Source organism: Malurus melanocephalus, unplaced genomic scaffold, assembly GCF_030028575.1.
Source record: "Malurus melanocephalus ecotype Western Australia unplaced genomic scaffold, MMel_1.1 scaffold_9, whole genome shotgun sequence".
Taxonomy (NCBI): Eukaryota; Metazoa; Chordata; class Aves; order Passeriformes; family Maluridae; genus Malurus; species Malurus melanocephalus.
In genome coordinates, this window is record NW_026623241.1 from 2,495,865 (window position 1) to 2,567,953 (window position 72,089).

The window sequence follows — 72,089 nt, forward strand, 5'->3', positions numbered from 1 at the left end:
TAATARCTAGCTATATAAATAACTTTGGCAATTTAAGCATAGCAATCAAACATTGTTAAATGTCGCATTAGAAAAGAGAGTGACGCGCCAGGAATTTCTTCTTTGTGTTGGGTTCAAATAATCCTCCCCCTGACATTCCACCTTAATAAATAACACACAAAAATATTTTGGAATTATTCATCCCTTCAAAATAAACACTTTCAAAGTACAAAATTACATGAAACCAATAAGATACCTGTCTACTTGGCTTTCTGCGTCACTTCCATCTTCCCAGCCGACAGGTAAGGGAAGTTTGCATTAGTATAAAATATTGGAGATCCACGGGAGTTCTACTGATCTCAGAGGAGCTGTAACCGTTTTCTTTAGAGGGGTGGTAAATAGTAAAATTAAAAAGTTTACATTAGATCTTGAATAAGACTAAAATGTGCACAAAGAGTGTATCTTTATTCTGTTTCATTGTTTCATATTGCTGCTGATGTTTTATTTACATTTATTGGTATTTTGAGCAACAGGAATTTAATGTAAGAAACATCTGAAAACTGTAGAGCAATAACCAACCTTTGAATTTTGGATGTGTACATAAGGATGTCTTCTATGATACCCTAAAAATGGACTTCAGGGACTGTTTAAATGAGAACATGAGGTATTGCCTGAAGCAAAATAAAAAAGGATGATTTATTTGAAGTCGTTGAAAGAGAGTAAGGAAATTAAGTTTTTGAAACATAGTCCTATGCCYATTCATTTTATATCCCTTCAATTAATGGATTTAAACCATGTGAGGAGAGAAAAGTCATCTCTTCCAAAGATTACATCCCAAATTGCCTCAGACTCTGTGCCTGCAACACTTTAAATTTTCCCAGGTAAAGTCTCCTTYCTCCTGAATCATACAAGAAGGCCTACTTCACACATTTTCCTCTTTGTTAAGACTTGCATTATGAGCTTCCATCTTTAAAATGCTGTTTTTCTCAACAGATGATTATGCAATGCTTCCCTATCAGATCATTCGATAGAATCTTAACAAACGACACTGTGGTTTAAAAGTCATATTTCTACCTCAGCTAAATAAACACCACACACTTTTCCAGTACATTTTTTGTCCTCCTAGACTTCTATATTTTCTTAAATGATCTTAATCCAAACTCCATGCCTAGAAATGAAACCAAGCAAACAGAAAGATTAGCTCGTGATATAACTGATTTTTTTAGGTGAAGATGAATGGAGGTGAAAATCAGAAATATGGATGTTTGAAGCAGACTCTCGACAAGAATGCTGTTGTTCTGATAATTGCTCATGTTCCATTCATGAGAATCTGCTGAAGTAAATGTTTTCCACTCTGAGATCACTTTTAATTTACACTTATTTAAAATTCATGTTTTATATGGAACTAAACAATTTGAAAGTTATTGAACTGGAAAATCCTGCRGAGGAATTCATCTGGGAATCTATGACTTGAAAAAGCTTAGAAACAGAGCCAGCAGCTCAACATATACATTTCTGATGTTTTGAGATGTTTCTGAGATGTTTTTGAGTGAGAACAGGAATGTTTAAGTTTAATAGTTAGACACACTTCTTCTGATGGCATTTTGAGTTTTAGTTCATATTTTACTAGGGAATGCCTTTTCTTTTGAAGGTGCACCTCTGTTCTAAAGAAAAAGAGTGAACAGTGTTCTCTTTGATGTGCTAGCTTTCATTCATTCCAGTTTCTTAGTTAGTCAATAGCAGCAATAGCAATAATTTTTCTGTTGGTTTTGACTGTGCTCTAAAAAAAATAGGAGGGTGGGTTTTTTTCCTTTTTTTTCTTTTTTTTTTTTTTTTTTCCCCTGTGTTTTCTAGAATGAAAATTGGTCAGGTACACTCTCAGTTTGTCCAGGCAGTATGGATAAACATCTACCAAGCCAGCAGTGTGGACTGAGTCTCCTAAATTCCAAGGCCAGAGGCAATGAACAGCTCTCCAGAGTAAYAGGCTTTTCTTCCCCACTAACACTTGTCAAGATTTACCTAAAGAACATCATATTGCATTGCTCAGCTTTCATRATGTCAGACCTATTCCTGTGTGTTCTGACACTTGATCCTTTTGCACTGCTGAGAACACTCTAACCCAATATTTGTGGGAATTTAAGGAAACTAAAGAACCCCTCCTGTCCTCCTTGAGCCTACCTTGTTTATATCACAAGCAGAGATTCCCACAGTCCCCACTCTCTCTGGATAAAGATTTTATTCTGTAGGCATAGTGATTATCTTATCAAGTTTGAATGGGCATTGGCATCTGCAGGATTTCCTCTGTTACAAGAGTGGAGTTAACTGATCCTAAGTCAGCTTTCCTTCAGGAAAAATATCCAAGAAGAAGCATTACCAGTCAGTGGTGGGAGTCCTACATACCTAAAATAATAAATATACATTTTTTATAAAACTACAATAATATGGAAATATTTTACTCATCTACATATGGTTTGATGTAAGAATAATATGTGAATCTTCTGTGCTACAGTAACATTTTTCCCCTATCACCATGACACCTTCCAATCTGAAGCAGTATTTTGGAAAAAGTTAAGCACAAGAATTTTTGTATCTCAATAAACTGGGGTTTTTTGACATTTAATGAAAACAACACTCTATATTTGCATTGAAGTTTAGGCATTTTAGGAGTTTAAGTGAATCTTTGTAGCACATGAGTTTGGTCCCTATTTCTTCCTTTATTTARGTTCTTTGCTGTAAGGAGATATTCTGTTACAAAAAAAGTACAATATGAAAATGATATGTRATTTAAATTGGGAATTTCTTTAGAAGCTAGAAGAGGTTTTATTTGTTTACACACACTTCCCCACAATATCAAATGCAAAAAAATCCCCAACCCAAAGCCTTTTAACTGTGTTCAGACTGAAGTTTCCTAGCATGTTTGTATTTCTTTCCCAATATTTTGCAAATGTCACAAACCCATTACAAGGCAGTGATATCTTGATTCATTCTGACTGAAAAGCAAAACCRTCCATGACCAACACTCCTTTCTCTGTTTGACTTGTTTATTGATCACTGCTAAAGAGGAGAAAGTACTTCAGATCAAACATGACTTCTGRTCRWGKATATACAAYACTTCTGGAGAAGCATTTAAAAAAYTGGTTTGGACAGTGCCCAAAGTTTTCCTCTTCCTAGCACTGAACAGTCCAAGTGTAACTTCCTCAGGTTGGTTTTCTATCTTACCAGGAAAGCCAGAATAATTTTTCCTCCCCAGTGTGATAAGACAACCCAGAATAGAAATCTGCAATAGTTATTTGTGAAAAKACATCTCTGATTTTACTTTTATTATTGAGAAAATTGCATTAGAKATCTCTTCTCATGATAACTGACAGTCTTGAATTTGTAATGCTGCTATGCAGATTTTCACTGCTGTGAATTTTAATGCAGCAAAAAAAGTGAATCTTCTTTATACGTATATTTATGCTTCTGTACAAGTCTATATTCACATCTGTATTTTTTTTTCAGATCTTATTCCATAGGAAGATAAACATGGGAAATGTAAAAAAATGCAAAAAAAACCCCAGCAAAAATACATGTGAGTGTTTTGGATCATTTMTATTAAACCATTCCACAACTCAGCACAGGTAATGCAAATTTCTCTGAATCCTCAGTATTTGCAATTKATAGGAAAATCTTTATACTAAAAATATAGAATAAATGTTGCAGCAGATAAACACATTTACTTGCTCTTGAACAATGCAGAAGCATAGAAGAATTAAAGGGAGTGGTATGAAAAAGCAGTGATAGTCATATTGATAGGTAATCAGTGGGTTTCTTTCCTATCTATCTCAGAAACAGGTAGTGATTCTATGAGTAGCTCAGATTCTCTTTCCTCCCACCTGCACAAGTCACTGTTGCAAAGGGTTACAGGAAGAGGCAGATCATCCATCCCTTCTGTTCTGCAGCTGCCCAYGTTTACAGACACCTGTATGGCCAGAATATTTTACTGAATAGTTCAAAGCATCCTGGCTACTGAGAGACAGTTTTTATCATTTCCTGACCAAAGCACATTGTTACTCCTTCAAATTACCCTGCCCTTGCTCCTTGACAGTGAAATTGCTTTTAAGAACATCCTTTCTTAGGAAATCTTTTTTCTTCCCCTCRCACTCCAATTCACAATGCAGGAACAGGCTGGGCACACACATTTTGTCCTCCTGACTCACTCTCCTGTCAAGACAGGCACATCTTTGCCACCTTTATTAATGGCTCTGTGGGCATTAATACCGGACATTGGACAGCTGCAATTCCACCCACTGCTGAGCTTGTCACACAGCTCATTCATATCAGGGCACCTCCTGTGAAACTTCTCCAGCTGAAGGACATGCTTTCAAATCTCATTTTAAAGTGGAAGACAAGATTCTGGAAGACAAAATAATCCCTTTAAACTGGCACCAATATGGTGCACAGATGCATACTTCCTGTTTCCAGGCACTGGCTCTGGGTCTGGATTGAAATATTTAAAGATCTAAAAAGCAGCAGAGTTTACACCGCAGCACCAGCAGGAATATTTTCTTCCCTGAAGCTATCTTTTAAGAAATGATGTTAGAAAARCTAAATGAGACACTGTCTTATCAATAAAATGATAGCATGTGGATCAGTTCAATACTATTTGTTAAGAATTATACTTAATCTAAATGGAATGATTATTTTCCTGGTAAAGTACCAGAACATTTACTTYCCTTATGAAACTGACAGAAATATCACTAAACTATGAATTCATATTTTTAGTTGCATAAAAGGACACTTTTTCAAAATGAATTAGCGTCTAATACTCATTCAAGTAGTCACAAGAGGACTAAACCACTATTTTTCTTTTCTGCTATGTCCTTTCTCTAATACGTTCAAACTAAATTACCCAGCCTTAGTRCCTACAGATTTCAAAATGAAGACAAAGTGGAAATTTTTGCCAAGTCATGTTTATTTTGAGAACAAACACACAGAGAAATGATGGAATTATTACTTGAGTAACTAGGAAAATAAATTATGCTGCTGACACATTGCAGTGGTTGGGGAGAATTACTGAAAGTATTCACAGATAAAACTGTGCAAAGACTGCTCTTTTCAGCCTCTTTTACTTTACTGTGTAAGTCTGGAAGAGACAGATTCCAAGTTGTTATCTGAGCAAAGTTATGCTAAAATGTGCCACAGTCCCCAAATAATAGCRTAATCAGTTCAACATGCCTAAGTGATTTGTCGAAAGTCTCTTTAATTCAGATAATCAGAAACTGTTATTGTAACTTCATTGCCTCTTAATTTTATTACTGCACTGGAAAGACAATCATCTTCCTCTTGGTTTGATCTGTCATCTGTACTTTCTTGAATTTCTGCTTGTCTGCCACATCTTAATTAAAAGCTCATTGTCCTTAAAGTGGAAGTCATATATAAATGGTYGCATGTATTTCTCAGAACATTAATTTCTACTAGCTTGTTTTTCTGCTTTTCTCAATCATGTCTCTTTAACATTTTCTGTTTTACTGTCTTCTGGAGTTTTGTATTTTAACTTACTGTTCCTTGTGCTTGTCATCACAATTAACACAAACCATGATGACAAATTTGGACAGAAGTTGAAGAAAAAATACAATTGCCCCTAAACAAAAGTTCTCCCCACCTGCACTATGAGATCACATACTGATTCCATGGAGAAATTTCTTTGCTTTACAATAAGTAGCAGGACAAAAGCCACAGCAGGCACAATGCAAACAATGTAACCTTTCATACGCRCGGTACAGTCTGAATGATACTCACTTGCTATTAAGAGACTCCAGTTTGTGCAAAGTTTTGCATTAGTAGGAATATTTCAGGGTTTTTCATAAAGCCATGGCTTTTAATTTAATGCTTTTAGTMAGTGTAAACAGATTTTAAATGAAAAAGTTTGGGTTCTAGTTTAAGTGTCAGATGGCAGTACTACCCATGACATTTGCACTGTTTGGGAACATCCCATAATGCGAGTTGTTGAAAAATCACACTGAAAAGATGCTTATATGCTTAACCTGGTCATGGAATTTATATGACCTTCTCAATGAAACTCACATCATATGCTGTATATATGTAATAGAATAGCTGAAGTCTGCAAACAGTMATCTTTGAGTGATTATGTCTGGAATGAAAATGTTTTTTATCAGGAAATAGCTCTTTCTGGAAATCAGGTGGCTTAAAGGCTTGAGCCAGAGGTTCCATTCAGACCAGMTTGGTGACTGACAGTCAGAAATGACCTTATCTTTCATGAATTGCCTCAGAACCCATTTGTAATACTAATGGGTGCTACATCTTCTGAGAAGAAGTTCCAAAACACTGATTATGCTTTATTCGAAAAAGTCACTTTCATTKGTCTTTCAAACCTCATTTCTAATGTCTTTCTTGTGTGTTCAGTTGTTCTTGCATAASCCATAGTGACTAATCAATCCTTATTAACATGTTTCTTCCCATTAATATAGGGGCATATTATTACATATTTTGGTTCTATAATTCAGGCTGGGACCTGTTTTTCTTAAATTAGGATTTATTCTGTACAAGGGAAGATTTCTTTATGATTTTCTTTATTATGATGTTAATAATTAAACATGTATTTCAGAGATCAGTGAATTGAAACTATACACTGGCATAGTGGTATTTCCCCACATACTGTTTAATGATTTCAAACATTCTAGCATTTTTCAACTGCTGTTAATCACTAAATTGACATTTTCAGGTACCTACCTGCAAAAACTCCCAGATATTTTTCAGCTTTAAGGAYCTAATTTAGAGTATATCTCTACGTGTCTACACACATACTGATATTTACACCTTTAGGTATTTTCAGATACACATAACTTGGTCACTTCAATCTGTGATATTCCTCGCAATGTTATGATGACAGACCTAAAATTTGATCTTCTGACTAATTTTCCGTCATCAAGTTGCCATTGATCTGAAAGCTAACATTTCTAGCAAGATACACAGAATAAACTAATGTCAGCCTGAGGGGAACAGTTTTGCTGAAGTGCTTTATTATTTTAAATTTTCAGAAGATATTTCATGGCATAGCAGCTCTCTGTGCCTTCCAGCCACTCAGAAATACATTTGCTGGAGTCTAACTGTGATGTTTTGGTTCTCTCTCACAAAAGAAATGTGAGAGGCCTCCACATCCTGATCAGGCCATTTTCATGGAGGCCCAGTAAACAAGATACTGTCTTGTGTTTTCAGTTCCAGTTGACTGACACATTGTGAAGTCTTAAAACTGAAAGACACTACGAAACTTTACATATCTCATCCTTAAACAGCTCAGGCACAACCAACAGACAATATTTAATATGCAATGTGTAAGGCATAGCTGATAAAGAACAAATCATATGCAAAACTGTATTTAGAGCAGCCACAATTCTGAATTTTTAGTAAACTCATGATGTTATCTGTAAAGGCATGGAAATGATACTAAATAGGACAAGCAGCAAATAAATTTGCAAGTCTAACAGGGCATAGTAMATTTACAGATGTTTGCAAAGWTCTTAGCTTMAGGTAAAAAAWAAAAAARSYWAAWYYYMMCMAARWWAAAMMWWARGGGRRRAAAAATRTGATTTTAGGAAGGAGTKGTYCTGTTCCARCAATCAGATAAAAAGTAGCAAGGACATACTCTTAATGTGCTAGATTGAAGAGCCATGTGCCACTCCCAGATTTTCCTCAGGTGGCCTCTTCATAGTGAAGAAAGTTAATGTAGCTGATTTTTTGCCTACAAGTTCACAGCCCCCCTCACAATCCTATCCATTGATTTCATTGCAAGGTGTCTGTTAGTAGCAAACAGTTGGGTAGCAGCACAATCTTTAATCAGCTTGACCCACACAACAAGAACCATGAGTGAAATCCTGATTCAATAGCAGAAGTTTGTTAATTGGATCAGTCTAACTGGATTTCCACTATTTCCTGTTAAAAAAGGCAATGTCAGGGATGTGGCAATTGCCAAATAAAAGTAAGAAGAGGTGTGATCTGCTAAAGAATAGCATGGCTTGATATCACCAAACCCATACAGCAATACATCTACATAGTTCAGCTTATCTTCCTTTTTTCAAAATTCTCTATTGCTTTATTGAATGCACTGCTGCCTACTAAGTTAAGAAAAAGAATCTATCTGGCTCTAAACTATAATCAATGTAATTACTGAAGAAGAAAAAGACAAGCATTTTACTTCAATGTCTGCAAAAGTTAGAAGAGTGCAAGCAGAAAGTTTAGTGGTGACTAGCCTCTCGAAAGTCAAGACAACACAATATATGTTGCCAGTCACAAGTTGTTATTTGTGATAAATATCTCGTTGTTCACATTATCAACATCACACAATGTGATAWGCTGCCAACTTCTAGAAACATTCAAACAAGGTCAATTTAATCACATAAAGCTTTAGTTAGCGAGAAATGCTAGTTTTTGGATTTATGAACTAAATTTCAACTACTTCACTCAAAAATGCTAGACACAAACATCTGAAGCAGAAATTGATGATGAGGTCATGCATGCTCACTGCAAGTACATCTGGAARAAAGACAAGCCAACAGTCTAAACCATTTCCTTTGAACTTGATGAGCACAGTATGCTTCAAGGAACACAGGTCATGATATGCTTTTATACAAGTTCCAACCTTTCAATTGCACACAGAATCTACTGGAAAATAAACTACAGAGTCAGGGCATCGCCTGATGTGATACACTGCTATCCAGTCAAGGACTAGATCAGCCCTTCTCCTAAGRTGGATCTGAGCAAAGCTGTGGCCTTTGTATTCCCAGGTTTCCTCCGTGGCTGGGATCAAAGTTCAGGTATACAAATACAGRTGGGGAGCAGTCACCATTCTGCAACTCCTGAACAAGTGCTCCTCTCCGCAGCCTCTATCCACAAATAAAACTTTTATTTTGGTCCCTGAATGGTAATAATGAACAATGGTTGCTGAGGTTTGCCTATGGGCTTAGCAAAACTAGCTCAGAGTGCTGTGACAGTTCCCCTCACTGCAGCAAACCAAGTTGCACAGAAAAACTGCTGCCACCAGCTCTCTCATTTTAATAAGCAGTGAGGTGAAAAACCTCTCTTTCTCCACCTCTTCCCTGCTTTGGCCCTGGGAGCTGGGTGGTTTGTTTCCCAGTCCTRCAGGAAATGTTTATAGAAGATCCACAGCATGAAAAATGCTAGGACATGAGAAATAACTAATGTACCTCAAGGTGTGATTCATGTCAGTACCAGTGACTTGGTTCCTATATGAATACCAAAACCTGAGATCATTCCAAATTACTTGCACAATGACTGCCTGAGTCACTGATAGCAGCAGGACTAATGCAGGTCCTGTTTCCTTTATTTCCTCTCTCAGGTAAGACTCTCAAAAAGGCCCTTTGGTGTAGTGAGAGACACAAGAACTATTYGGTATTTAAATTAAAAATTAAATATATTTTAGATTTTAAAAGATGTTTTATAATAAGCATGAAGAATGTAAGAATCACCACTTCWGCAATTAAAATAAAATGCTCCATAGTCACTATCTATCAGCATTACATATAGCTAAAGGAAAGTGGAGCCCATTAGTCATTCAGTAATTACAGAATAGGGCATTAAACATCTGTTTTCTATTTGAAAACAAGGTCAAAATGAAAAGATCAAAGACATTAACTGTTAGCATGCATCATCTTAATTTTCATTCTATTTTCAGGTCAGATGCAAGAAARCTCAAGGATCAGGTTAGACAGTTGAAGTAATATTCAATCAACCTTGAATATCAGTTGAAAAYGATGGTATAAATAAAATATAAAATTTATATAGGAATAAAAAAGCACCMCTTTTCACTGTTGACATTTGAAGATAGGAACAATGGTATTTAAACTATTTTTCCAGGTTCAATAATTTTTACTAAGGATACGAAGAAATAAAATTCTGGAAAGGCGGTGAGACTCAAAATATCCACTGACAACAAACACAGGGGAAGGAATAAACAGGTAAGGTAGATCTAGAAAATGATGACACTGAGTGCCCTGGTTCACAGGACTGCACAAAAATCTTATGAAACTCACAGTCTGCCTATATTTTAAAGACTACTTTGCCTCCAAGTATTACCAGAGAAGAATTCTTAAAGCAAGCTCAAATGTATTCTTAAAAGTTGTTAAACAGGCATAAACAAATATCTGAAAGTTTAATTTTCTCCAATGCAATTCTTTCATTTATACAAATACATGCTGATGTAAACARAACCATGATAATTTATATTAGCTGTAGAATTTTCTCTTACTAAACTCAGTTACTGCCAGACTGTTTTGTACAAATAGCTCTATAAATATGCTGTTAATCCAGCATCCTCACATGAAAGAAATAACAGTGTTATTTCTAACTAGAAAYGTCAAGACCGAGAAAATCTCAGAAACGAGTGGAATATTTATACAATATATTCCAAGTGAACATCACAAAAACTATTTTGGAAAACCACATGGGATTTCTCACAGGAAAGTGCTGGAAGAGGGGGTATTTTTTTTTTTGCAGTTGACAAGTAAAATCCAATAGGATAACTGCTAAAAGTCATTTTAATAAAGGTCGTATTTGAGCTGTCACAAATAAGAATTTTAATTAACACCCTAGCAGTCAGCAATTAAGTTTGCACATCTGACAGCTTTATAGCATAGACTGGAGAACTGCATCAAACTACAAACATTTATCTACACAGCAACTGCTATGGACAGGAGTTCAGGTTTTGTTGTTTCTTTTTTTCAGAAAGCCAACGATCTTGCACAAAAACTCGGAAATGCAAGGGTGTTCCTGCCCTGGAAGATTCAACAGTTCCCTGTAATTATATCTGGTAGATGGATGCCCATGTCAGAAGGTAACTCAAGAGTAACCCTCGGGAGAGACAGCGGAGGTTGTAACATCATCTATCTCAGGGAATGGGTGGAGGTGGGTGGGAAGGGCAAGCAGAAAGGAAAGAAGTTCTTCTGTAGTACTGCCTCTCATAATCATGGAAATAATGGCAGCCACAGGACCATGTTATCTTCTCCATAGCTGAGCTGKGTCCATGCCCACTTGTGAATAAGAAAATCCATCTGGTTACTGATTTGATTGGGATYTTTTCCTGTAGTAAATCCAATACCCTGAGGCTTTAAAATCATGGCTGTTAATAGAGACAAGGATCAGAATGTAAAGTTTATAACATCTCTCCTACGCCAGTTCAGCATGGAATGTTGCATCCAAGTTTCTTTATCTAAAAATGACACTTCTTTAGGTAAAGTGATAATTTTAGACACCAGTTAGAGAATCTTATGCACAATAATTGTGGGAGGCTGCTGTTGGCCCCTCAGTAAGGATGATGACACTGACAAATTATTAAGGAACCAAGGGACACCTGCAAACCAACTGCCCTTGTCTTTGTGAGGGAAATCACCTTGATGGGTGTCAGCTTGGAACACCACACAGCTGCTACAAACAGATTCAGCAGATTCCTAAAACACCTTGACAATTTCTTGGTACACTGACTCAGGGAGTTGACCCAGATAGGTGCTCTCCAYGATTTCTTGCTTGCTCCCAAAAAGGCTCTCAGGGCTGAAGTGGCAATTGGTGGTCATCTTGGCCACAGTGACCATGAAGCACTCAAGTTTCCAAACTCTGGTAGCATGCCTGCATCTGTCTTGCTCCCAAGATGGACCAGGSACTGGCATGCACAGATGTAAAATCCACAGCCAATGTTAACACAACTGTGAACACGGACACTGGAATAAAAACTAACACTGACTAGGAAGAACTGCCATATTAAACCATAYCTGTACATGTGAGGAGCCTGAGAATACTGTATTTTGGTTTTGCTAATTGTCAGTCTATAAGCAACTTTCGGGCATGGAATATATTCCTGGAATATTTAAGAAAGGAACCCTTAAGACTGTGATCTCAAGGAAATGAAATAGAACCAAGGAAATGAATAAATGTCCAATTTAATTCAAGTTGTTTAAAAAACCAAAGTGAATATATGATTTTTCCTTGTCTGGGTCAACAGAATAATGGCAAGGTAAGTAACAGTCATGCATCTGTGAGGGATAAATTATTCTTGACCCGGGTATTGGACAGAAAAAATTACCAGTTTTCTGTTCAATATCAGGTATTAGGGGGGAACACATCATGTACCTTGACTTGAACAATTCTATCAGATGTTATGTAAAAGCTCCAAGAAAGCAGTCTAAATGAAAGAACTGCAAGACACAGGAAAATTGTACTCAAAGGTTAATCAATTGTCCTTTGAAAAATAAAAAGAAGCATTAGATACCAAAATATAAGTAAAGGCCAGTATCATGCACCATTTTCATTATTTATAGTAATTATAGAATACTTCTATTACATTTGCAGATAACATCTGGTTGGAAAAATTCTGCTGCCTTATTGGAGGACAACGTTAACAATAGAGACCAAAATTAGAGAAATGCCTTAAAGGGGAAAAACCTGTCAGACACCAAATTCTGACACCTAGGTAGGAATAAACAACACAAGATGGGAAAAATGAGGTTGAGTAACAGTTTTAAGATCAAATCTGGTGCAGAGCAGACAAAGGTGGAAGGGAGAAAAGAGAAATTATGAATGCCATTTGAACATGTTAACAATATCGATCCATTATGGCAAAAAGCTGTGATGTGTAACTATGAACAAAGCTTGCAAATTKGATGGGAAAAAGCACCCATGATCTTACTGCTGCTCTTCTTGGTTTTTGAAAGACTGTAGCCTGAATGCCTGTCTTGGTATTTTACACAGATTTAATCCACTTAGGGAGATATTAGCATGGCAAAGGCTTCAGAGAAACCTCATTGCAGACTTCCAGAAGCTTAAGAGGGTKTATAAAAAGGAGGGAGGGACTTTTTCTACAGGCAGATAGTGACAGGACAAGGGGCAATGGTTTTACACTGAAAGAGGCTGGGTTCAGGTAGATGAAGTTCTTTACTCAGACGGTGGTGAATGACTGGAACAGACTGCKCACAGAAGTTGCCAAGGCCTCATCTCTGGAAGTGTTCAAGGTCAGACTGGATGGGGCTCTGAGCAGCCTGGTCTAGTGAATGGCATCCCTGCCCTTGGCAGAWGGGTTGGAACTAGATGATCYTTAAGGTCCCTTCCAGCCAAACCGTTCTATTATCAGGAATGACATATGAGCAAATTACAAGCAAGGGAAGACTGCAGGCTTGTCTAATGTACTGAAGAAGAGACTAAGGGGAAGTTCAGAGAACATCCTCTGCATACATAAAGGTTAGCTGCCACAAGGAAGAAAATAAACAATACTCCATGCTAGTGCAGGTTATGGAAAATGCGGTGAAACAAAAGTAATTTATTTTCCAGAACCCTTTTTATTTATTTCCTTCACAATTCTGAAGTCACCGGAAGATCACATTTTTATGTAAAATGATGATTTTAAAGAATAATGCTTCTAAATAAAAGAAAAGCTTAGTTATCTTCATGTATATCAGTTCCATAAGTGTTTCGATATACTTAAGTCAGTAAGTAAAATGTTATAATAAAAACAAATCAGCTTGCAAACACATACAMTATTATAGACTAAGACTTAAAATCACTATCCATCATCACAACAGTAAACTGAAATTTATGATGGCATGAGATTTAGCACCTGAATGAAGAAATMTAGTAATTTGCAACAATAAAATCATTTAGCTTTAATTAATGAAGTCCTTTGATTTTCTTACTATTCCAAGAAATGCAGGAACTAATATTTTCAGATTTTCTTTCATGCCTAATGTTTTTATTTTCCATTTGGCTGAAGTCAGAGTAAATGCTGGACATACATTTTGAAAATTATGACGTTTTGTGATCTACCCACAGTGTCTATCTGTGTTAAACGTTAGCACCATCTACTGGTCCAGAAGGTCCTTTCAAACCTTAGAAAAAGCTGTGGAAAGTGATCCAGCCAAAATGATGCAAAATGATACTGACAGTAACACGTAGTTTTTCAGTCCCTGTATAGGGAAAAGAAAAAGAAAATATTACCTTTTCATAACTAATACCACTTAAAAAAGTAAAATAAAGTAGTAAGAGTTCAATTTTATGATAAAATTAATAAATTATATGAGATGATAAATTTAAAACCATTTTATTTCATGTAACGCTCACAACATATTTGCTAGCAAAAACAATTAATACAAATAATCTATGATCCATTCACCTAGCAAAATATTCCCAAAATTAATTCAGCAATTTTGAAGRTAGTTTTAAAGGCCTTTATCTATTATTCAGATTATTTTTAAGTAACCAGTAATGCAGATTATTCTAAAAAGTATGAAAAGAATGGAAGATCTAGAGAGTTACAAAGATCTGGATAATGWACATGATGATCTTCCACTGTGGTGCAACATGCTAATCTGCAGTGGGAGACACAGAACTTCTAGTTCTAGATCCAAGGATGTTTGATGCACAGTCAGCAAAAATATTGGGAAAGATCACCTCTAATAGGTGAATAAAGGACCTATGGATCCTGGATAGACTGGCAAAGAGAATCTAGTATTACACTGCTAGCATTCAGTGCCTCAAATTCCACTAAAAATAACTTCTACCCAACATGTTAAAATCCAGTAAATTAGCTTGTTGTAGGCAACCACTGCCGTATCAGTTTAGGATCTTTACAGTACATTGTAATTACAAAGGCCAATCAACCTCCACTGTACTTTTTAGTCCTTTGTTGAACTGATCCTAAAAACATAATCTATTTGTTGATGTGACTATTGAAACAATAATCATTCCCCTGCCCCTACTGAAAGAACTGGGTCAAATGAAATCTGTTTTCAGGCTGTGCCTGGCATCCTGCCTCTTGGCTGTGCTACAGTCTTCATTTACATCCACTGCTCCTCATACAGTTACAGAACTATAATCTTCATTCCTGTAAAAACTGCTCACAGTTCTTCATGTTTCTTGGAAGACTTAAGATTGCATGATATGGTATCCAGTTTCATAATGCAATACTTGCAAGAAGGAGAAATTCGAGATATAGCTGTATACCAAATCATGCTGTTTCTAGAGCTAGGGATATGCAAGAGACATCAGGTAAGAAATCTAATAACATTTACCTTGATTTCCTTGAATACAAGGACTCCCCACATTGCAGCAACAAGGCCAGGGCCCTAAAGAATAAGATTCATTTTTACATTACAGAATTTCATTAAAATTTACTCCTTCACMTTACTGCTCTCAGAGTGATCAAATTTTGTCTGGATAACACATTTAGGTCTTTCCATTCTGTATAAGTAAAACACTCATGACGAAAGYATAAGCATAACTGAAATATTTACTAAGTAAGTCACAATAAAATCTTCACACAGAGCTAAAGAGGCAAGAAACTACTTTTATGTTGCAGTAGGCACAGCTTCTTTCTAAATAATACTGTGGAGTCTGCTCCAGCTGTTAATGCTCTTTCAGTAGGCTCCAAATAATAGGCCTCACTTTTGTCCAAATTAGAGCCCACGATGTTTCCTAACATTTCCTTTATTAGCATGACTAACTAGTTGGACAAAGTTTGAATTTATCACTCAGTAAGACAGCAAGAGAATGGGACAAAGATGTATTTCCTGGCATCTGGRCAAAGCACAAAACCAGCCAGGGAAACAGGTCAGGGAAACTCCTGATTATACATCATGTTGTTGCACAGGTTTCCTGGATAACAGCAAACAGTGATACACAACAGCAACTTCCAGGCACTCTCGGTAGTTTTTCCCCTGAGGGAGCAATGATCTGAATTTTCATGTCGGATGAGAAAATATCTAAATATGAAGCAAGAACTGRCTCTATTAATACTTCCCATTAAAGCTGTTCTGAGAAACACTTGACATGTTTGGCCAGTGACCTTCCTCTCTGCATCCTCAATGCAGCTGATGGAATGCAGATACTGACAGAAAATGGTGTCTCATGCTGAATACATGTGTGGGTGCAGTTTCCTATTGAAATTGCCAACTATTATTTGAGGGGTTATTTCACTTTCTAGATAATGTGCACTGCAAGAGGAATGTACTTGAAAAAATGGAACAAAGTGTTAAAGGGATGTGGTGAACATCCCTCTAAAAATTTTTCTCCAGGATGAGATAAAGCAGCAGTTCTGAACCTGTGGTCCCGATAGGCAGCTTCTCCTCATTACTGTCCTTACATTTTTCATTTCACCATTTTATATCCTTGCCCTTTAGGCACACTGATAACTAAGTTACTAAAGCTGCTTTCCATTAATCCTTCAATTCCTAATTAGAATGATCCCAAGTACTTTTTTCATTGCATACTGCAGTTTATTTTGATTTACTGCATTTTGAGTCAAAGCTTGAGCCCTATTAACATTGTTTCATTAGTTTGGTTCCAAAATACAGCTGTTAAGCAAAACTTTGGTTTTAATATTTATTAATTATCATTTGCCACCTTTGCATCACCAACTAGTACAGTGTCAAGAGAGTAAAYGCAAAGCTTACTTTTACCTAGTGATTGCAATTCATGCTTTAAAATAAAACAGACAAAACAGACAGAACACGCCAACCTATTTTCCCCTCATTTCCATAAGAACATTATTTTCAGTAGTACATAATCTGTTCTGTTTGCTTGAGAACTGTAAAAAGAAAAATGCCTGACTTAATTAAGCAAAATGACTACTAGGGGATAAAACTCACAAATTCAAAAACATCCAGACCAAAATGTACTTCCTGGGATGAAAGCATAAAATRTTTCTTCTTTTAATCCCTTCAGTTAAATAGTTAATATTGATAAAATTGTTTATGAAGCTTTGGCTTTTACATAACCTGAAGACTCACACTCTGTTTTTTCTTATGCTTGACACTGACCAAGATGGTTCTTGTTACAGTCGTTTGCTCCTGAAAATCCAAAGACTAGCACAGACAAGCAGAGGAGGTGCCGTGGCCTTTGCTGTTTTAGAGCTATGTGTGGGGGTTGGGYTTGAGAACGTCTTGGACTCACACATGGACAAAACAGCACAGACTCGAGCTGGGCTGACGTATCAGCCACAGAGATGGACAGGATTRGATAAATGAAAGTATCCACCAATTAAAGACTAAAACATGCTACATGGACATTGGAGAGTGCCCGGCTGTGTCATCTGGCTGGGACCTGTGTGATTGGTGTGTTCTCAAAACCTGGGAGATAAGAAAGTGTATAAAAAAGCATGCAGTAGCAGTCAGAGGGAGAGAGAGCTGAATTCACTACAGAAGAAAGAGCTGATTTCACTATAGCTAAAAGAGCTGGAATCCGAAGATTAATAAAGAAGAACCTGGACCTGCCTGTGGAAGTCTCGTGTCTTTCCTGCGGTGGGCGCACACAAGGAGGCATATATACTCTTGACCAAAAATGCTCTAGACCCATCATAGTTTCAAATTAGTTCCACAAACAGAAGAGTAAAAACTCATTCACTTTTAATTCTAGTTACAGATTTTATTTTTATATACTTACTGCAGTAATTATTGGAAAGCTGACAACAGCACTGAGATAGTGATTGGCCAGGAACCAGCAGCAATTGGCTATTGCCCAAAGCACACCAGAAACAAACCCTAGAAAAATAAATCCCAATCAAAAACATGTATAGCAAGGTATAGGCAGCAATTTGTGGGAGTTTTATACTTATAGCAAAATACAGAAACTGAATATATACGTATTATGTATATAATAAATGTTAACTGCCTTTAACAAGCTGGCTCTGGCAATTTAAACCAAAGCTCAAAGGATAAAAATCAGTTACTCCAACTAACATAGGAAATTAATTAAAGTTCCCAATTTTCTGGGCAATGTGCTGTGCATTCTGGCAGCCAATTTTTGCAAATCTGCAATGTCATTTTGTTGTCCAATTTCAGATTAGAACAAAAATTATCACTGTATCCTAACCTTAATTAATTAATCTAATAGAAGTGCTCTTTCAAAAAAGACAAAAAGTCAAATGAAGACATTTGAAAAGTAAACTACAATTACAACACACAACTTGAACTAATCACAGCAAAATGGACTGAAGAAGTACCTGAAAGGAACAACTAATTTAAAAAGCAGTCATACCTGGCAATATGGCTTGGGGGTAAACATTAGGTTTATTTTTCTTGACTGCACAGTAGATCAAAAAGTATATGGTACTTGTAAGAAATATTCCACTGAAGTGTGCAAAAACATAATCTAAATCTGAAAGAGAAATTACAAAGTTATGTTAATATAAAACACCAATTAATAATTTTAACAAGATTATTGTCATAGATAGCATTCAAATAGACAAAAAAGCACAAAAGTACTACTCTTAACAATTCAGATTCAAATCTCATTGTGCTGAACTCAGTTAACTGTGGACGACAGTTTTGATAACATCTGTGATGAGAGATTGATAACAATCAATGACATTTATTAAACATGAATTAACTGCTGTGTTGATTTCAGCACTTGTGACAGGCTTCTCTGCATTTCTGGGAGTTGTTATTTTCAGAACTCTACTACATATTACTGAATCAATTTAATAAAACCTTGAGAAAATCCTCAGGTGAGGCTACAAAACTGGGGTGGGAATTTTACATAATGACATCCATCTACAATTATGTTACTGTACGTAGCCTTGTTTTGTTCTGCACATGTAAGGGCAARGCAACTGCACATACTATGTAAGCTAAACGTTGCTCATTTTTGTCCTTTTTAAATTTTGAAGGATGTATCCCAATTTTGCTCACTATAATCATGAACAATAATAAAATCTTTATGGACTTTGTATGTGCTAAAGAGAGTATTTCCAACATGGGAGAGCAGAAGATGTAGCAAGGTGATCCTTGTCGCCTTGGAGCTGTAAATTCTGAACAGGAAAGGCAGCTATGGTAATGATAACATCTGTTTTGCCTGGCTGGGGAATATATACATTGCAGCATTCAAGAGAAATTGTGTATGACAATGGCAACATTATGAATTCTCAGCAGTACTTTGCTCTTAAACTCCTGCAGGCATTACCTGATAAGAGTATAACCTAAACCTTAAGGAAAATGTTTCTGGGGGACTGTGGCTTGAAATTGGCAATTAGGCTTATGTTAAACGGTTTCAATTTAAAAAAAAATTCACAGTTTTAATTACTTATGTTGATACATATCTGCTCTCCTAATCACTTATGATCAACCTTCTGTTCCTTAATTGCCGTTGGCAATTGGCAAGCTTGTGCCCTTGTTTAACTCATCCTCCACTCAAACAAATTTTGTATTTTGAGAATGCTAGTATTTAATGCCTTCAGAAACATACCCGTGAGTCAAGTATAGTACTCTTTGAGCAGTTTCTCAGTGTTTTTAATGGTGTAATTCACCTCTGAGAAAAAGGGAGTGTTAGGGCTATGAKTATGACAATACCTAAAGTAGTGCAGAATTGATAAATTGTTATATTTCCAGGCCTATGACGACTTTCACCCTATGYCTTTAAAAAAGCAGAATACAAAGATGAAATAAAGTAGAAGTGATCTATAAGCCTTTACCAAACTGACTTGCTCCTGTGTATATAGTTCCATTTCTTCTTCCATGGTCCTTTATGTAAAGTACTGGCACAAAACTGGAACCGTAGAGTATTCCAGCTACTACAGCCAGGCTACAGCCTCTTTAAAAAGAAAAAAAAGGAGAAAATAGCCTATCATGAATTAAGGAAGTAAACAACACACATAAGCCCAGTACTGCAGGTAAAAACAGTGCACCATATAAAAATTGCTAGCTATAAAAGTAATAATTTTAGAACATTTTTATTTTCTGGAAGAGAAATGTTAATCTAATTTCTCTATGATTTGTGGGAAAGCARCACAGACAATTCCTGCCCCAAAAGCCAGCAATCTAGATTAATGACAYGGGAAATTAACTAACTAGGATTTCCTAAAAGCAGAGCTAGGGGAAAACAAAATTTCAATTTAAAATGCTCCCACCCTCACCTTTGCTGTTGCAATCTATTTATTCTTTATAACTTCCCAGGTTCATTGTTTCTTCAGTCCCCTTCTCCATCTCCAGATCCTTGTGCTCTTGGCAGACTCCACTCCCCACACTGGTTCCTTGCTAGCTTGCTTCCACTTTGGAGCACTTCTACTTCTCTTTAGCATACTGCCATGCCTTCTCCAGATGTATTCACTTGGAAAGCACACCTGGAAGCACGTCATTAACACAGGCTTCTACGCTGCAGTGATAATCAACCAGTTGATAAAACCTACCTCTGTACTTACTTACTCTGTATTTACCTTGCCAAATAATGTTTTTTTTACAGTAGTACCTGATATTTGGTAAGGTTAGACACACGCAACAGCGCCAATGGAACAATCTAAATAGCTGTCCAACTGTTCATATATAGATTTGCCTGCTAGACTAATATGTAAAAACCTGTTATTTATTAGTGTATGACCTTGCTAAGAAACCACAGGACACAAATTCTGCTCTTACACTGTGTTTAACTAATTTCTCTGGCTATGYGCTCTGTACCAGTAAAAGAACTGTTAATAACTTACAGGAGTCTCCTTTTTGCTGGAGAAAGTTTGTTCACCCAMGAGTCATCAGTGGTATCTTCAGAAGCATTAATAGACTGCAAAAAAAAAAAAGAGAGCTTTCATGCAAGTTTAGTTTGATTTCTTAAAATATGCAATCAAATTGTCTTCTGTGATTTAGTATGGTAGACTGGAACGTCTAGGGAGCATTGAGCACAGCTAGAAAACTCTGAGGGGCTCTCTGTTCAGGCAGCCAGTGTTCACTGCCTCTAAGGGTAAGGTACAATGGTAGGAGGAGCCTATTGTTCTCCAGCTGTTGCATCCTTTGGGCTCCCTAAGGAGCAACAGCTAATGCAGTGCCACTCACTGGCCTCCAACCTGTGCCACAGCTGATGATGACAGACAGCAACTCTAGACAGCCTCCTGGCTCTGCAACATGGCAAAAATCTGRCTTTTCACCTAAGYACCCTCACAGCWCTATAGCTAATATTTAAGTAAAATTGCTTCCTCTTCTTACATAAGGAAGTAATACACTGTCTTTTATATAATCTCCATCATAATGAAAAAGGACTTTCTAAGTCATCTAAAGCTGACAAACATGAAAGAACACTTGGGAATACCTCTTCTGTTGCTAATATTCAAAATTATATCCAAGATCCACAGGTTAAGATACAACYAATACACACTTAGGTTGTTTTATGTAGTCTACCACAAATCCAAGCAAACCTGACTAACAAACACATTTTTGGTTTAAAATGGATATTTACTTTCACTGCTGTAAAATAACAACTGTAGAGTACTTACACTTTCTCTAAGTAAAGGTGTGCTTTCTAATGAAGCTGAAGAAGTCTGGACTTCAGTTTTTATAAAAAGAAATATGACAGCACTTAGAAGAGAAAAAATACACCAATAAATACCATGTCAGCTCATAAGGATATAAGATCCAGTGTCCAGAGACAATAGTTTTATTTGGAGGCATATACCTTTGTTTTCATTATTGCCCTAGAGTCACTTYAATATATTTTAAAAATGCAATTGCTTTAAACCGTTATAACTTGTTATGATTATATACAGAAAAGATATAAAAAAGTATAAATACAATAACTTAAAGTAATTAACTTAGCTAGCAGACAATGCAAGTAAGTAAATAATCAGCTTTTGTATCACTTTATATATCTCTCTTCTTATGTAATGTGATTGAAATATCTCCTTTTCACAGTGTGTAGTTGCAACCACMTTAACAACAGAGGCTTTATCTAACAGTACCCTTTTGTACCAAACCACACATAAGTGTGTATCAGGTATCTGATTGAAAATTCTRTATGGAACAGCTTAAACCTGCACAGAATTGGCTCTATGCTCAAGGAAAAATGTTAGTTTTCAGTCTTCCACTGTATGTGAGGGATGGAATACTGCTACTATGGGGCCTTATGTGCATGTGGAAAGAGAAGGAGTATTGCTCCGTACTGCTCAGTGCATTAAGTGAATAAAATGGAGAAGAAAGGGTAATATTACTACTCTTGACCCTGCCTCCAGGAGATCAGATAAATACCTGCAATAAGAGCGGAAAAGATTCTGTTTACTTTTATGAAAAACATTTTAATGACGTGGGAATTTCTTCTCCTAGCTGTAAACAGAATGTTTCCATTTTGAAGGATTCATCTCTTACTGATGGAGTAAGCACAGGTATAAAAGGATGTGAGTTTCCTCCAGAGGAAACATACAGATTCCACACAGGAGGCCAATATGAAAAGCCTGCTTCTGAACTTCACAAAGCAACAGGCACAGACTGTGTGCAGTTTGCCAGGAAAACATGTTTGGTCACAGTCTTTTTCCCTTCTCCATGATATCTCTGAAGCAGGAAGCAGGTGGTGAGCTGCATGAATTCATCAGGCAGGAATAGCGGTACTTGCTACTATTTTCTCAGTACCTCCCAAACTCATGTGCCACATGTAAAGGGAATGAGTACAAAGCAGCAGACTGTTAGGAAAGAAGAAAAATGGAAGCAAAATTCATCTAAGGCAGCACCAATCAAAAAAGGCTTCATTATTTCCATGTTCTTAATACCCTTCTTTTCTGAAAGGCATCTTCTGTCAGCACGCCTGAATTCCCTATGAATTAGGGCCATCTTCCCAGCTACCCAGCTGGAAAGCAAGAACACTGCTACATAACAAAGGTCCCTCCTTCCTCTATGTTTGGACCAAAATGTATGCACTCATAMAAATAAAAAATGAGCAAAAATAAAGAATTAAGTCCTTCTGAAAATCCTGAAGGAAGAAACTCTGTGGGATTTTGAAGTGTGATTGAAGAATTTCAAGACACGGAGCTATTACTGGAAGGAAAACGTGCAAAGCCTTTGGCCTTTCATGGACCCCAAAGTAYCAGGGAAGGGTTCTGGGGCTTATTCTACACTTATGCAATTAAGATTTCTATCCCTGACTGAGTGAAATGAGATCACAAATCTGAGGTTTTCTCAACAAGATTCTTCTAGTCAGTCTGTCTCACAGGATTTGGGGAAAGTGAACCATTTGAATGACCTAATCTGACAGTGCATCTGTGCTTTGCCTTGAACATACCTACCAGCATAAAAATATATTTCTGTGTCTACGGATAACCATTTCACCTCTGTACTGGACAACATGCATGTTTCTACATGAACATTGACCAGCTAGGTATGGATAKCTCATGAATTTGGTAGTAAATGGGCTTGCAAAAAATTCTTTAATATATTCACTCTCTTGTTAAATCATCCTTGTGGCTGGTCATAAAATATATATTTTGCATTACAGAAATTCATTGTAAGAATAAATTTTTACCTTGTAAGTGAAAGTCCAGCTCCAATATAATTTAAGATTGGTCTTGATACCTCTTCTGGGTCAATTCCAAACCAACCAAACCTGGAATGTTTAATSAGTTTCACTTAGTTGCACTGTCTTGATACAAATAGTTAAATTATAGCCTAATCTTAGAAATCTTGACTTATATAAATAATTCTGCTTTAAGTATGTATTTTCAGTRTTAGAACAGAGGCTTGCAAAAAGCTATGTCTGCTTTTCAAAAACAATCTTTAACATTCATTTTTTTATATGTATATTTAAAAGTTGAAGTTAAATTATTTTATCAGACCACAATGCAGAAGAAAATACAAATATGTACTAGTTTTACATTAAGAAATACATTATTTATTGACTCAATAACATCACTGGGCATTCTCCTTTCTATTAAGACAGAAAAAGCATAAAACGCCAAAATAATTAACTTGAGTATTTTCCACTGAGAAGGAAAAAGTCTTAATACACGGGAGAAATTCTCTTTAGTGGTCGACTTGGCAGTGTTACATTARTGRCTGGAACTGATGATCTTAAAGGTCTTTTCCAACCTGAATTACACTACGATTCTACAGGTGAGTTTTCACTGCAGCTATTGATGAAGAATTGGCAATATGAGTTATGTAATGCCTTAAGACTTAAAACACCCTTACCTTGAACTTGCCCAACCTGTCAGCAAATTAAAAGAAGCCCATATCAAAAGGCCAAGAGCTAAGCCAATAGTTTTAACAATAGGAACAACTGTAACATTGCCTGAAAGATAAAAACAAAACTGAAATCACTTATAACATAGAATGCGATCTTGTACATATTTGCTTTGGATCCTGTGACTGGTCAGAAGGCAAAGAAATTTAGGAAACCACAAGGTCTTAAGAAAAAGTGTTTTTAAAAAATAAATGCATTGAACATACACTTTTCCTCCATATAGCTTTAAACGCTATTTTTGRTGTGAATTTGCCTCTTATTAAATAAGGACACTAAAATAGTATTTACTGTAAGGGTACAGCCCCATTAATAGTGAGGGTTTAAAGAACCACAAACTACTAAATAACTACTATCTTATGTATGGTAAAATTTTTATCACCTTTTTATAGAGAGCTAGGATTATTTGTGTTTCAAGAATSGGAATCTCTTTATCCTCACCTGTAGCCCACACAAAACCACCAACCATAGCCAGAGGCCAAAAGCGGGGGCAATTCTGGATCAAATTGACCACCAAAGAAACTATCCATATRGAAGCACAGAGAATCCACTGGAAGAACATGCCTGTAGAAAAATCAAATGCACAAAATAGAAAATTTGTAGAATACTGCATGTGTAAATCAGAGTCTGTTTATCTTCAATGTTTTTGTTTACCAAAGTCTGAGCATTTTTGGCATATAAATAACACTGTATGCATCTGAGAATCCTGATAAGGGTAGAAAAAAGGACATTTCGCTTTCCATTGTGAAATTCCCATGAAATGTTGTATCATCACTGTTAAAGGGCACAACRCAGAAGAAGGCTCTTCTAAAGATATGCCACATTCTGAAGCAGTATTATTGCTTTACACCTCAACAGTGAAGAAAATGAACATATTCTCTGGATTAAGGCTGATGATATTTACAACTAGCATTGAAAGTCTAGTAATTTGTTGGTAAAGTATTATTCCTATTAGCAAAAACAGCAAATCAAAGAAAAGAATGTAATTAAATTTACCATCACCAGTATCGAATTTCTTGACAGGAACAAAGTTTGTCCCAAATAGAAGGACAGCGACTGTGGAAGAAGTAAAGCCAATAGCTAGATCTGTTCCATTGCTGATGTTAGCAGCACTGTAAGCTGTCACGATGTTCATCTTTGTTCTGAATTTGCTTCTTTTTGTGGAGTTCTCTTGCTGCAGGTCTTGACAGAATCTGAAATCAAAGAGTGGAATTCAATATGTGGAYTATTAAATAATACCTATCTAGTTCRGAAATCTGGAACTTAAAGGAATCTACACATCAATCTCTCAAAAGATGAAATGAACTGCAAAGTACTGTAGAATTCCATGAAAATRTGCCATAAAACATGAATAAAGTCACTTAAGAACAAATGGACAAAATCCACCAATATTGTGTGCTCTGTCTGAACACATAAAAAATGAATGTAGAGGTGCACTCAAAGGTTATAAGGACTTGAACCTGTGAGGGGCATGGGAAGCACTGATACTTTAGTGAGATGTTCTATCAGAATATTCCTTACCCAAAAGGGTCACACTGGGGTGTATARAAAAAATGACACCTTAATTGGCAGAAGTTACAGCAGACMTATTGTCARGAAGTCAGAAACAGAAGTSGAGATTCTATAGGTGCTACAATGGRATCAATATGTAATCATAWGGTAATCACAGGGATTGCTATGGCTGATACAATATATGAATAAAGGTTCATTTTTTCTGCAGGGAACAAGGGGAAAAGCTGCCTCTAAAATTTCTTTGCTCCACATAAGAAACGCAAAGACAATTTTAATCCCAGAGTATCTCTATCTTTTTGAAGTGGGAGAGTCATCTTGAGGTTACTCTTAASAGATGTGCCACACATATACTTTTGATACGGATTGTAACTTTGACAGAAAAGGTGTCTCTGATGACAACCATAACAACATGAGTTTTGTGTACACACTTGAAAGACTACATATAAGAAAAGCGTTTGCAAATTTAACTTCAAATGGCAACAGGATACTTAATATGCTGTTATAGCAATACAAATGCAATCATCTTGTCAAGGTAATGCTATTTGTATTGAATCAAAAAACATCCCAGTGCAGTTTGCCTTTCCCCACTGTAGGTGGAGTAGCTACTGTCTGAAGAAAAAAAGCTGAAATAAGATGATGGAAATTTTGCCAAGTCTTGTAAAAGGTGTGACTACATTCTGTGCACAAGAGCTGAGCTGCTGGACGTTCTCTCATGTTATTTTACTTAGTCTTACCTTCACAGTCCTTAGGACATTGAGAACTCTTATCTGCTGAGGTTATGCTTTCCTCCACAGCTTCAGCAGAGCCATCAGTGATTGCTGAAATTATTTGCATTAGCAGATGAAAAGTTTGATTCCACAACTAATACAGCAATTAAATTTCTATAATTTTTTCCCTTGAAAGATGTAATATATTTCTAACTTGAGTAATTAAGAGAAACAGTGATGACATTTAAAAGACACATTATTACAACAGCAGAGCAGTTTCCATTTATATTATCTTTTTCTCCCTCACTCTTCATCTTTCTTCCCTACTTAGAGGATAAGCTTCTCCAAGAAGTTTTCACTGTATTTAAAACACTTCTACAAAGTGTGTTTTATGCAAGACCYGTAGACACTGATTTGTGCAAATAATAATGCTGTGATTTCTTCAGAGACTTGACTTCACAGGATACATTGGGACATGCAGTGAACAGATAAAGACACATAAAGGCTGACATCAGCTTTCTTCACCCCACCAAACTCGATTCACTGAGTGAATACATTTAACTCATCTAGTGGACAAGTGAGGCACAAGAGCTGGGTTTTGCACAGAAGCACTTCATGTGCTAAGGACGTAGAAATAAGGCTGATTACAGTGCAGCTCTGTAAATGTATGAATCACCACTTTCACCTTCCAATTTGAAAGGTTTAGTATTTTACCCGCTAGTGACTTATTTATTTAAAGTGGTTGATCAGTCCTTTTAGTTTTGCACAGAGAAATGTTATTTTAAAATTATTTCAGTTTTGTATCACCTAASAGAACTGTGCTGCGTGGCAATATATTTTCCTGCTTGCTTATCTTCCAAAAATCTCTGCATTTTGCACACTGAAGACTTTTGTACCATCAGAGAACCAGAACGATCACTTCAAAAATGGACAGGAAACACAACTTCCACTTAACTAGGCAAGCACATGCTTCATTCAAACTGCTTAGAACTCTGTAATTTTCTAAAACTTGGGACACTTTGTTCCAAATTTGGCTAAATTTYACACCCAACTTTCAACTCCATTTCAAATCCTTCAAGAGAAAGCTTAATCAGACAAGGCCTGAAGCAACCTGCTCTAACTTTAAAGATAGAACTGCTTTACGCAGGAAGTCAAAGCAATGACCTCCASAGGTCCCTTCCAAACAAAGTAATTCTACCATTGTATGATCAAATGTCGAGAGCAAATAATAAAGTGGCAAACATCACTAAGTCAACTACACTTTTTGTACATACTTTGCACATCAGAGCTACCAGAGCTCATGAAAAGCCTCTTCAATCCTATGTTATTGCCCAATGGACTTGCACATATGTCCAAAGGCTGAGGTAACAAATGCCAAACCAGAACATTTGCTGAAGCTGCTATGATCTTATAGTGGTTGTATCTGAAACTCAAGCAGAGGCAACAGGAATGGGAACCATTATTGAAGGCTTTCTTTCCACCAAGCTGTCCTGAATGAAGGGCACTTCAGGAGTCCCAAGCAGCAGAAGAAATACAGTTTTGTCGTTGCATATTTGAATTTTGCTGGCACAAATTGCTCTTACCCTACTAAATTCACTGGACCACCCCACTGGAGTGTTGTGTCTGCGTTTTCATGCTTCCCTCATGAAGAGGACACCATTTATTACCCACAAATTATAATGCTCACTTATAGCAACAGCAACATATCACTGTGATCTATGCAGACAGGGATGAAATCAAGAGGCCTGTCTTCGAGCACTTGCTCCTCAGTGGTGATCCCTCCTGTTGCTAAGATTCCAAAAAACAGTTTGCTAATTTAGTGGGTATTTTTAAATGTTGACTGTTGATTTTCATGTTTCTCCTATCATTCTTTTACCACTAAAGTGGATACTTTCATCCTTAGAGCACTGTCAGTCCCCAAGTGGCTGAGAGCAACGTCCCGAAGTRACACCATAACCCTCCGACTGGACCCTTGCTCAAGAAATGCATCTTTGCATCCCTGAGGWGAACTCTTTTAAAATACGTTCTTCGGGCAGTGTTTCCACTAAGTGCTTACAACAAGGAAAACGCCCAGCTGAGAGCTACACACGGGCCTGTGTGGCTTTACTGACCCACGGCGCCGGGTTAGGCCCGGGCTGTGAGCGGGACATGGCCCACCCTGGGCCCGGCCGCCGCGRCAGGGCAGCCCGGCCGCTCAGCACCGCACCCCGAGGGGATAACCCGCGACCCCGCTCCAGCCAGCGGCCTTCCTTCCCCCAGCGCCCACCGCCCGGCTCCCCGCCGTGGCGAGTTTCAGGGCGCTCCGCTCCGGGCCGGCAGGCGGCCGGGACGGGCCCGTACCGGCAGATCCCCGCTGCCGTCCCTCCGTGCAGCCCCAGCCCTGCCGCCCACGCCCCACCGCGCTCCCCGGGCCGCCTCAGGCCCCGCCGCCGCTCACCGCGGCCTCCCGCCCGCGCCGGCACCGCCCCGCGCCTCGGCCCGCCTCCATCCGCGTCCATCCGCCCGCCTCCATCCGCCTCTGCCCGCCGGCCTCTTCTTCCCCGTCCGGGAGCGGCGCGAAGGCGGCTGGGSGGCGGTTTGCGACTGCGTTTCTCTCGCCGCCAYGGCGGAGGGGATGTTCCGGCCTGCCAGCTTYCCGGTGGGGAAGAATCACTAAGARAAACCTTAAATCAATGCACTCAAGTCGTGATAAAAGCACCTTTACCCCTCCCAGCCATAAGCGCACTGATGAGAGGCCTCCCTCCCCAGTGGAGTCCCCCCTCCCCAGTGGAAGTGCACTGTGGACTCGACAGGCCAATGCTGTGACGGTAACTGAAGAATCACAGAGTCCATTAGGTTAGAAAAGACCTGTGACAAACCCGAGTCCMACCWGTGCCCCAACACCACCATGCCAACCAGACCGGGGAGCGCACTGAGTGCCACATCCCGTCTTACGCACCTCCAGGRAMGGKGGYTCCACCACCTTCCTGGACAGTATATTGCASTGTTTTCTGTGAAGAAATTCTTCCTGATGTCCAACCTAAACCTCCCCAGGCTGAACTTGAAGCTMTATGTCCTCTCCTGGTCTTGCTGGCTTCCCGGGAGAAGAGGACGACTCTCTGCTTTTAGGCGGTCCTCGTTTCTCTCTATCAGAGAGCAATGAGGTCTCCCCGATCCTTGTCCAGGCTAAAGACCCCCAKCTCCCTCGGCTACTTCTCATAGGACTTGTGCTCCAGAAACGGCACGCAAGTTTTGGCAGCGCTTGTGCAGGAGCACAGACATGGTTCAAGGACGGGGCTGCTCCCAGAAGGGATAGCATGGCCTCCTTGCAGCTCCTGTCTCTCCTGAGGTGTCCCTGGCTGCTGGAGGCTGTCACAGGGCTGGGGGCTGCAGGCATCTCGGAGAAAGCAGGGACATTCCGAGGCCATGCTGCAGCTGCTGGCCATGTGGTGCACAGCAAGGCAAGAAAACCCCCGAGCCTGGTCAGGACATCCAGGTTTTTATTTTTCTTAAGCACAAAAATTACCAGTTGGTCTGGAAGCGTTGTTTGGCAACCAAAATCAAGTAGCAAAAAATCTTTTATGTGATGTCRAGGAGAGATCTTTGCAGATTTCCCTGTAAGGATTTGATCCAGACTAGTTAAGGCACAGACTATTAGTCAGCATGTTTAGTCACGAAGCAAACATTTCTCTCTGTACTCTTGAAGWACAATTTCCAGATGGCAGCCCAAATTGATCTCCTTACAAACACAGCATGAGCCTGCTTCATATTTTGCAAATCAAGTCTACATTATGTGTAATAAGGGCTTATGTCTTTTCTCTGAAGAATAAGTTCTCAGTCCCATGGATTTGGCTAAGCCAGGAGTGCACTATTTATCAATCATTTTAAGATAAATGTCTGTCCATGTATCATTTAGAAATGAACAGCAGAATGTCTCTATGGAAACAGTATAGCTATAGGGCTTCCAAGAGGAACAGTGTGCCATACAACAATCACAAATGTAGCCCACAAAAAAAACAAAAACAAAAACAAACAAACAAACAAACAAAAAAACCCCACCTCTAAAGGCAGTGCAAGTATGTGTTGCTTTCTTTCATTCAGAAAATTAAAAAAAAAAATTAAGAAAAATGTTAATCTTTTGCATTGAACTGCCTGCACATAGAAAGCAAGAGCACATGCATTAAGGAGCCTAGACTGTACTAGACTGTAACTACATCCTTCCAGGTGTCCAGGAATAAAGACAAGTCAAGGCCCTATGACTGGTGGGCATTGGAAAATGCAAGTATAGGTGGAGGTGAATTTCAAAGGTGAAAAAAAAATTTCAAATAGGTAGTTCACCTATTCATTCACATTTAAAAACTATACCTAGAACTGTTAAGAAGTAGAAAATACTTCTTAAATCCCCCTCTTCAATTCATTGCTATTTTGCTCTATTAGTTTTTATATTCCAGTATTCCTAACCTTAGGAAACAACACTGACTGTRAAATACAGGTATATGAAGAAATTGCATAAAAAGCTGAGCTTAATTGGTGCAGATGACAATGTCACAGACGCAGTTTAGAGCAAGGAGCAAATACAGAATCTGACAGGCTAACTGTAGGTAGCAAAGTGAAATAATGTAGGCCAGAATTTGGTCAGACAACTGCTGTTCAGTATATTTGTTCCGAAAGTTTGTCTTAAATATTTTATAACCACAGARGAAGTAGTTTCAGCTCTGTAGTGTCCTTTAGTGCTTTGCTGCAGTGTTGGGTTAGAATGACTGCAGAAAGAAGAATACTACCCAGCCTTCATTATTTTGTGGTATCTGCTAGGGCGCTGGAGCTGTACACCACAAGGGCTGAAATAAAAAAAAATCACTTGATATTTTGCCTTTTAAAGATCCAGAATTAGAGGCAAATGTYTGCTAAACTAACAGACTTTCTACTGCCATTCATTCCAAAGAACATACATGTACATGAGTTCTCCCTTCTGAACATGAGAAATAAAGGAAATRCTATTGCTATTATCACATGATTTCAAGGCTGCAAATGAAATGAGGAGTGAAGAATGATTCCCCATATTATTTTATAATTTCCCTCAGATTATCTCTAAAGAGTAGCTGTAGGAAGATTACATCGATTAAAAAAATCCACTTCAGAGAAGTGTTGTAGCAGAGGAGAGCTGTTAGTAAATGGAATAGACTGTGTTTTGCTTGTAATAGACAGGTCATGGTGCTATGTACATGCAGGAACTGAACGCTGAAAAACAATTGTTGCAGTGTGATACATTTCCAACTCAAGCAACTTGTCTGGAGCTTTTGGAATCAATTCTCTTTGTTTGGGATATGTCCCATCAGTTGTATTTGAACTAAAAAAAAAAAAGAGAGAAGAACTGAAATGGACAAAGAGACTTCCTACAATCCCAGTTCCTCCAAAAACTCAGATTTGGAAAATACAGGTGGTAGGAAGGTATTTTACTGGTAACAGACACAGATACTGAAATTTTAACTTGACAGTATATATTTAAACAAAAACTAAAGGTGAYATAAATTCAGATTGGACCAATATGAAACATAAACTAATTTCTTAACTGTCTATTCTCCTTTAGTATTAACTAAAGTAATAACTTTAGTATTAAATGGAGAAGAGTATATCCCCATTGCTTTGAATTCCAGTGAACATATACATTTTACTATTTTATACTTAGACTGGGAAAGGAGTCAGATGTCAGAGCTTTGCCCTTCTGTCTGCCTCAACTTTTCCAGCTGTACAGGGACTGTGTTATGCCTTGCTTCAGAAAGCACAAATAAGAGACACTCATGAGCATATTAACAGCATATTAACAGCATTTTGAAAGTTGCTATCTGTTTTTTCACTTCCTATCACAACAGTATATGATTCGCCAAAGTTCTAAAACCAAAAACCAAACCAAAAAACTAAATGCAGAAATTTCTTCTACATTTGYGTGCAGTGCACTAGGGGGCCCTCCGGAGTTAGAAATAGATGGAATGCACTTTTGAAAGGCACATACTTCACAGGACTTTTCATTACAGAATTTAAAATAGAAGTTGCTGTGGTTTTGTGTGGTGGGTTGTTTGGTTTGGGTGGTTTTTTTTTTTTTTTTAATAACGTGAGGTTCATGAAAGTTTATAGCACTTCATATGCAACTACTTCTCAGTAAAGTTAGCTTCCCAACAGTTTTAGCTTGCAGTGAAATTCCTAAATGTGAACCATACTTAAAAGTGAAGTATGTTCTAGATGCCAGCTTTTACTCAGTTACTTTTATTAACCTAAGGAGTTTACCAGAACAAAGGATGTGTCAAGCTGAATAGGTAAGAAATTTTATTTTTATAGCTATATATATATATATACAATGTGCACTTATTCTTTGTTTCTTGGAAAGGACATATAAGCCACTGTCATTTTGTTTTAAAAACTATAGCTAGATTCTTTTTATGGCTTCACAGGAGTGAAGAGAATTAACCATCTTTCAACTTTAATGTGTTTATGAATTATGAGAACTATATTCTAGTMAACTAGGGAAATTTGGCACTGCTAATATATTYTTGTRTTAGTGAATATKTGCATATTTAACTACTACAGTCACTGGTGGTTCATATTTGGATCATTTGCAGCATTTCTATAACATGAGATTTAATGAAGACTTCATCTCGTAAGAAAAGGATAATGATCTGGGTTTGACAGGCTATTCTTCTAATGCTGGAATACAGCCAGCTGAGATTGCAAATTGAGCCTATATTTAATGATTTAGGTGTTTTATTTATASTRTAATGAGAAACTAAAAGATGTATYCTGACAAATTTCTACATGCATACTGTAGAATCTCATCTAAAACTTATTTCTCTGAAAAATATAGAGCCACRGTTGCTATATGTGGGCAATGAAGTGAAATGCTACTGTTTTCTTTTTGCAGTTTACAAAGAAGATACATAAATCTTTTAGACTACAAGTCAGTAAACTTTGCTTACGCAGCTGGCTCCATTCATTCTCTGAAGCCAATCACTTCCCCTGTGGTGGCTGATAAGAATTTAACAGTTTGAGAAGGTGGAGTGTCAGCATCCTTAGTGCTGACCRCTTTCCCAGGCATATCAGTAGCCTCTGTCCATCACTCATGCTGGAAACTACTTGGAAAAGAAGAAATAGAAATTGGGGAAGGGAAATCATGCATCATCATCCTGGCTGGAATGTACAGAAGGCTTTATGCTGTTTTCATCATGTGGATTCACTAGAGAAATGACCCCTTTTGATCAGCCAAGTAAAATCAAAAACTTGTTTATTTGCTGCCTGTGGCCCTCATGGGTGCTGAGGCTCTGGACTTGCAGACGCCCAAGGACAAGGAGGAATCTGCTAGTGGGCACTGCCTGTGTGATCTAYCTGGGATTCCTTGTCAGCCAAGTGGGTCATGTTTTACCGCAGCACAAAGGAGGACATCAAAAGATCAATTCCAGAAGTCTCCAAGATGCAGCTCAGACTCCTYTTCTGGGCATCCCACTGGATGGCACCCTGTCATCACCCAATTTCCAGGAATCCCAGCTTGGTAGCAATGGGACCTTACTGCCACCCAATGTAGTTTATATCACCCTGCGGTCCAAGCGCAGCAAGCCTGCCAACATCAGAGGCACAGTGAAGCCAAAGCACAGGAAGAAAAATGCAACCCCTTTGTCAAACGAGCAATACTTTCCAAGAGCCACTTTTATGGGCTGGGAAGAGGCCTTTGCCCAACAGCCAGGGAGGGCTACMCATGCTGCAGGCACAATGGGAGCAGCAATAGCTCTGGAGGCAAGGAAGCGCCAACTGGATGAACACAGACATAAAGGAATGGCTGTCAGGGAGGGAGGTCATCAGAGACCTGGGAGGATTTCTGGAGCTCCCCAGGCACAGCTCCAGCCTGAGGAAAGCAATATCAGGATTTACAGTGAGAGGCCTCCCTCATGGCTGAGCAAAGATGACATCCTAAACATGCGCATGCTGGCAGATTCTCCGATAGAGAGCATTCGAGAAGTGCCTTCACACAAAGCAGTCCTGGTACAATTTGCAAGAGGTCCCAGCTCTACGGGAMCAACTGCTTGTAATCAAGGACACTGTGGAATTGTCAAAAGACCTCTCGACATGAGTGAAGTGTTTGCCTTTCATTTGGACAGGATCTTGGGGCTAAACAGGAGCTTACCTTCTGTAAGCAGGAGATCAGAGTTCTTCCAAGGTAACACATTCCTGTGGTTTTCAGCTTGCAGGTGGGGTGCAGAGGTTTCCTTCCTGCTTCATGTTAGCCTTGGGGCAACAGCAGCCACCCCCTTTAACTCCTGTGAGCCTGAGAACTAACCCCATTGTTACAGGGGAATAAAGCCAGTATCTGTGTGTAACTTATGCAGTGCAGTTATCCTGTGCAAAGGATGAATACCCCAAAGTTTGCATCAAATATCATAGAGTTGCCAAGGGCAATGACAGTTTCCTCACACGAGTCTGGAACAAGAAAAAAAGAGAAAGACTAATTCATAGATTGCATGACATTGTACAGACTGCCTGAAGTGAAACTGGAGAAAGAGATTCCAGAATCTCTGTGATTTAGTGGGTATTTCTGATCTTTTAAAATGAAGTTGTTGTCTTTTAGAATAGACTTTAATAAAATCCTGTTGAAACTTGGTGCAAAAATTCATCTCTCAGGTGGTAGGGAAGGGGTCAGATAATCTACTCAGAGAGGTAGGGAAYCTTACTGCAGAAGCTTGAATCTTCTTTCATGGCATTAATCCCTTCGGGAACTGAAAATTTTTTAAAAAGTGCTTCCCTTTCCTTTGGTAGTTAAAACCCAAACAAACTGCATTTCAGTGAATCCTGTTGTATGTTTTGAGGTTCACTACACACATCTATATATTACCCAAAGAAACACACACAGTGAMTATCTCAATATGCCTGTTATAAAATTGGTATAGTTTTCAATTAAAATTTTGATTTTTAACATTTAGTGAAATTAAAGGTGGACTTCAGACATGTCATGTGTTAGAAGTCTACGTTAAACATTGCAACCTTCTTATATACGTCTTCAGCATAACCACTATATTTGTACAGTCACAAATCACAACCCAAAAGGACTACATTGCATTTTAATGAATCATTGCAAAAGTAGCTAGCTATGTTTTTGCTGATCATTTCTTGCTTTGAAATCAGGTTATATCAWATACTTTTATATCAGTCTATGTTTCTTGAAAAGAAAAGTAATGCAAGAATGGTTTTCTAAAGTCTGACAGCAGAAAGACAACCTCGTGATCTCCAGTGTCTTCCTGCTTTGTAAACCTTCCCTTTGGCAGCCTGTACAGCAATGGGAATGAATCTCTAGGAATAACAGTTTGGAGGCTTCTGAATATTATTCATACTAGCCGAGCATGGAAGATAGATTATGCCTATTTTATTTTTAGGAACAAGAATCCATTGCTATAGAGCTGTCATAAGGCATTAAGGTAGTTCGGTTGGGGGAACTCTGCACAGTGTGGCTGCAGAGATGACAGACTGGAAACCTCTGAAAACTGCTATTAGGCTAATTGTGCATTGTGTTGCTCAGTGTCTGTCACCTTACAGTATGTTTTGGACTGTCTGGGACAGAGTGTGTCATTCTGCCCTCTAATTTTCTTTTCCTCATAACTGGCTAAGTTCCTATTGCAAGAGGAGAGTTGCTAGGTGATGAAAAGAGAAATAACACTATTTTGGTCTCACTTCATTTTTTCCAGYTAAAGGCTGAATAGAGCATTTGGAACAGTGACTGTACCTTGTCTCCCATGATTTCTTTAGCCTGGAAATATGCTGGAGCTCAGATGCCTAATAACTACTTGAGCTACTTACATGCTTACGTTTGGCATAATGTGAAATATCTATGTTTAGAAAATGAGAAAAATATATTCTTAAAAATAATAGGAGCAATTAGTTATTTTCAATGACCTATTTATGTTTAAGATAGATGGGCACTGTAAAGTTTGTTACAGTGACTTGTGTGGATCAGTTTATTCACATGGGAAAGYAAGCAATGGAGGATTAGAGACTGTGCATGTGTGTATGAATGTACACTRTTTCTGGGTTGACATATCTCTCTCCCCGACACATCCCTTTAGCTTGCCTCAGTTGTGATGTGATCCAACGAGACATGTTTGATGTAGCATTAAAATCTTAAAAAATGGGCTTTTCAAAACTGTCATTCATTTTGTCAAAAGCAGTTTCAAAGAACTGCTTAGTAAATCCCTGTACAGGTTCTATTTCCCTTATTCCCACAGATCTGACACTGACATTTTTAAAGTCTAGCAAAATACTGTATTCAAGTTCCCTGTCTGCTGCCCTCACCTTCCCTAGTTAATTGTAAACCCTTTTAAGTGTGAACTGAATTTTTTGTGGTTTATCTGATTTTTCCATCATCCACTCTTTCTCTCATATTTTTACAGTGAATTGACTGAAATTAAAAAGCCTGAGTAGTATAAGTAGGAAAAGCCATTTTGAGTTGAGCATAACAGTCTAAAAGAGCATGATTTTGTGCATAYACAAGCAGTTATTCATTATTTCCATTGCTACCTATGAGATGTGAAAAATGTTTCCTAACACCYATAAAAAGAAGGACAAGTCTGTAAAACACCAAGAAAAAGTCATTAAATTGTGTCTGTTGTGGAATAAATGGAGGCTGGCCCTTAYGTGTCTGAGTTTTGGGAGAGTCACATTAATATCAGAGCACTACGAAACTTCAGTATTTCATAACCCGAGTCTGAGGAATAGAAGAGCCATAAGTGACCTTGCTTGGTGTGACAGCCCTACCTTCATGACATTTGCACAGGAGTTAAGTCAAATGACTGCGTGTATGGCCTCCAGCTCAGCAACTGCATTTGCAGGGTGGGATGCTGGCCGTGTTTGTTAGACTTGAGCTACAGCTGGAGTTCGTGGAGCAGGCTGGCTTCTCTGTTGCAGCTGACAGCTGTAAGGGTAGCACTTTGTCTCCTTGGATAGCAGCAATGAGCCTGGACTCTTTGTTCAGCTTTTGGTACAATAATTGTTGCTGTGCTGTTTTGTTGCACCACTTCTGAGGGAACGAACTATTGCATGCTGATGGCTTCTTCTCTTCCCCTCTGGTTTTCCAATATCCTGAGTCTGACTAAATATGTTTCATCCTGTACTGAGAATAATAAGCACTTTAATTATTTAGCTTTCTTTTTATTTTTTTATTATTTATTTATTTATTTATTTATTTATTTATTTATTTATTTATTTTTACCTAAAGATTGAACCCACTATCTGTCCAGAACCTCCTTTTTTTCCCCCCAAACATACAAGAAACTCTTCCTTTGAGCAACACCTTTCATGGCTGGTTTAGTGCAAATAGACAAATGTCATGATAGCTCTGCTGGTTGCACTTGTTGTTTTGCTTTACTGTCCTCTGCCYGATGATAAATGGTGTCCTAGCTTTTTCTGTGTTGTACCCTGTGCTGTCAGCCTGCTCTTGCCATCCCATCAAAAGTGATGCAATATGAATCACTAATATCACAGCAAAGAATAAAAAAATCCAACACTGCTTTAAGCATTTAGAGTGCTCTGAAATGTTTCCATATAGTGCTGTACCTCTCAAAGGGATATGAGAGGCATATTTCTAATATTCTGTTAGGTAGAGAAGTTCATGTATAAGCAATAATGCAGTCCATAGTCTAGAGAGCAGCTAATGCACATTTCATRCATTCCTTAATATGGACACCCTTATGAGCACAGGACAGAGCATTGCAATGARGTGCATAGGGAAGAAGGAAAAATAAATGGCATAACTTCTCTTTMCTTTCTGCTTCTGTTCCTTATATTCTCCCTAAAAACTTAAACTCTCAAAATCATGCTCTGTATGCCAGTCCCTCTCATTTTCCATGCTAAATTATCCTTTCCTGCTGATGCAAGGACAACTAAACTGYTTCTTGCAAATGTGGCAGTGGTGAGATATACTGCCTTACAGTGAACAACCATGAGTTTGAGAAAGGGCTTTAACTACCTCATGAAAGATTTTCTGGTTTTAGTGTTGATCTTATGGGCATGTTTGAAAATACTTTCTTTTGAGGAAGTTAGAAAAAGTTCTGTAGCTATAAGTGAGAGCACAAGATGAGAGTAATGTTTACAAGAGCAAAATGTGGTCCTTAACCACATGTAGTTTAGAAGCATGCTGTTTATTTTCAAAGTGATGTGGGGTGTGGAAATCTAAGATGATGCMTGTGTCAAAGAAGCCATGCAGTGTTACATTACTTAGTGGCACATGAAGCAGTTTGAGTACCTTGAGGTAGTCGAGTCTTAACAGCCTGAGGTTTCMTCTGTGTTAGTTTGTCAACTTAGCTAAGACATTTTTAGAAATACTTTGATATTCAGAAATTGTACGAATTACTAGGAAGATGGTTTAGCATGAGTTTTGAAAATTTTTTACCGTGCAATTTTGAAGATCACCTTTGGATAGTTAAGTAGACATATAGATCTAAAATGGCAGATAAAAGTAAAATTAAGCCAATCAGCTCTGGGCAAGATGCAGTGCAGTTCAGCTACAGCAACAGAAAAGCAGTAGCYCTCTGTGTTAGGATATAAAGGTGACTAGGAAAGAAGCACATACAGAATACATTGGAGTCTTTCTGAAATGTATTCAACCTTCCCAATTGTGGCTATAGGTCTCTTCWCTGTTCAGGTAACTCCAGCCCATCCTCATGAGGTTTGAATCAGAAAAGCTCCAGTGATTTCATTTGGGTCATGCCAATTCATRTAGCTATGAATCAGACCCCTTATCTGCTTTAATTCAGCATCTTCATATTTCTCCAAGTGTCAAAAATTTGAGTCACAACTCTTTACTGAAGCTGCTGTTTCATATTCCTGTAATCCAATTTATATTACAGAGTTGAAAGATTTTTTTTTTTGGCTCATCTTTTCTGCTCCCATTTCCTCTTAAGTGCAAGCATTTCCTGTATTTAACCTTAGTCTTTTAAAAATGTTTTTGTATCTTAATGGAAACTGGCATGATATTATTCATAGTTTTCAAGTATTTATGTTACTATTGTTTATCATGTCCTTTTTGGGTAGACAGGAGATGTTTGTTTTCTTAGAAAACTGTTTATGTATTTCATTYGTGGAAGAAGTCATGAATAGTTACATAAGTTGTTACGGGAGATATAATAATAATAGATCAGATTTGGTGCTGAAGAAAGCTGTCTTTTTTCTTTTGGCGAAAACTTCCAATGCTTGTGTAGACTTTCTCCARCTCTCTTGGAAAAGAAGGCTAGCCCATAGCTGGCCTAACTTGGGTAATCTACAATGTAKGTGATAGAGCCAGAGCAAGAGAGAWGGAAAAATGGATAGGATTTCCCAAATGAGTTCCTAAATACTTATTCAGGTGCCTCAGTAGAGGAGAAGCCTGATTTTCAGGAGTGCACAGCATGTTTTTTCAGTGGGGGAAAGAGTGTGCAGCGTAGTGCTGATAAAGGTAATACTGATCGTAAAGAAAGAGGGATTGATGTTCCTAATGGAAGGACAGATACTGTGTTTCTAAGGAAACTCTGGACAACTGCAAGGGAAGTTAAAGAGGGGGTGGGTTGCTTAATTGGCTTGGCTTTGGAAGGACTACTTCATATGTGCAAGCCATGGCAGRGGGAAAATCAGGGACATTCTTATTTTGGAAGGGGGTTGATTTTTCTCTTGGGCTGGATTGCATGCACGGCCTGTCATGCTTGTTTGGCGAATCGACGGTGGGACTTGGCACATGTTTCAGTGCTAGGTACAGGCAAAGATAGTTTCTTACCTGTTGTTTTAGAGCAGTCAGCATCCTTTGAACAAGTTGCTTTTTGATTGATCTGTATGGAGATTGTTTTTCACAATCCTGGCTGCTTACAAATGGAGCATTGACATTGGCAGCTTTTACCTTGTTGTTGGCATTGATCCCTGTTTTCCATGTGCTATTTTCTGTCTGGTTTGCTTCTGAAGAAGGTGGCCTGGATCTCTTGCCTTCATGTGTTTCTAAAAGCTTTTTTTTTCAGATCTATCTCTGTCTCCACGAGCATGTGGAAGACAAAGAGACAATTTAGGCTGCACTTAACTATGCAATAAATTGTGCAATAGTGTAGACTAACTTCATTGAACTTCAAGATGAATATGAGTAATTTTTAAAGCTTTGTATGTGTTCCAACACTTTTTAGTAAACAGCAGTTAAACTTTGCAGTTAAATGGTCCTTCCTCTCTGTACCAAGACATATTTTGATCTTCTGTCTACACACCCTAAAATAGAAAGGATTTCTTTGTTTTAATGTGTACAAGCCATGGTCAGTCATGGGTCCTTGACTATTTAAGCAGCAGTAGCATTGCATCAGGAATAAAAGGAGAGTTTTGTAGTAAGATAGATATGTCTGTTACTTGTGTGAAATATCAGTTCTTACACTGGAATAGCTCATATAAAATTCTTTGATGAGGTTTATTGTCATGGTGAAGCTGAACACTAGAAGTCTCCAAAAAGAAGTCCTCTGTTTTAGTTTCAGGGAAGAGAAGAATCTTTACACATAACAGCTAAAGAATTTAGTTAAAATATCTGCTATACAAAACAGATCTCATATATAGGTAAAACCCCCCAAACTTGTCAGATTGTTTATTCATATTAAGCTCACACTCTGTAATATTCTCATATATCCTATCCTGTTTTATAGGTTTAAAATACTAAAAATAACAAATCCACTTTGAGTATAGGATTTGTGGTGTCTCTATGTCCATTATGCAGAAAAAACCAACCCTCTGACATAAGTTTTYAGCTCTTGAAATTCAGCCATTCACTGGAATCAGAGGGAAATTACATTACTGATTCCAGTGGCATTGTAGGCTTTTAGCCTTCCTAGAAACTTTTTAATAGTTTGGTTTAGTGTATCATTTTGTACATTAATCTCTTGTTTCACAGAGAGAAAATCTTTGATACACTGAAGTAGTTTTTGCTTATGCTTCCATTCTTGTGGTGGCTGGTTGTGGATGTAGAATAAGATGACATTAACCAGATATCAAGATAATAGTCCCTGGCTGGTATTCCTACCAGATGTAAAATGGCATAGTTACTGATGCTTAGGCAATGTCTGAAGAACAACCAAATAAAGCTGGCAGTATTGCACTGTACTGGTATCATCTTCTATTTTTTTTCAGGTGGTCAAGCYTGTCCTGTTATTCTCTGGGATTCCTCACTGAGTCCAACAGATAACAGTACCCATTCTTCAGTGAGGTTAACATGGGGACAATATCAGCAGCTATTGAAGAAGAAATGCTGGCAGAATGGGAAAGTTCCCAAAGCTGAGTGGGGCTGTACTGAAATCCATCATCATGAGTGGTCCAAGATGGCACTCTTTGATTTTCTCTTGCAGGTAAAATGTTTGCTGAACACAATTATTTATTTCAAAAGTCATGTGAGCAAATGTAGGATTTTTAGAAAAAGTTTTTTTTTTTTAATGGGGAAGAGAGATTTTTGCACAGTTATTTCTGGTTCAAGTTATTTCTGGTTGTTTCTTATGGTTAAAATACCCAAAATGCAGTTTATAGTCAGGGAAAGAGACCAGAAACCTAACTKACTCATCTCTTTTTAAAGAGGAAGCAAAGTTTTTTGCCTTGATTTTTTTTCACCTTTAGGCAGGGATACTGTTGCTCCTTCACTCCTTGGTTCTCCAAACAGATATCTTGACTATGTTCATGACTGTAAATCTTTACTCTGTGGTCCTTCCTGCACCTCCCCAGGTCCCAGAGGTAACTGAGCTGTTTTTGGTGAGCTKCAGTCTGAAGCAAGGTAACAGTTTGAGTGGCTAATTTTCCTTTTTTATTAAAAAAAAAAAAAAACAGCCTAGCCACCGACTTAGTAAAGAAAGAGTACAGCACCAACTGAGGAATGATAAACATGCTGTTCTTTGATTAAGTACTGCACATTCTCATTAGCTCTCCRAATAAGACCAAACTGAGACACTGCTATCGTATGGCTGCAGTTAGAACATTTATGTAGTAGAGTATTAATACACTCCCTGCCTAGCAAGACCTGAGCTGAACCACCCATCTGGAATAATTTTATGGCTTCCTGAGATATGGGACTACTTTAAATGGTCCTTACCTGCCAAATAGTCCAGGTGACTGASTTCCTGCAGCACCCACTGCTTTATTTGAAACTGAAGCAAACAGAATTTATACACCATGTTTGGTTGTTAGTATAATTCAGTTTTTAATGAAATTACATTTCTTGTAAAAATCATATCTTGGCTTATGCATAGCCTTTAGCTGCTCTTCTTAATCCTTTTCTAGAATGAAGGAATGYCAATTTTTTTACTTAGATTTTTGCAGATTTTTTATGTTAAACAGATTATTCAATTCTTCTCTAAAAATGGATTGTCACTTGTCTAATGACTCCATCTTTAGTCCCATTATGAGCAAGTAATGCTTAGAAATGGGTATAAAGTCATATGTGGATGAATCTGTTKCTAAACATAGTAACACCCCTATAGGAATAGTACAGATTGTGTCAGAATTAATATTTTTGTGCCATTGTTGTCTTCTACTTTAGCAGTTTAAAAATTCTCATGAGTCTACTTTATCTAATTTCAAGGTCTTCTAAGGCAAGTTTTTAATATTCTTAATAGAACTATTATCCAGAAGGAATGGTTGCTTAAAATAAAATACAACAGGATTGAACTTCACATGGCAAAAAACAAATTGCTCTTATACTAGTAGTYGGTCAGAGTGATTTACACCTCCAGTTGCCTACCAGGCAAGAACATGCATACCAGAAAGTGAGTGGACGTGAGTCTTGTAGTTCTTAAAGGCTACAATTTTATCTTGGTGCTCTCAAACTTGACTTTAAAGTTTATCAGCAACAGAATATGAAAACTTGAAAATGAAAAAAAATTCCAAGAAGGGGTTCTGTGTTAGGAAAAATAAAATATGTACTTCATGAGTCATTCAGAAATAAAGAGTAAATATGAAAAGTGTTAATCTCTATTAAACATAATTCCCTCAGAAGAATCAGTTTGACACCTGTAATAGATCTTCCTAATCTCTGGTTTCAAATGTTGTAAAACACAGAAGCAGGATATAAAAYGCTTATAGTTGATATTTACTTCCCTTCTGCAAGAACTCAAGCAAAATAAGGACAGAAATATAAAATGGCTTYTTTAATTTTGGGGTTTGGACCTCTTATGTACATAAATGTATGGCAAGGAAGTTATGCTCCACTATATGCATCAATTCCAGCGTGTTCCATCATAATGTCTAAACACTGAAATTATGCAAGATATTATGAAGAGGCTGTCTGTAAAAACATGATCTCCTTGTGTGTTCAATGCATGTAGTGAAGTGTAGTGCAAAGGAATTGGATCTGTGCATCAAAGGAGTCTTTCTAGAGGGATTCTGCTTTACCTTTTTACCTTTGGATGAGTTGAATGAGAGATCCCAGGAGCTAGAGCCCTGGAAGTAAGATGGACTCTACAGCCTTCAGGTAATAAGTGCTGCTCATGAAAGGAGAAAGAAGAAGAGAAATCAGCTCCAAGGCCAACAGGCAGGAGCCTCAAGCAATAACCCAGTCACATCCATGTAGCAGAACAAGCAGCAGAAAACCACTCCTACACACCTCTCCTCTGAAGGGCTCAGGGGAGGGCTGAGCTGCCTGAGCTGAAAGGGAGGGGTTCTGTGCCCAGAGGCAAAGGTGAGTCCCAGGTGAGACTTCTAAGGGTGATCCAGGCCAATTACTGTGCTCAGGACTGTAGCAATGTTAAGTATTTACTCTCATCTAGTCAACAGTGCTTTCAAGGAGAGATTTATCCTTCCTGTATTAGATGGTTATCCTAAAATGGCATCCATTGCTCTGGATGGGCCTTGTTCTTATCATTGTTTATGAAAGGCAACAGAAACGACCAAATCAAAAGAGATGCCTCACATTTACACCACTGAAGTTAGGCCAGATGTACGTACGTATTCCTTCCAGCTAAGTGCTGTGTGATGAATAATCGAGGTTTTACATGGGAAAAAATAGTCTAGACCATCATATCATAAAAGTATCTACCACAGGGAGGATGCTCTGTGGTTATAAATACACTGTTCTTCTTTTTTAGCTTTTGATGGTTTGTTGTGCCCCTTGCTGTTTTTTTCAGTTATTTTCATACTGTTAGCCTAATAGATCCTGCAAAATGAAGACTCTGTGTGTGTGTGTCAGACTGTGCTATTTCTATTGTTCTCCAGCAGAGAAAATGTAAAAAAAAAACTTTTGAAAAAGAAAACGGAATTGTATTCACCATCCTGTTATTCCAGTTACAAAGTGTTACTCTTCCATTATTTTCAAAGAATTTCTACTGACATAACAAATCATGGCTATAAAATGAATAAAATACACAGTCTGGAAAATTGCTTTTAGCCATACCTGAGTTATGAGGACTGGGTCTTCAATGCCATTTTACTGCTATCTTTAATTACATTTGTCCTGAGCTTGCTTTCCTGTCAGCTGGGTTAGAGGGTGATGTCCCACAGTGACACTTTGCCCCAAATACTTTGGTATTGTTTTCACTTGGCACTCTGCTGTACTTTGTTTTAGATCTATAATCGACTAGACAGAAATTGTTGTGGATTCAAACCTCTCAAGGAGGATTCCTGTGTGCAGCAAGGACTGAAGCTGAAATGTAATGATCAGGATGCTGTTGACCTGATGCACATAATTCAGAGAAGACATGACCCAAGGCACTTAGCCTTTATAGACAATAAGGGTTTCTTTGACAGAAACGAGGATAATCTTGACTTCAAAATACTACAAGGAATCAATGAGTAAGTTTTAAATTATTAATTTTGTAAAAAGATTGATCATTTCTTCCCACTTTGAATATGAAACACTAAGCTACTGGAATAGATATCATTGACCCAAGATATTAACAGGATATATCTAAAAAATGTATGTGTAATCCCACTGCTGTAAAAGATACAATTAACATACATATGATTAAGCATGCATGGACTTCTTTTTCTAAGTTGCAGTCTATATTTGTACAATTGATTGCTAAACCACAACATAAATACTGCAATTCAGAGTAATGGCAAAACCTGATGGATTTCTTTGTGCTTTTCCAGATTCCCTGCATCTGCAGTTTCAGTGCTGAGGAGCCAGCGTTTACGTGAGAGGTTGCTTCAGTCTTTGTTCCTCGACAAAATATACTGGGAGAGCCAAGGAGGCAGAAAAGGAATTGAAAAGCTTATTGATGTAATAGAAAGAAGGTCCAAAATTCTTCTTACTTATATAAATGCACATGGAGCCAAAGTATTGCCCATGAATGAATGAAACAGTCTTGTTTCCATCTGAAAGAAAGTCTTTAAAAAATGTTGTATGGAGCAAAAASTGACAGTAAAATGGATTTAATTCATGGCATTATTTTTTTTCCCAGACTTTCATTTTAAATAAGAAATCTTACATGATTTAAAAGCCACATTTAAATGTCAGCTGCAGCTCAACACAGTGCAGTCTCTTCTATGTCACAGTGAAATGAAAAATAGCCAAATGGTACAATAAATAATATACAATAATATGTAGGTACCATGAACACTCCTACTGTTAAACTGTTTGAAAATCAGCAACAGGATTTTCAGTGCATTAGGCTGGATTGCTCTTACTTCCCTCACTGAAATCAGTAGTTTTTATTGCAAGTTTAAATGGGAAAAGAGATGTGTAAGCACTTGATACATTGATGACACTTGCTGAAACACAAATAGTGCAGAATTTGTCTTTTTATTAGGTATACTAAAATGCCAACATTCCCAAAGGCTTGTTTTATTTTATTTTACTTGATCTTTTGAAATCTGAGAACTAAATTCAGTTCTTTTATATGCAGGAGTGTTTGAACTGGACATGRGAGCATTTTAAAAACTGAGTGAGAATAACATGGCTTTAGCAATAACCATTATTTTGACAAATACAGTTTTTATGTGTCCAATATGGAGTACAATTCATCATGAATCATTACAATGTACTGTTTTCAATACAAGTTGTTCTGATGTGTGAGTACGTGATCTGATACTTTTTGTCTATTGATTAATTGGGTATTTTTTAAAAAATAGCTTTATCTTTGTGTGAATGTGCTGCTAAGTCAGTGTTTTGCTTTTGCAAAATTCTTGACAATATTTTTTGAGAATATTATCAGAGTCAGACCCCCTAATGACGTTGTTAAGTCCAGCAGAGGAAATGTTTRTTCTGTGCTCAGCTCTAGCCAGCAATTCAGGGTTGGATTTCCATTAAGATTGACCACTGTGGGGTGATGATTCTAGTTGATGGCTTGCCCCAAGTGTTCCCACAGGTGAGGTTGTTAGGRAAAGTTGGATAAGCACTTCAGATTTTTTCCCCTTGAAATGCTCCAGAAGTAAGAGATCAATTGATGTAGCCTATCATGACTTATACTTTCTACCTGTCTTTTTGGAAATACTCTTTCCATCTTTCTAGAGAAACATCATCTGTTGGTGTAAGGTAATGGTAGAAGTTGGATCCTTTCATAGCTACTCTTGCCTTTATGTATAGTAAAAATATATAGGGTGTAAAAGACTTTTGAAAGTGCTTGTGCAATGTTATTAATGAMAAATCAAAATGTCTCATGTCACTGTTAATATGGATAGTTGAATTTAATGTTCTAAATAACTWCAATTCCATTGCAGCTAAAACCAATTTTCTTTCTTAGTACCAGAAAACCCATTAACAATAATTGCATTACTAGAAGAAATAGATCTCATTACAGGCAGAGTTAAAAAGACTTAGTAAAATTTTTAGACCTTAGCCAGCTGAATATCCTTTTATTTTATTTTGTCAAAGCAAAGGACAGCTTAGTTTGTTAAAAYTTCCTAGAACTTAAGTAATACCTCAAGAGTGTATGTTTCAGAGTGCCTTGTTTTTTTTTTAACAGCAGCAAGGTAGAATTTTACAGGATTTTCTTTTAATCCCTTTCTTAAAAATGTTGTAACTTTTTAGCCAGATAATTTTCATTCAGAAATAAAAATATTACTTCTGCTTGCACTGTGAACAGAGTCTAGAGAAAGAAATAATCCTCAGGATCCATTTCACATGGMATTCCTGTTGCAGTGGATTTCACTCTATGATGGCCCTCACAATCAGTTTGTCTCATTTTCTAGCCGATCTCACTGATTTTTTCCTGCTAGATACCTGTTCAAGTGGATTATCCCTCACTGGGATTATACCTGCTGGGAGTAAAGGCAYGACTCTCAGCTGCACTGAACTCAGAAGAAGGCCCAGCAGTTATGAATGTAGCAGATTATGRCAAGGTCCCATGAGAACTCTGTCTTGTATCTTTAGACTGCACATCCTGATGCCGAGTCACTGCCTCACATTGCCCAGTTGTACTTTTTTTCCAGAATTGGCTCATTGCCAAAGAAGACAAGGAAATCTGAAGTAATGTTTTTTTTTTTTTTTTATCTTTTCAGGCGGGGTCATTTATTTTTATGGTGATAACTTGATGCATTCTTCTCCATTTCTTCTGGACATGGACTAGTGTTTCCTTGAGCATAACACATGCTTTTTTATTTGCCTGGCAGTTTAGTGCCAGTTCTTAAGGCAGCATGTTTTAGCATGCCGTGTTTCTTTTGTGTACAAATACTCTTGTAGTATTCAGGTAAGTCAGGAGAGTATCTGTGAGATTGGAACAGTGAGACAGGATTGCAGATTGCTTCTAATTCTCTAATGTTAATAACAAACYCCAGAAAGTGCCATTTCCCTATAATCTTTATCCTGCTGCTGTGGAACTTGGTATTTAATCCAGTATTGTTAAGAATGCAAAATATGATTGCAATAGCTSTTATGAATGCACACTAGCCAAGTTCTAGGGCTTTCATGAAAATGAAGAATTCTGTATTTTTTTGCGTGCATTTGCATAAATGCTATAGTAAAAAATACAAAAGAAGCACTTTGCTGAGTTTATTCTCTGCTACCATATTCGAGATACCTGCTGTCCCTTCAGTAATGGGGTAAAGTTTACTGGGAAGTTGGTTCACATCCACTGGAAGTAGTATGACTTTGGACCTGCAGGAACTGCACTGTAGCTTAAGTAATATTAATTGAGAGGAAAAATCCCAAAGAAGCCTGACTCACTCTATGTAGATTGATAGAATGCCAAGAAACTGTGCTTTAGTCCTTTTTGCTGGGCTGTCTTCCATTTCTGGGCATATGGGATCAGACAAATATTCCTGTTGCACATTATGTGGAAGGGTGTAACCAACAGCAACAKTGCAAACCTGTGGGTAGGAAAAGGCGATTATGTCATTCTTGAATCTGCCTGAAAGCCAGAACCACATGAAATGGCGTTACTGAGAAAGTCAAAAGAGTTTGCTGATTTCATAACATTGGAAGACAGAGCTTAAAATAAGTAGCACAGGCACAGATGCCTTAAAATTCCTTGGGAGTCTGCCAGCAAGTTAGGAGTCTTAAATGTTTCAGAAGCTGAGGACATGAAAACTGTRGAGCACTGTGGGAGCAGTTTCCTTCTTTTCCTCTGTGACTATTCTATAGTATGCTATATTAAAATAAATAATAGAGAAAAATTACTTCAATGGTTTCAAACTTACAAATACAGATTTAGGGTACATTAAGGGACAAGGTTCCTGTAGCAATTCTGGGAACGCTTTCATGCATGTGTGTGTGTATACAGACACAAAATACAACTATATGTAAATGTACTTTGGCTTTTTTTTCTTTAAAATGGTCAATTTGGCTAATAAAGAATGAGCTGTTTATGTAATTTACTGTTTACATGTAGGATTGTATTTGTGAGTGTAAGTCCAATTTTGGRTATATACAAGTTGAAGTTTAAATAAAACATTATAGTAGATGAAACTTTTGTTCTCAAAGGATTAAATCTTTTGCTAACACATTTATATAATCTTAGAAGTTTTTTACTTGCATTTGTAGAGAAAAACAGCAATATATTTGTATCTGTGTTAAACTCCCAGAGTGATATCAATTCAGATTTTTTATAAGTTTTATATTAGAAATTGAATTTCCATTTTGTTTTGGAATTTGTGAATTTTAAAATCCTGTTTGTCCTTTAATTAGTCACACTAACAGTGTTTTCATAAGTAATGAATAATTTGAATCTCTGCTGCTATTGTCATGTAATGTCTCGGAATACATAAAATAAAGAAATACCTTAATCAGATTTTCAGTTCAGATCTCTAAGCTGCAATAACAAAACCGTAATACATATTATTGTAATGTGTGGATCATAATGTGTGGATCATTAGTTACTATTGACAAAAACTAAGGCCTTGAAACTGCTTCTTCATAGAAACAAACCAAWACAGATTACAGGGATCTTTCTGTAGAAATATTTTCTAGCTGTTTACTCATGAGACTTGCAACTCTTTCTTACCAAGCTGATTCGGTGTAGCTGTGAAGCTTCTGCTTACTGCAGCATTGGTATTTACTGCCTTCTTTAGCCGTTCTGACAATACCTACTTACACAAACATTGAGCAGAAAAGGCCGTGACCATTTATAATGCCAGAACAGAAGTATTAGTCAATGACTCGTAAATTTTCTAACAGGCCATGAGCAAAMACATGCAATAGCAGAGAGACACTGAGCTCCACGTGGAATAGAGACTCACACAGAGCTAAAGTAGCCTRAAAACTTTTGGCCTCTGAAGTTTACAGTTTTTGCCACAATCCAAGAGAGAYTAATGGGAAACACAAAGCTGCTGAAACATTTTTAAACATTCTCTTTCCCACACAAAGTAGTTTGTTTTGTTTTATTAAAAATTTTACTTGTTTTTGCACATTACTGCATACATCAGTCTAAATTGTATCAGATATATTTGTGTGAATTGATTTCAATTTCACTGAATTATCCCATTTCTAGATAAAAAAAAATTAAGTCAGTTAAGTTGATCTGTTTTGCAGATGTCAGAGAACTGAACTCTCAGGTCAAAGAGAGACCTTAGGAGAGTGACATTTTAATAAGGTGAGTTTCCTGAAATATAGCCTGGATATAGAACTTAGAATGTAAGCTCTCTAAACAATATCCATCGGGTTCAAGCCAGGATTTACAACTGTTCTTTAGCAAGATCTACAAGTGTTCTTTGGAGACTTTCAGTCTCTATTCCTGTGTATCAGGATATTCAAAGAGGATTAGATAAATTCAAGGACAGCAAGTTTATATATGGACTTTGTAAGCATTAGGCAAGCTTTTATCCTCTAGCATTCCTAATATAACAATTCTGAGTACTGGGGAACGTAGGGGAAAGGGGCCACAGATAATGCCCCAAAGTTATATGCTCACCTTGCATCGTTGCAGTCGGAGATGTACTGTTGCACTGGGTGGGACCCCGAAGGGAATTACACATACTTTAGTATTTGAAGGCTATGCAGCCAGTTGCAATATTGTAAACTCTCCAGCCTTTCCCTTATTTATAAGAATGTATAGAGTTATATTCATTCCCACGTATGGGGATGTTTGGGGTGTTGTGTGTCTGTTTTGTCTTTGRTGAAAGAAGAGATAGAAAGCAGATGGCAACCTTCTAATGCCTAAGGAYAGTTTTCCAAAAGAAGTTCCATGGTTTTTGTTCTTTTGAAAAAGACAAAATGAACAAAAATGCAGAAATGTTTTTTMCCCACTGTGATGCWTTTTCCTATCTACATTTGGCACTGGGTASACCAATRCCATAATTTGACTGAAATAAGTGKCTTTCTCTAAAAATTAGTTCAGTTTCAGTAGTTATTTCCTTTTTARTCTTCTGCAGTACATTTACTTCTTATTTAATCATTTGGTTTCAGCATTCACTGTTCAGGAACATTRTCTCTATTTCCTTCAATGGAAAAGYTGGCATGGCATTCCATGGAGGTCTGTTAAGCTGTACAAGCACGCCTTATCAGAGGTATTCTTCAGCTGCCTGTGTGAAACACTTTGAGATTTGGATGGAATTTATTAACTGTGTGAAAGCCAGCCTTCTGAAGTGTGAGAATTATGTCTGACAGATGGTACAAGCTGACAGTCCAACGTGCTTCTATGCTCTGGGAATTCTGAAACAACTGCAGGTCACACATCTTAATTTTCAGATATATGTGGGTGTATCCCATACTTAAGACAGGTTTTTTTTTCTGGTCACCTGTTTGGTTTTTCTTTCCCTGCCTTGGTTCTCCTGAATAGACATATGCAGTCAAAAAGTAAAAGTGAGAACGGGCTGAAGCATACCATGAATACAGCTGTGGCATAGGTACAGTAAAGAGGTGATGACCAAAAAAACAGTTAGACCTGCCTTATAAAAACATCTTGAAGGAAAATGAAAGGATTTGTCCTGTTATATACGTCAAGACCTAAATTAAAAAAACCCTAATTATGTGAGGAAAATACCTGAGAGATGATCAGGCCCACACGACTGTAACAGCTCTCTCCCCAGACTCCCATTCACTCATTCTACTGCTTCATGATCACATGGACAATTCTTCCATCACAGTTCACTGGCCTATAATATGAAGGTTTTTGAMCTTAGACAGCCCTGTATGTTTGAATACCCAGAATGTTCCTAAATTTTGCTGATTCTTTCAATGTAACAGGCCTTTTCTCCCTCTGGGGCTGAATAATTTACATGAAAAACTCTGAACAYTACACCTGCAGTTTTTATGTTGTATCTGATCAATACCCACATATTTTTCTCTTGGTGATCTCTAACAATGTGAAGCATTGATACCAATAATTTCTCAGATTTCAACTACAAATTTGACATATTTTTCTTCCATATAATATTCCTGTAATAGGAGATATCACTGCTACTCTTCAGAATTTTGGTTGCAGCTTGGATGGAAAAATCCTTAAAAAGGATCTCCCAATTTATTTCATGTGTATCAGTAGTAGAGTGTACCCAGCTGAAATTTTGAAAAGAGGGCTTAGGTGAGAGATAGATTGTTAAGAGAAATCTCAGAAGCCTAGTTTTTAGTGCTTTTTTTCTTTGATAGTTCCGTGAAAGAATGTTAGATCTGTTATCACACAGGTAATCCGCAAAGTACTGCTGGGTCCGTCTTTACTGATCAGTGTTGTAGCCCTCATTTCTCCTGCTGTAGGTTCTTTTTCTCCTGTGGGTTTTTTGTAGCTGTTCAGTTCCTGCTGCACTTTTAACTAGGAGACTTCCGTTATATGGTTGTTAGTTGAGAAGGTTTTGTAGTTTAAAAGGGAAGGGGAAATAGAATCCCTTATTATATATACATTAAAATGCAGTATGCTGTTTTCTCTATAATCAGACTTGGGAAAACTGTGTTATAGTCCTGTTTCAGTGCTATTCTGCCTTTTTGTGACCTTCCACAGGWAAGAGACTCAGCTGGCTTGGCGGTTCCCCCAGACTCAGTGCACTGCCAGCTGCCTGAGCCATTTCTTCTAAAGTTACTTTCTGACTGAGCTCTGAGGCTCTTTCTGTCCAGCTGCAGGAGTTACCGTGCTTGAAATCGCAGCTGGGCCTGGGCTGATTCACAGGATATGAACCCCARTGGGTAGTGCTGATAGCATTATTGTGCTGCTGTAGGAAAGAGTGCAGTATGCCATCAAACCCTACACTTGTAGTCGCACTTGAATGCTTGCTTGGCTGTATCAGCATGAACTAARCCAATAAGGCAACTCATGCGACAGAAGCGTTGATGTATTCTGAGAGCCRCAAAAGGTCAAAGAACAAAAGAGATTAAATCCCCATTAAAATCACAGCTTTCCACTTCATTTTGCTTTGCGTGCTTGTATGTTCAAACTTGAACTTGAAATGCTAGTTTGCAAGTAGCTCTAATGTGCAAACACAGCTTTTGTCAATTTGTTAGTGTTTGTGTTGCGAAGCAAGAGATCCGAAAGCCAAAGCACAACAGATTAAAGCTTATGCAGTGTCAACACCATACTGGGAAAGAATTCTTACCCTCTATCACAGTCTTATCGGAGTGATAATCTGCATGGCCATGAAGAGCTGACTCCTATTTTTTGTTACACTGTTGGCTTAGTGCTAAGGTTTCTTTGATTTTCTGCTGTTAGCTTTACCACCCAGTGTAGATATCCTCGGGCTTTCACAATTGCTCTTTCCTGCTAAGAAAACACAACTGACATGTGTTTCAGTACTTGGCACTTTGCCTCCCACGGATAGTTAAGGGTCAAATTTTAACCGATTTGCTTTCTCTGATTTTAAGCATAGGTTATAGTATAATTARCAAAGAAAAATAAATAATTTTCTGKCCTGGTTTGGGAATAAGTCCTGCCAAAAACTGTGTAAATACACCTTGTAAGAAGGGACTRCAGATCATCACAGAAAAGCGTGCTTCAGAAGTTTAGATCTGAAAGTGTCATCTGATGCTCAGTTTTGCAAAAACAACTTGTGGAGCTCAAAATTCTGGCTATTCTACTTTTTAAGGGCAGGATGTTTAGGAAAATTGTTTAAGAGAATTTCCTTGACCAAATTTTTTTTATAAACTGCCACCATCCCAGTCACTATATGATGACTAAAGCCTGGAAAAGTTCTGCACTTTGGATGACTTTTGCTGTGGGATACAGATAAAGGGAGGCCATAATTTCTCACGTAGCTTTCTTTAATCTGCTTTCCTCCAGCCCCCATCCCTGGGGGCTTACAGCCTCTTGGAGCCACAATAGGCTTGTGTTGCAACACAATGTATGGTCAGTTTTGCTAGATTCCTTCCTTTTCATGCATAYGTTTCAAGGTCGTAATTAAGTCCCTACTTGCATTAATGAAAGCAAAGGCTGCATTCTTTAAGGCTCAGACCTGAACCTCCAGTTCCAGTGAAAATTCTGCAACTATTTCCTGTTTCTCACTTGGCAAACAKATGTCACCAAGATCTGTTCAAGCATTCTGGACTGAAATTAAGTATGGATTATGCAACTTTCATATTTTTCAGTGGAGAAAAACTGCTAGGATCCTCCAGAAAAGGACTATTTTGGCCAAGTTTGCAGCTGTTAATTCCCATTGAAAATAGGTGATTTCCCCCAGCCTGCATGTAGACATCCAGCTTTCACTATATTCTTCTGCCTGAATTAGGAGGTTGCCCAGTTGGACGGCTCTGTTTTGTGATGCCTCTTACATCATGAGTCACAGGCAATGAAGGGACTAGCAATATAATTTGGAAAGAAGATAGCTAATGGAAGATTAGGTAATGGTAGGTTGTATCTAGGTTCTCTCTCAATTTACCCAGCTCCTCCCTAAACATTAGCAGTCTTTAAATACACCCCTGGGCATGATTTCACAATAATGGAAACKAAATTATCCACATTAGTTCTTTATGTGTTCCTAATGGAGTTCTGATTCTCATTTGTGCTGATGGTTATTTAAAAGAGAATTCTTTACAGTAACTTTAATGTAAGGTGCTTCAGCATGTTTAATGATCTTAAAATATATTCTATACTTGCTAAAATAAGTAGTAACTTTTCAGAAGCACAGTAGATAACACTGAATTGCTAGATTAGGTGTGGTGTGACACATCTTTCCATTAACTCCAGATACAAAGTCTTGAATCTGGAGTTAATGGAAAGATGTGTCACAGAGATAKCCTGTGAATGCTCTCCAAGGGTCTTACAAGAGCACATGAAAAATGAACATAATCTTATCCCCACATGAAGTTTTTACCTGTGAGGGATTTCTTTCAAAAAGTATCCAGTGATAAAACAATGGAAGCTTTAAACTGAAAAAGAGCAGATTTAGATTAGATACTAGGAAGAAATTYTTCACTGTGAGTGTGGTGAGACTCTGGAACATGTTGCTGAGTATGAAATGTGGATGCCCCACCCCAGGATTCAAGGCCAGGTTGGATGGGGCTTGATGAACTTGGTCTAGTGGGAAATGTCCCTGCCCATGGCAGGAGGGCTGGAACTAGATGATACTTAAGGTCCTTTCCAACCCAAGCCATTCTATGATTCTGTGAATCCAAGTATTATTCTACACATTTTGCAAATGCAGTTCAGAGCACTTTTTCATTTAACTTAATAGCCTCCTATATAGAATGATATGAGAAATAACAAATTGTAAATGTGGTTMATGAGGAAGGACATTAGTGCTTTCTGGCAAATCGTTCACCTTGGCATTAATATAAATATGTAGCATCAAGAATTTTTGTCCATTTAAAGCTCTCTACTTGTTCAGGTTTGATAATCAGTTCAAAAGCTGCTAACCTGTGTGCTACATTTTACACAATGCTGCAATTTCAAATTGAAAAGTAATATGGATCAAGTACAGCAGAATATTTAACAGCAGAGTATTTTGCATCAGAAAAAAAACAACTTAAATTCATTTCTACTCAACATACATTTCCAGCTAAAACAGGATGTCTAAACTTTTTGGATGCAGACATTTTATCTAARGATCATTTCTCATTCAAAATCTGGTAAAACATTCCCTGAAGACCTAATGGCAGCAGTCCCAGGGAATATGGTAAGTACTGGCTCAGGCTTCTGATAATAATGGTACACACACWGTTGAGAGTCAGGCTAATCTGTTCTTCCCAGCATGATGTGTTAGGTCTATGATTTCCAAAGCTGAAGGTCATTAAGCAGTTTTCTCCAAGAAGACAATCCAAATCAAACCTCAAAGAAGTCTAAATAAAGCAGCAAACTAAGTCTAAATATWATGGAAGAAATGAATAGACTGAAACAGGTTTAGAAACGAGGAAGTTTTCTTGGCAAAGCTCAGTTTTGAAACCATTTTCAGTTTTCACTTTGATAATGTGATGTGTGTTTTTAAACTCTAATTAGAAAATTTCACAGGAACCTGATGTTACCATTGAAAAATGTTTCCTAAAATGCTGTGAGTTACAACTGACATAGGATCYGATAGCAGCTTTGGAAGCCAGTCAATTGAGTGATTTACAATGCATGACAATACAGCTTCAAATCAGCTTTGGAACTATCATATGAGGACGTCTAGGTGAATACCTGCAATTCCTGAAACTGCAATCCAATTAGACCATTTTAATTTTCTTGTAAAAGTATGAAAATATTTWAATGAATTCTCTGAAGCATGTGAASCARTTACTAATTTTTGTCAGAGAGCATTAATCTTTAATTAGGCCATTCTGATTCAGAGCCAAGTCCTGGGAGGGGTGACACTTGCCAGCTGGTTGGCTCAGACAAGGAATGTTGGGTTGTGAAGCAAAGCCCCCAAGGGACCAAAAGGCTCTTAATGAAGCCCTGTGTGCTTCCACTGGCTCTTGTTAACACATATTTCCCTTTCATCTCCTACTTTTCTGTGGGTTTCTTCCATATCTCTACAGGCAGCTGCTTTCTTGTAGTGATAATTTTTTTGTTATAGCTCTGAGAGCAGACAAAAGTGTGTTTCAGTCGTTGGCAATATCAGTGTTAGAGCCCAGCATGAGAGCTGAAGGGATTTTGTCTGTCAGGTAGTTTATCTAAACCTACACACATCTACCTCCTGTTAAACGGGCCTGTTTCCTGGAGCTTGGATAGAGCTCAGAACTTCAAATGTATGAAACTTCTCACACATCCAAGACATTTCAGTTACATAGAAAAAAGCATTTAGGAAATATGATGGACTAAAAAAATCAGAGCACTCTAAAAAGTACATGCATTCTGATAATTTTTATTTGAGTCTTGGAAGCACTTGTTAACTTGGAAGAATTCAAATTCAGATTCAGTTTGCAGAGTTTTTCTGAGGTCTAGGTTCAGGTTTTACACAGTTATTGTTCTGTGTCATTTTCTTTCTGCCTGAAAGTAGGATAGAAGTAGTTAAAAAACTAATTGCATATATAGAACATTTGCAGAAAGACCCAATTATATTGTGTGGGAAGGGGTGTCCAGGGCACGTGCAAGTTGTCTGGTCTCTTGCACTTCAGGTGTCCTGCATGTCCCTCTGAGAACAGCCAGAGCACAGATTTATGAGTGTGGTTAAGTCTCTAATTGAATGTAATTTGGACAGCGCTTCGATTCACCTGGGAAAATGGTGACTCTTGCCTGGTACTGACCTGTGATAACTACATTAGGAATTGGAACAGAGGTATCATTGAATTATWATTGGTTAGAATTCTGCACCTGAAAATTTTCTGTTTTTTTTCAAATGTATCTAATAATGTCTCAAAAACTATCACCTATTTCTTTAAATTGCTTTGCTCAAAAATAAAGATKCTTATACAATCAGATACGTAGACTTTCTACATTCTAGTTGAATGTTTCCTTAGCCTCAATTCTTTAATCCAGGCTTGATCACACTTTCAACAAATAAAGAAAATGAGAGGTTGARATACATGTAATTTTGAGAATAAAAGTAATCATGCCCTTAAAAAGCAYAGGTTTTATAGGCATATTTGAAATTAAGTTGTTCAAATGTAATATCCAAATTTGAGCAATATTTTGAAGACAAACTTTAAAAAAGGAAAAAAGAACCCCAAACAATAAAACCTCATAGAAAATGAAATATCTGAAAGGATATCTAGATTATTGTAGTATTARCATTATAGCTTTGTTAATTTTTATCATAATKCAGTCATKCAGAACTCACTGTTTCAGCTTTCCRAGCTTGCTTTATAAWTATTGTTAAGCTGACCTCACTGAAAACAAAAAACAGGATGAAAGGATTAATTAAAAATTTAAAAAATCCTTAAATTATCTCTTGACTACTCAAWSCAGGGTGATTGTGTGAAAGATAATYCTTGTAGAATAAAATCTTCATGCAACATGMRGATMTCTGTTTCAGGCAYAGCCTTRCTTGTTTTCTARCATTTGCAAAAGCAATATGAAGATKCTGGACACCTAACCCTGCATCCCAGAAAGCCATGCTAATAGTTGTTTTTAGTAGTTCTCCAGCATGAAGCTGAAGTATATGAGGAAATCCTGTGTCTGGTTTGGATACTATTGTGCAATTGTTGCTCTAATAAAACTTCCAGAGCACTCCCAGGGAATCAGAATGTGTCACAGCCATGAAAGGGATGGTAATTAACAGCATGTTTGAGGCACTCTTTGCTTTCCCAAATAATTTTCAACTAAGTTTTTCTGTGATGAACTTTGAGAACATAAATTAAATATGTTTCGTAACTAAATGAACTTTTTATGTTTCCTCCAGATCAGGTCAAGAAAAGCTCAATTGCTTCTATTTTCAGTATAACACAGGCAATTTTTACAGACAGGGACAAAACTTTGCTAGAATCTATTAAAGCAAAAAAGGCTGCTTTGTGCAAAGCCAGCTGCTTGGAACTGTGCCAGAACATATCCTATAGGAATTAATCTTGTTTTTTTGGGGGCATGGCGTCTAATTTACCGTAAGACACAATTTTCCATTTCTGAGGCATGCTTAGTACACAAGGCTGTCTTAATGGAGCATGGCAAGTCAAGTCAGCCACTGGAAAATGAATACCATAAAGCATCTCCTTGAAAACTTTTGCTCACTTTGGTAGAATTGATCAGTAAAGTTTGTCCTGAGCCTCTTGCTCTTCTGGGAAGTGAATTCAAGACTAAATCCTGTGAACAACTTCGTGTTAGTGAAGGAGACATTGTGAGGCAAGGGGGCATGCAGTTGTGAGACAGACATTGCCASAGCCAAAATCTTCATACAGAAGGATGGTGACATGTTCCAGTCACACAGGAACTGGGAAACAATTGTCTTTTTTAGCATGAGGTATGGGATTATTTATCTAGGCTGGGCTGCTTGTCATAGTTAGCTCAAAAATGGAACCAAGCAAAGAAGACAAGAGTAAGTATATCGCAGCACAGTTCTGCTGAAAGCCTCACATTGAAAGGCAGGTTCCCAGTACACAAAGGAAGAATTGCATTTCTAGAAGTGTGGAAGAGCAAGGAGGAGAACACTGGAAGATGAGTTTGTCCCCATGCATTTATCTCAGGATCCTATGGGAGTGGAGGCAGACTGGCAGCTGAGGCTGGCTGGGACAAGTGCTGTCTCCCCTCCCTGGCCGGGAGGAACAGAGTGGGTCCAGTGAAGCCAAGTTCAGCCAACAGCACGGTGGCCACCAGGCAAGTCCACACAGTCACAAGCAGGTGCAAGGCCAGGTACAGCATATATGCAGTATGGCATAGGTACATATACAGACAGCTCAGATAAGGTCAGATTTTCTCCAATGGAAGGTAGAACAAGAAAATATGAAAGCTGCTGTTGGGAGATGACAGTGAAATGRACAGCTGCTAAGGATCACTTAGGAGGAGTGCAGGGGAGTTTGCATCAAATTTTTACTAATTCTGTATCTTTTTCTGTTCTTTTAAAATGCAGAAATGGAGGATTTTTTTCCCTTTTGCATGCCATTTTTCMCACAAAGATAGTGTTCTTTTGGGAAAAAGTCAAGACAAACTATAAAAAAAMCTTGAAAGTTCACCATTGTTTCAAACAGTTCCTCATTGTCTGTATTTTTTAAGCTGCCTTGAAATATCAAACCTCCAGTTTGTTTTGACTGGCCTCTGCCTGATATCATCTTATGGGTTTCTTGCCAGCTGCTAAAGTCCAGTGAAGACATGAATCCTTTTCTTCGAATCCTTGCAGACACCTCCCTGTCACTGTGGACAACATCAACAGAYAGCTTTGTCTCTGAGACCTGCAACTTTGCTGTCGAATTCAGCTTTGAAATTCTGTGCAGTTTGTACAGGACACAGCCTTGTCTCTTCCACCCACAGCTGAGAGGTTTTTACAAGCTCTCATGTCATGCCTGGAGCCATGCCTTGTGTCTGGGCTATCCTTGCTGCTTTGCAGTGTTTCCATACATGTGGCCATTCATAATATTGCTGTGGGGATGGGGCAGCCCTGGATGTACTGGGACAGATTCCCTCCCAGGGAAGGGGTCACAGCACCAAGCCTGAAAGAGCACGTGAAGCATTTGGACAATGCTCTCATGCATCACATCCCAGTGTGATTCTTGGKGTTCCTCTGTTCAGGGCCAGGAGCTGGACTTGATATCCCTTCTAACTCAGGATATTCTATGATTCTATGAAATTAGGAAAGGTTAAGACCACAGCAGCTGTCAATTCCTGAACACCCCAAATGCAAACATTGTCTTTCCTTTCAAGAGCTTTTTGGCATGTCTCTGTGGCAAGTCCTGACATATGTTGGTGCCAAAACCAACAGGCTCTGAGCTGCACGTTGCCAGATTACAAATAGTGTCACTACCACTCTGCTGGAGGACTCACAAAGGATTGCCTCTGTGAATAGATACAGAACAGGTCCATAGATACCCCCAATTTTGTATTATACAAGAAGTAAATGTATTTACCATGTAGCAGGAGGTACAGAAAGAACAAGGMCCTGTATTGCAGTAAAGAAGGTACGATAAGTGGGCTCAGTGCTCCTACTGAAGGAAGGGGTTGCACACCCAAAAGTAATACTTCACAGGATGTGACAAAATGATAGTAATTTTTTGCTGTAAGGCTAATTCAGAAATGTTTTTCCATTTCCAGTGGAAATTGAATTTAATTTTTTGGATAATATGTAATTTCTTTATTATGATTAAAAAGATATGAATGMGTGCACAAGCGCCAGCTTCTGGTTTGTTTTTTTTAAACTCTAACTCTACAAATGAGGTGGTATCAAGCAGAGGCCAGTCAAAACAAGCAAGCCAGTTTAAAAACTGAGTTGAAAAAGAAAAGACCCACAAGGTAGGTGGAATCCAGCCCATAATATCCATTAAAACCTGGATAGAAAGTGTAAATATAAATTAATCAATTTTTGTGATTAATGAATGTTAATTATAACTGACCAGAATATTCCCACAGTTTATGATAAATGTTCAGCTAAATATCTAAGATATGGTTATCAGTCTTTTGCTCTGTACTTGGTGTTTAGACAGCTACTGACAGATTTTCTCCTTATATTTTTAAAGTAGCCCCCAGACATGAGATTCCTTAGCCAAAAAAGAAAAAAAAGTCTCGAGTTTGCAAGATTAATTGCTTAAGTGAAAGTTAACATCTCTGTGGCAGTGCAATGATATGTTGGGACTAAAGATCATTATATCCCAAGTGGAATTTTATAAATAACCAAAGAGCAGCATTGTTTCAAGCAAAGGGAAAAGGTGACTGAGATTTATAAAGTTAACTTGTTCTTGTGATGCCTTGGTATTTTGCTGCATGTGTAGGAGGATTTGCAAATTCAGTCAACAACAGCCCATATGGCAGAGCCTTGCCCAGAGCTGAATGAACCATTGAGAACATTCCTCTGAATAATAGCTTTTTAATACAACATGAAATTCAGTAAACATATAATTTGCTGAGTGCATTTAACAGACTGTCTGGTTCTAGAGAGAGTAAAATCTGTAATGCAGCTACAGTGCAACCAGTAATTTTGAAGAAATGTGCCAGAAAGGTTATCCTACACATATTAATCAACAGGCTCTCAGCCTGATGTCAGATGGAGGCTGAGTGCTTTGGCAAGCACCAATGGATTGTTATTTTCTGGGATAAAACCCCCATAATCTTTACATATTGCAGGTACTGCATCACATATTTCCTGCTCACTAGGTCAAGTTCTCTGCAGCATCATCATGTCCTTRTGCATGTCAGTGTTTCAATTTTCCCATATGCATTAATCTTGTTGATGTGTTTTAAGCTCTATAGCATAATGRCAATGAGTTTCAGGGTTATCAGTTCACAGCATTTTTCAGTGTGAAGCCTTTAAGAGAACAATGTTTCCTGTATCCTGTGAGCTCCAAGCAGGAATTTGTACCTGTCAGGCACTGCTCATTGTATTTTCCTGTAAAACATGTTTTTCTCCTCCTAGAATAAAGAGTTCAGATCTTCTTKCTGCCCTTTCTTGTCATCTTGGTTTTGGTCATGGTAAGATCAGAGCAACGACATTGTTCCTGCTACGAAGGTTGGGAGCTCCGAGACGGAAATGTGTCAGCTTTAAGCAGGCAGAGGAGTTTTTGCAGTTTTAATAACTCAGTTGTATGAACCCCAATATTTTGTCTGTGAAAATGAGTTCAGAGGTAAAATAAAGATTTTACAAATAAGACAAGTATTGCCTTCTTTGCTGCAGCCTCCTGTSTTCTGTACCCCCACAACTGCGTATATTTCTTTTTTTTCCAACACTTTTCTTTCCCCCTAACTAAAAGATCTGGAAATATGCTTTTAAAAGAGGAAAAAAGGTATCTCCCTTCCCTGAGATTCTGTTGTTGCAAGTTGGGAAATACCAGCCAAAAGGCAAAGCTAACACAAAAAGCTGTCAGCTTTGGCAACATCATGGCTTCATATGACTCGGATATTTGCTTTTTCTTCTGAAATATGGTGTACTGAGATGGCAGTGTTCTCTTGTGGGGCCAGAGAGGGACTGCCAGCTCGGGGATTTTAATGGCAATATTGCGACAGTCAGTGCAGCTGTTGGACTGCACAGYGAGGAGAAAAATTTCCATCAAATTTCTGCTGTGTGGGGTGCAAGTGAGAACATTTAAACCTCGTGTTTAGCTCCCAGATGCACAAACCACATGTCTGAGCTGACACACAGGGAAGCATTGTTCATCAGTTAAAAATTGGCATCTTTTATTTCCTCCCTTTGGGCTGAACTGGGAACMATATTGTGACTCCTTAGGTGCTCTGGCAACAAAATGACCTTCTGCCCCACACTGAAGAATTAGTTCTTAGTACAAAGGGCAGAAATCTGCAGTACAACAGAAACCTGTAATACAAAATGCAAAGGGATGGGACAGGTGACAGGAGCCATACACAGATGTATAGTTTTCAGCTGGGTCCGATTAAGTAAGCAGTGGGAATACTGCTGCATAGACCTCTACCAGATACATTTGTGTCCTTTTATTTTTTCCTTTTCCCTGATATTTAATAAGTGCTGGAAAAAGTACAGAACAAAATGAAAACCACAGAGATGTGTTGGTGTTTACAAGACCTCAGCTGGACTGTGGTCAGAGCAATTACTTTGCTTTTGCTGGTATTATTTCCCAGGCTGACTTTCCCATGTAAACCACAGCTGTGAGCAGGTGGCAGTGCATGTTCATGTGTACTTCATGTAGGGGAATGGCCTCTCTTTGTATCTTGTGTAACATTTTCTTGTTCAGCTGAAAACATAATTTGCAATGGCAGGTAGATACAAACAAGATTTTCACAAGATGAAAGCAAAATAGCTAGTCCAAAACTCCCAGAGTTTTAGTTTCTTTTCATAGTTATATTTAGTATTTAAGTGTACTTTACAATGAAATACATGTTTAGAAAAGAGGTCAGTCTGGGTGAATATATAAGCTAATTTCTTTTTCTTCAGATCAAAGTGGATTTCTTTTTTAATTTGGGAAAAGGTCAACCCACTCTCTCATTACTACATTTTTTTCCATGGAGAACAGACTTGATTGTTCTCCAAACATTGTTTCCTGTTCTTTGCAGAGGGGAAATGTTTATTCCTTGCTCCTAATAATCAGACATACTGTAATGACTTGTTCACAGGGAAGAAAAAAATACAGAAAAGTTAAGACTGATGATTAATGTTTTCTTTACGTTGAAATTTTAAAAGCAGTAGAGCAGGGACTGTTACAGTGAAATATGTGTAATACATTGGAAAGCCTGGATAAGCTGAAGGATGTATATCACACTCATTAAAAGAGTACACAGAGGCATTTATTTGACAGAGAAAATGGAAAGAAGAATTTTGTCTGTCACTGCTCGTCCAAGCAGGCAGAAACCTTCTGGTGCCTGTAAGAAGGGTACAAATGCAGAATTGGAAGGCCATCAAACCGATGCTATTCACTTAATTGCTTTAGCTGTGTTTGAGATGATCACACTGTGTCACTTAAATGGTAGTTTAATACGTCCCAGCAGATAATTTAAAATGCTGTTTGGGCAAGATCTGTTGGGGTGAATGTTCCAGGTGCTTCCTGAAGCCGTAGCTATTCCCCATGCATTTGATCTGGGGAAACCAGGGCCTTGCCTGCGAGAAAGCCTTTGTCAGTCACACCAGCATAACCACGGCTGGAGCCAAGGGGCACATCTGTGCACACTGAAACTCCTCTTGGAGTGACACAGGATGAGCCAAAGCAAAATACAGCAGTTAAAGCCACATGCCACATGGTTTTCCTGCCTTAATTTTTTTACATAAAGTTCTGAAAAATCTTTACCACAGAGTTGAGACTAAATCCTTTATCTTAACTTTCCCACCTCCTTAGATCCTTCTCAAATAAGCAAACTATTRGTTGTTTTCTAAATAAAATAAATGTGCTAGTATCTATAAATCCCTTCAGTGAGCTACAGTTGTTCACAATCTGYTCATTTCAACAGAGATTAGTTTTTGTAATGTAAATGGTGGGGCATTGATATCCTAGAATTATTTCCCAATCTTTGAATGCTCTTTTGAGTCAGGGAAACTCTCTCTCTCTCTATATATATATATGAATGTCCACCATTTTCATGCTACTCAACTCCTTATTTCCTACTGCTGTACTTACGTGGAGCAGTGCTTTTCCCAAGGTTAAAAAAAAAAAAAGGTCTCTATTTCTGAATCTCATTCTCCTTCTAGCTGCCCATCCAGACCATTCACTTCTCTTTTCTGCAATGGGTKTAAAGTGTTGCTACTATTCTAAAAAAAACAGCTCATCAATTGCTACTGAAGGCATAGGAAATTCTTAAACTGTTTAAAAACAGTGAATTCTTAAACTGTTTTAAAAAAAAGTTTAAACTTGAGGAATGTTTTTCAAAGGTCCTAAAAGTCTCAAGAACACATTCAGAGATAATACATTTAGAGTGATATGTGATCCTGTTCTTCAAAGTCCTTGTTTTGAGAATTTCTCCCTCAGTTTTTCCCTTTTGAAAACTGACAGGCAAATTAGGAGATAATTTATAAGTGCTTTGTATTCTTCCCAGATGTTTCTATTCCATTCTATTAATTTAATGTTAATTCTCAAATGTAATGGGCTTTTAATGAGTCATGTAAATTAAGATATAAAATAAAATGAATTAATTAAAATGTAAATGAGTATTGGAAGTAATGAAAACAGCAATGAAGATGCACAGAGAATCTAAGACTAAAAAGCATCAACAGAAAACAATGATGATACTTTGTGGCAAAGAATTAGGCTGATGGATTTCTAAAAGTTACGCATTTTTAAAATCAAATCCATAGAGGAAAGGAGAGTTTTGTAAGGATTTTATGTATATAAATAGCAAGAAAAGAATTACGTTCATGAGAAGTGAAGGAAAAAACCTAAATCTGAGGGAGAACATGAAAATTGAACTGAGTTTGCAGAACACTGTGCCTGCTACAAAAATATAGTTGCAAATCTCTTCTGAGGTGCTTATATCAGAATTCCAGATGATGAAACAGGATGGGGCCTGTGTTTCTTCATGTTGATTAATTCCACCTAAAGAATCACATTGAGTTCTGTGCACTGTGTTATAGGGAAAACATTGATAAGCTGGAAAGTCTTCAGAAAAAAAAMCAGTGAACTGAGTAGAGAGCTAGGGTGTGAAGTAAGAGAAAGAAAAAATACATKTAAAAAGTCCAGAGTGCCGTTCCTTAGCTGGGCATAATGAGAACAAAATAAGTGGTCTTAGCCTATGATGTCTGGGAGACAGTGAACSCATATGCTCCTGAGAATGTGACTGGGAAGAACAGGATGGCACCAATGGTAGTTGTGGAGCCAATAATAAAAAAACACCTGACAGTGAAAGTCAGTGCTTCCYGAGTCATTGCACACCTACCACATGAGCTTGGTATGTGACAGAACCAGTCCCTGATCCCAGTTTCTGCCACCACCTAACCCAAGCTGGGGCAGGAGCCAGCACTGGCCTCTTCCAAGTACCAAAGCTGTGGCTGGCAGCTAACTCACAACATTTCCAGGCTCCACCAGACCTGGCTCCTGGGTCTCATGAGTGCATGTCCAGGTGGAGGCCGGCAGCTCCCCATGGGCACACGTTCCCAATGTCATCCCCCTGCCTTCTTCCAGCACAGGAGCCTCAGGCAGGAAACCTGTGTTTATAGCAAGAATTTCAGTGGAGAAGGACATGGAGCTGCAACTCTAATCAGTGAATGTTTATTATATATTTCAGTATTGGATCATCTCTAGATTGCACAGCAGAGGAAGGGAAAATGGACACCATTTTCCTTCCTGCACAAGAGCATGATTAGGGACAGAGTCAGAAGGGGCTTAGGTGCTGCTGTACATGTGGTCACCATTTTTAGCAACAGCTGTAGATCATGTGAGCAAAAGGTAAACCCMAAATTTTCATAAAACAGATCTGAATCTATCATCTGTCACAGAAATGATAGATGAACTATGTATATACTTATTCTCTGACTGCTATGATTGTATAATGTGAACATCCAGGATTTTACACATCAGTATTAGCTGTTATTTAATGTTTTGGGATTACCTTAAATTGGGTAGTAAAGGAAAAGATGGCTGTAGTCAAAGACATTTGAGCATGGAGCTGGATGTGTTTTGAGCCTTAGGGAGAGCACCAACATAAGTTATAAAAGCAGTGATTAGGGTGAGGAGGAGAGGAACACATGAGTTAAGTGAATTGCAAATATGTGACCGGTCTTAAACCAGCAACATTTCAGCCTGAGCTGAAAGAATCATGTGAAATTTTAGTACAATGTTTTCTCATACTAAAAAGGTGATGCTTTGTGTAAGCAGCTGTGAATGTCTGAAATCCCTTCTAAGCCATGAGAAATAATTAGATCAGTTGACTCAGATACAACAGTGCTATTATTCACTGACTGGGCTTACTTGTGACACTGGAAAGGTCTGAATTTTTATAGGTTTATGGGGCTGGAAACGAGACTGTCTTAGAAGATACCACAACCCTGCAAATGACAAGTAATGGGTCAGAATCTGGTGATAAAATGTAATGTGAGGATTTGATGATCAACTAGCACCCGCATCGTATTCCTTTAGGATTTTTCTTCCTGCATGCTTCCATCTGGCCTGAATGCAGCTCAGCAGGGAGCCCTAAATCCTGCTGGTTTTGTGTTTATAGCAGCATAACCCTTGATTCAGAGCCTTTGATAGCTCCCCCCTGGCTGCCACACACCACACATGTGCAGGAGATCCACACCAGCTGTGGAGCCAAGCTGGCAGGGACTAAAGGCTAATGAGACTTTGTGTAGCTCCCAATCCTCACATCAGTGAAGTGCTCCAGCAGCTCCTGCCAGGTTCAGCTCTGTCTCACTGTGAAGCAGCCCTTTACTGCACTCATCTTCCCTTCCAGCATTATCTGCCTCCTCTTCTGTGCTCAGCTAGTCCAGATGAGTGGCTGAAGGGTTTGGTGCAATAATATAGGGTGAGCTTTTTCGKAAAATGTGGTGTGGATGGCGGCTCTCATTCAGGAAACCCGTAAAACACTAGTGTTAGGAAAACAGAAAGGTATATACAATTCTTTTAGACAACTGGTTTCTATCTTTTCTCCCAAGTATCAAGTACAGGCAAGTGAACTTACAGGATTGCATTAAGTAGATCTATTTTAAGGTAGATTTTAAAGGGAATATATTTTAAAGGACTTCTGAAATGATAGCATGATAGCAACTCCCTTTAATTTCTTAGAATAGTTGGTTGAAAAATGTAATTATTTTCTGAAGAAGTTTGTAAGGGATTATCATTATAGGTTCTGAGTTTGACAAGCATATGCTATATTTCTATATAATCTCAGCTCAAAAATCTGTTTCACGTTTTGCATGTATTTTTTATGGCTGRTGGATATTTTTTCACTTTCTTTGATATGAATTATCTCCCTTATATTGAATGTATGGTCTTTGCAGTAAATGTGCTATGTTACGTTGTAGCAACTTTGCATTTATTTAAAGAAAGAACCTTTTTGTRATTCATTGTWAGGTGCTCTGAGAAATGGAATAAAAACCTTTTTATTGGAGGTAAGAACAACTGTACAATTCATATAAAGTAGAAATTTTAACCCTTAGATGGAGGTAGTGGCTGGTGATACCTGCCTGTCTCCTGATCATGTGTTTTGTACCCATGCAATGAAAATGAGAGCTTTTCCCAGAGTCTGGACTGGGACTAAAGAACAGAAAATAATGAGGTGTCTGTTGTGAATRCCAAAGAGAACTGCAGTAATGCTAGTAGCTGCAGGAAGAAGCGAAAGAGGCAGAAGTGACACACAAGGGCCATGTGTCGTCACTGTTATCATTTGCTTCTGATTAAAGGCCTATTTGTCATGACCAATCATTTACTAGGTGTTCAAACAAGTGCCCGTCAGAGAATGCTTCACAAGAACAGCAGCAATGAGGTTCTGAAGATAAATGTGCATTTTACCTGTCCCTCCACAGCTGCTGGAAAATTAATGTCAGTGCTAATGAAGAAAAAGTCTCTTGGGATAATAGGAAGCTGCAGGGTTAGAAATGTGGAGTTTGTTTACTTCCTACAGAGAGATCTCTCAATGCTTTTTCTGTCACTGCAGTTTTTAAGATACTTGGATTTATAAGTCCCTAAGTTCTGAATACCACATACCTAAAATAACTCCCAATCATTAAGAGAAAAATAGTCACACAAAAAAGAGCTGAAATCTATTTGCTCGTGATTTATTTTACTACATGCACAAGACTTCAGTCTAGTTCAGTTTTCTTACTAGATAGATTCTCAAAACCTCCTGCAATGGTTCTTTACAAAGTTTAGAGCCCATTGTCTTAGAAGTGAAATGACTGATGGAAATGTATCATTAAAAAAATCACTTAAAGCAACAATGACAATCTCAAAAAAACAATAATTATTACTCATCAACATTGAATGCAGATTAAAAAGATAATTTCAAAATAGAAATTACAATATTGTTGGTGTAAGACTGGATGTTTGGGAAATACTTCACATGGTTGTTTTTATCATAGTTGTGGACACAAACATTTTTTTAAGGAGGATCCAAAAATAACCTTCAGAAAATAGAGTGGTCTAAATTAGGCTCCTAAATGATTTTCAGATACTTAGCTATATGGCTTCTGTCTCCTTTTCTCTAGGCACTCTACATCTGTCACTGACCCTCTTTTATTGGTTTTCTTGAATTTAAAAGTTTTTATATCTTTTAATGTTTCAAAAATATGACTTCTTAAATTAGAATACTAAATATAGAGTTATGAGTTCAGTCATAACCGGTCATTAAATACTAACAAAAGAGGAAAGCTGGCTCAGCTTTGTATCCACGCTCAGAAGAAAACGTTATATACTGATTACTACAGAGAAGCATTTGAAACTGTTGAGAGGAATTTATAATTTTTTGATAGCAAGTGTTCAAATACTCCTAACCCTTTAAAGGTTTTAACTATGAAGACATGGGATTTCTTAATAAATGTTGGAAATGTGCAGAAATCATAAGGAATCATCATAATTTCAGAACTGTTCCAAAAGTCATGGTATCTAGTGAACTTTTCCAGAACTGAAATGTCTTCTGCTCTGACTATGAACTGTGTGGCTGCATAGAAAACACAAAACCTTTGTCAGTCACTGTAATTAAAATAGCTGGRGTATTACAATAGAAGCATTTGTGTTTAGCAGTGTTTTTCAAAGCKGCTAACTAAAGGCTTGCTGCAGTCTTCTGGCATACACAGAAATGAGACAATTATGTCAGTATGTCAGCTTCCCCTTCAGYTCTATATCCTTTCATGGAAAATGCTAGTACTTGCTGAATTCCTCAGCTAACTGCAAACAAGAATTTTCTAAATACTTATTTTGAAATTTAATGCTGTAAATAGAGGTAGTCTTTTCACTTGTTATCATATTYTAGAAAGGACATTTTAAATTTAGCTATATTGGACTATGAGATCTTGCATTTGATTGAGAAAAATTGTAAAATGAAATGAATTCAAGGATCTGCTGAGGGACTGGGTGGGAGATGCTGGAGATGGGGCTCAGTCTGCCATGCAGCTCTGGCTACAGTGGGGACAGCCCTAGGCAGGAAAGTCCTAGGACAAAAGGAGAGGAACCACCTGTTACCCTGAAGTTCATAATTACCTGTGGAGGAAGACTGAAGAAATGGRGGGAAATAGAGCTAACAGGGGTTTCCAAAACAATAGGGTATTTAGTACCCTTTGCCTTATTTATGAGAAGACATTTTCCCCCCATTCAGTTCTTCCTACAAACTGAACAAATWGCTACTTCCCCTGCTCATCCCCTATGAACAGCAAGTTATTTTTGTTACCCTGAGCTGTTCCCTTACAAAAGTGGAAATAGTTTTTAATGCTAGTAAATATTTTTAGAACAGGYCAAGTGAGGATGCAGTGACTTTATAAACATTTATTAGTGGCTTCTTATCTAGATACACTCTTGCAGTATGTTTCCTGTTTTTCTTAAACCTTCTTTCTAAAGCCTCCTTAAACATTCTGTTATCATGCTCATGTAACCTCCAGGTAAAGTTGCAGGAGGAATAGCAAAATGATGTCATTTTTGAGGAATGACTAAAGAGGACCAATTTCAAATTCCAAAATGTCTTTTTTTTGTAGGTTTTGATCACCACAAAGAATCAGTGTATGAGATAAAAATGTATAATGCTTTCAGAGGGCAACTGGATGTCACTCTTCATTGGCCTTTATCAGGCTGAGATCATGTATTAAATAAGCATTGCAGCATGTGAAAGGAATGATCAGTGCACAAAGCACACTTCATAGTATCATTGTTATCTATGAGAAAAGGAAGATGGAGGGAGGAATAGGAATTTTCCTAGTAACTTAAATCCATACTGAATTCAGTAAGGCAGTTTTAGACTCACATCTGTCAAGTGAGCCTGGAAGTGAATGAACTGACCATTTCTCATCCTTCTCTCTCTCCATATTGCAAAGTACTGTAGCCAGCTGCAGATAACTAGCTAAATAAAGCACTTTGTTTTTATTTCCTTGTTTGTGCATTTCATTWGCTACATGTACTACATTGCTTAATTTGCCATAATTACTTGAAAGATCAGGTCATTGCCTAAACAAGGATAATTTAGACTTCTCTGACAATCAGGACACATACTAAAGTAAGAGTATTTTCATTTTGCTTGAATTTCCATTRTTAAATATCTATCAAATCAGGTAAAAACCAGAAAAATCAAGGCATTGAATTATTATCTCGTGCTGAAAATTATTTCATTGTGCTGAAAAAAATGTGTGCTGCTAATTGTGCTGAGGTCMGACTGGGGTAAGTATTCAGTATATTGAATAATTCTGAAAAAGAGACATCAGATAAAATACATGCACTTCTCTGCCCCTGCTGCTGTTATTGCAAGTAAAATTTTGAGACTGAGAAGTCATTACAGTCATGCTGAATAATTCTTRTCAATAGTCCTTGCTAGAGAACTGCCTTAGGCCAGTTCCATCTTGATCTTTTCTGATGTGTAAATTAACAGATTCATCTATTTTTTATACTGTCATGGATGATTTGTAAGACTTCTGCAGGTACAACCCTATGGTTACCAACCTAATTCCTTCAYTTCAGGATTGGATTAAGTGTACAAATGCAAGACTCTTCATCAGAGTGAACATAACACAGAAATGTTTTTCTTTTAGTTTCCTGATCTGACATATTTAACTTTCAGCTGATAAGTTCCACTGAATAAGTTAAACTTTAAGTGATGTTCTCTAAGTATGTCTCTATCATTTATATGAGTGAAGATCATCTGAAGATGCCCAATCGGAAGCCTTTTAGCTATTTAGCTAGTTTAACAACCAATTGGWAAATGTCAAAGGGTGAAGGCTGCAATCCAGTCAGCAGGGCAGGGAGGCAACAGGGCAGAACAAAAAACAATGTAAAACTTTTAACCTCCRAATACCCTCTCCAAATAGACGTTTTCCCCTTTGAAATGTCTGCATCAAATCCAGGAATTCCTTTGGTGTTTTGTGTTCCACCAAAATGTATAAAGGTTTGTGGTGTTGGCAACTCCAGTCAAAACTGCACTTAAAAGAAAAATGTGAACAACTTCAATCACAGGTTACACTCTGTATGTAAAAGTATGGAGCATAAAGTAAAGTTCAAGATACAAATGTGTTTCACAAATCAAACTTCTTCTGTATGTGACTGGACACATCTGTTATGAATAAGATGTTTCACAAATC

At 37.8% G+C, this 72,089-nt stretch overlaps 2 protein-coding genes across 7 annotated transcripts; one reads left to right on the forward strand and one right to left on the reverse strand.

Moving 5' to 3' along the window:
• Positions 1-11,850: 11,850 nt before the first annotated feature.
• TMEM144 (transmembrane protein 144) lies at positions 11,851-28,652 on the reverse strand. Of its 5 annotated transcripts, none has more exons than XM_057375724.1 (13): positions 27,869-27,979; positions 27,053-27,058; positions 24,949-25,145; positions 24,394-24,516; positions 23,904-24,003; positions 23,239-23,319; positions 21,227-21,308; positions 20,447-20,520; positions 19,442-19,560; positions 18,010-18,129; positions 17,416-17,513; positions 15,048-15,101; positions 11,851-13,943 (listed from the first exon to the last, which is right to left on the reverse strand). In XM_057375724.1, the coding sequence occupies exons 1-13, from the start codon at positions 27,874-27,876 to the stop codon at positions 13,860-13,862; spliced, it is 1,146 nt and encodes a 381-aa protein (XP_057231707.1). In that variant the 5' UTR covers positions 27,877-27,979; the 3' UTR covers positions 11,851-13,859. The 5 variants fall into 5 exon arrangements, with proteins under 5 accessions (XP_057231707.1, XP_057231674.1, XP_057231684.1 ...); XM_057375691.1 differs by lacking the exons at positions 27,053-27,058; positions 27,869-27,979 and adding exons at positions 26,199-26,282; positions 28,609-28,650 and having other exon boundaries at positions 11,852-13,943; XM_057375701.1 differs by lacking the exons at positions 27,053-27,058; positions 27,869-27,979 and adding exons at positions 26,199-26,282; positions 28,512-28,557 and having other exon boundaries at positions 11,852-13,943.
• A 3,608-nt stretch (positions 28,653-32,260) lies between these two features.
• Positions 32,261-49,306, forward strand: GASK1B (golgi associated kinase 1B). 2 transcript variants are annotated; one of them, XM_057375745.1, is made up of 6 exons: positions 32,261-32,461; positions 33,064-34,350; positions 41,301-41,515; positions 44,713-44,939; positions 45,240-45,383; positions 47,589-49,304. In XM_057375745.1, exons 2-6 carry the CDS (start codon positions 33,351-33,353, stop codon positions 47,611-47,613), a joined length of 1,611 nt encoding a protein of 536 aa, XP_057231728.1. In that variant the 5' UTR covers positions 32,261-32,461; positions 33,064-33,350; the 3' UTR covers positions 47,614-49,304. The 2 variants fall into 2 exon arrangements, with proteins under 2 accessions (XP_057231728.1, XP_057231719.1); XM_057375736.1 differs by having other exon boundaries at positions 45,240-49,306.
• Positions 49,307-72,089: the final 22,783 nt, after the last annotated feature.